The 72,089-nt window shown below is 35.9% G+C and overlaps 1 long non-coding RNA gene across 1 annotated transcript; it reads left to right on the forward strand.

The window, feature by feature from the left end:
• Window positions 1-27,766: 27,766 nt before the first annotated feature.
• LOC120411691 lies at window positions 27,767-29,966 on the forward strand. The gene is made up of 2 exons (XR_005604195.1): window positions 27,767-27,802; window positions 29,579-29,966. It is a non-coding gene; the product is annotated as an uncharacterized LOC120411691 (long non-coding RNA).
• The last annotated feature ends 42,123 nt before the right edge of the window (window positions 29,967-72,089 follow it).

The raw sequence follows: 72,089 nt of genomic DNA on the forward strand, positions 1-72,089 counted from the left end.
GAAGTCTATAAGGCTGGTAATATGAAAAGGCAAGTAGAATAGTTCATATTAGATAAGTCAACACCCTTAATGTGAAGAAAAATTAAAAATAAATTTTGAACAGACAAACTTTGAAAAAGTTTTGCTCAGTTTAGAGGCATAGAAAGGCACAAAGTTAATTTCTGGGTATAGAGCAGCGACATGGGATACACATCATAAAGTCACCCCAGGACAACACACTTTGTCAAAATAGGCCCTTGGTTGTGTGAATTTCTTTATTTCAACCCTTTCCCACATAAAGAGGACACAATCTCAGAGGTACAATACACAATCAGTAAGAATAACTGCTTGCCTAAAATGAGAAAAAGGAAGTGATGATCTGGAGTGGAATTAGGGGGAAAAACCCCACAGAACTACTCCTTTCTACACAGTAATGAAGCCAAACAAAGGAACTTTTCTCTAGCATCTGCACATGTGGAGAGTGACTTTCAAAGATTTTCCATCCACATTTCAATCACTCCCTGTTGTCTCTTCTAACCTTGTTTTTTATTACAATGAAGGAGCAAAAAGCACAAGTACCTTGAGATTTACAAGTGCTTTCTGTCTAACCTCTAACTCCCACATGAAGACTAAGCTAACCAGCTCTGATGTTTTCTCTGTTTACTGTGAACTGTGCAGTGAGTTTATGAATCAAGACCTCACTGCAGAGGATTATGCCTAGAGCATAACCTTTCTTATGTTCAGATAAAGCAGTAACTCACACTGGGGTTGAAATTTAATGACATTGTATTCCCTGCTGTGCTCTGTACAAAGAGTTGCAGAAAAAAGGCTTTGGTACACATAAACTGTAATATATTTAACATGCAAATAATTTAATCAAATTATTTGATAACATAGCAAGGAAAAATGAAGAAACACACTTTCACTGACCTTTTTTGCTAAGAGATATAAAATTAGTTAACTAATTTATTACATTAAAATGGTTCAGTTTGTATTACAGTATTATCTAAATGCCCTAACCCGAGTCAGAATGAAATGTGAAAACACATTGTACTTTACAGTTCCAGCCTCAGTCCCAAAGGGCTTACAGTGTAAACTGACAACATAAACGAGGAGTAAATGAAGACACATTCAAAAACTAGTATCAGAACAGTAATATTAGAAATTAGTGAGTTAGTGATGCATTTTCCTTTTACTTTATGCTGCCTTAAACACAGTAAAAACAAAGAAAAAAGTCCTTCAACCATTCTCTTTTTCCATGCTTTTTAGAGGCTATGCACTTTAATCAATAACAAAATGTTTGTTGTAGAACTATGGGTAATTGGTGATGTCTTTTATGCAAACGATTTTGGCTGAGCTTTCCTGTGCTCTTTGAAGTGAAGAGGAAACATCCTGAAATTTTCATTCCAAAAGATAATTATCTTCTTAAGTCTGAAATTTGTAATTTTATTCAAATTATTTAAAACTTAGAGGTCTCTTTTTTTAATGAAGATCCTATTTTTTAAGAAATGAGTCATTGCTACAATGTTTCTTGAAGACACAGAGATATGCTGTGCTGTACCTAATTGATCAGCCGTATTTCACAGGGATTTTTTGCCTCCCAGAGCAAGTTCTTAAGTGTCTCTTGAACTCCTTATATGAAGTTGAAAAGACACAAGCCTTATAAACAGAGATTTGTCAAATTAAGTCATATGAATTAACAGAGGTTGCTGTCTCTGAGTAACAGAAACTTGCATGATTTTTGTGCTAATGTGTGGGAGTGTACACTGAAAATTAATCTTTGCTGGCCATAGTGTTTTAACAATGCAGTGGGAAGAGAATTTACCTTGCAATCAGTATCACTGCCTTAAAAAAACAGTTTGAAAAATAGCCATCTTAGCCATAAATTTAGCATAATCTAAAGATTCAAGGGGATAGTGATAAATCCAGAAAAAAATTACAACAATTGTTCAAACATACAAACATTTGAGACCAAGCCCACTGCCTTAAAATATGAAGTTTCTGGGTATTAATTGTCTCAAATGTTTTGGCTGTGTGGTTTGTCATTGATGGGAGGGCAAAGCAATGTTGTCTCTATTATGCTCTTATGTAGTCAATTAGATAAGATGAAGAAAGCTTCGTGCTCTGAAAGAAGAAACTTCCATGAAGAAAAATGCTGTCATGATTCTATTTTGAGTCTGGTAAAGAAAATCACAAGTCCTCTTGGCACAAGAAAGGACATTCATAATAATCAAAGATTAAATTTATCTCCTTTTCTATTATCAGAGAAGAAAGACAGCTTCCTCCCAGGGGCTGATGCAGAACATCTACTGTAGGTGTGCATGCTGAAATGCTCCTGAAAGACATCCCTTTCACACAGTGACATGTCTTTATACAGATTAACTCTTTAGGGACTTTAAAAAAAGTCATCTGAGTTACACAGCACACACAGTGCCAACATGCCTCCCTCACCATATCTGTTTTGTGGATTTGGTAAATTATTGCACTAAATCTATTCAGTATAGGTAGCTGTGGGAAATCAACTTTATGAAAGAGGATTCTTGATGCTACTTCACTATTCTTTTGTATTAATTGCATGGGAGGAATGAGAGGTGGGAAGGGAGGAAGGGAGGAATGAGAGGTGAGGAGGGACAAAGGAAGGGAGGGAGAGCGAGAAGAAGGAAGGAAGGAGGGAAGGAGGAAGGGAGGAATGAGAGGTGAGGAGGGACAAAGGAAGGGAGGGAGAGCGAGAAGAAGGAAGGAAGGAGGGAAGGAGGAAGGGAGGAAGAGAGGGAGGGAAGGAGGAAAGGAGGAAGAGAGGGAGGGAGGGCGGAAGGAAGGAAGAAAGGAACGGAGGATGGAAGGGAGGACGGAAGGGAGGACAGGAGGGAGGACAGAAGGACGGACAGAAGGAAGGAAGGAAGGAAGGAAGGAAGGAAGGAAGGAAGGAAGGAAGGAAGGAAGGAAGGAAGGAAGGAAGGAAGGCAGACAGGCATTCTCACAGCACGTCTACACTTTCCCTGGAAGATCTGCTGTTAGCTGGCACACCTTGTTGCAATGATTCTCCCTTGGCATTTCAACGTGGATCTGGGCTGGAAAGCACAGACAAAACACAGGATTTCTGTGAGCAACTCTATAGTTCCTAAACTACAGATTATAGCAGTATAGTTCCTAAACTACTGAGGCATACAGCTATGCAATTGCATAACAATATATATTCATGAATGGCTGCAGATCACATTACAAAATGCCAGGTAAAATTGTTTCAACCTTCTCTTTATCTTCTGAACATCCAACTTCACCTCATATTGTAACATTTCAGTAAATAACATTCTCTAGTTCTTACACTAATATACTTTTTTCCTTTTAAATAGTAATTTTAATTAATTCATCCTTTCTGACATTTGCATTTGTCTTTAAATGCCAGTAGATAACAGGGTTTTAATCATTCCAAATAGCTTTTTAATTATAGAACTAATTACTTTTGCAGAAGGTTAAGCTGCACAAACAGGAATAAAACTGTTTGCTTGTGCTCTGTGTTAAGAATGATGTAGTGTTTTCTCATTAGGTATTCTGTAAACTTACTCGGTCAGTTTTATGTGACATTTGAAAAAAAGAAAAGGCCCCAAACCGTGTATCAGAAGGCTGGAATTAGATTCTAGGACAGCTTAATACCCAGCTGTGTGAAACAGTCATTGATCTTTTAATTAATTATGAAATCAAAGTTAAGCATTCTTTTCCATTGCCATGGTCATTCTGGGCTGACATATTTGAAAACGTAAAGGTACAGGGGAACATAAAATATTACAGAATCACAGAATCTCAGAATTTTTAGGGTTGGAAGAGACCACTGGAGATCATCCAGTCCAACCCCCCTGCCAGTGCAGGGTCACCTAGAACAGGTGACACAGGAATTCTTCCAGGTGGGTTTGGAATATCTGCAGAGAGGGAGACTCCACAGCCTCCCTGGGCAGCCTGCTCCAGTGCTCTCCCAGTGTCAGTGGAAAGAGATTTTTCCTCATGTTGAGGTGAAATTTCTTGTGCTGGATAAAAGTGTCTTCTCTGCAAACACTTCTTAATATGTTTTTTTTTTCCCTCAGAAAATTTTCCACCACTGATGATACCCTGATTGGTCAATGGAAAATAATTTATTACTTTTTGTGGTTCTATGCCTCTACTGGAGGGTAACCAGTTCGTGAAAACAAAACCAAAAGTTAATTTACATATCACTTTTTTGTATCCTTCTTCAAGTGTAGTTCATCCTTTCTGGGTAAAAAAGGTCTGAATAAGACCTGTTTGGGCAGGAGCTCTTCCATTCCTGTTTAAAAACATGCCAGGTATTTTTATATTTTATGGTGCTACTATTATATCAGAACAGATGTCTAATTGCATAACTTAATTTGTACATCAGCTGCTATATACAGTATTTTTGAAAAATCACAAAGCTATATTTAGCTCAGAAAATAAAAATTATAAATGTTGCTGCTCCTCTAGTCCAAACTGGCTAATTAGAACTGAAAAGCCAAAATGTATTCTACACCTGCAGACTTGACTCCCATTTGATAGTCTATATTTGACTATGGTTAAATAATCTCAAGATGATAAGATATTGTCTATCAGAATTTGTTCCACCCTTTTGCACACTAATGATTTAATCATGTTAATATGTATATTGAAGCTATACTTTTCCAATTTTCTTGGTTTTATTCTAGTCCAGGAAATATTACTGTTAGGTTGTGTGGTAACTAAATTGCTTTTGAAGAAGTAAGGTCTTCTTTCAAAGGAGCTAAAAAAAAAAGTAAGGCTAGGCACAAAGTTTAGGGCAAGAAAAAGGATTTAAAGTCTTTTACCAAACAAATCATAGAATCATAAAATCATAGAATCCTTTTGGTTGGAAAAGAACTGTAAGATCATTATGTCCAACCACCAACCCAGCACTGCCAAATCCACCACTAAACCATGTCCCTAGACACCACATCTACACATCTTTTGCGTACTTTTTGGGGTGGTGCCTCCACCACTTCCCTGGACAGATTATTCCAGTTCCTGACCACCCTGTTGCTGAAGAAATCTAAATATCTTGTTGCAACTGGAGACAAATTCCTCTTATCTTATAATTTGTTATTTGGGAGAAAAGACTGACTCCCACCTGGCTAAACCCTCCTTTCAGGTAGGTTTAGAGAGTGATAAGGTCTCCCCTAAGCCTTTTTTTCTCCAGGTTAAACATCCTCAGCTCCCTCAGCCACTCCTCATAAAGCTTGTGCTCCAGACCCTCCTCCAGCTTCATTGCTCTTCTCTGGACATGCTCCAGCACCTCAATGTCTTTCTTGTAGGGAAACCTGATGTCATTCATGGGACCTGGTAAGATGCCTTCCAGACACCTGAGGGAATTATCAGATGCAGTTGCTAAGTGACTCTCCCATCATATTTGAAAAGTCATGCCAGTCAGATAAAGTCCCCAGTCACCAAAGAAAATGTTAATAAAGAAAACCCTGGAAACTATCCACCAATCAGCCTCTCCTCCATGCCTGCTAAGATCATGGAACAGATCCTCATGAAAGATATGTCAAAACATCTGGAAGACAGGACGGTTGTTAGAGACAGACAACATGGCTTCACTAAGGGCAGATCCACCTGACTCATCAATTTGCCTTCTACAGTGGAGTGACTCCCCCAGTAGAGAAGGGAAGAGCTATGGATGTCATCTACCTGGACTCCTGTAAGGTCTTTGATACAGTCCTTGCTACTAAGTCGATGAGATATGGGTTTGGTGGATGCACTGTCAGATGGATAAGGAATCGGTTGGATGTCCATGTCCAAAATGCTGCGGACAATGACAAAATGTCGAAGTGGAAACCAGTAATTCGTGGTGGCTCTTAAGTATCTGTATTGGCACCAGTAATTGTTCAGTATCTTAATTAGTGACATATTGTGACTGAGTAGAACCTCAGCAAGTCTGCAGACAATCCTAAATTGAGTGGTTCAGTTGATTTGCTTGAGGGAAGGGATGTCATTCAGAGGGACATGACAGGCCTGAGGAGTGGGTCCATGTGAACTTCATTCAATAAGGCCAAATAGGAGAAGGTCCTGCACCTGGTTTGGGGAAGTCCTCAGTATAAGGTAACCCAGAGAAGTTGTGGATTCCTTATCATAGGAAGTGTCCTTGCCAATGGCAGGAGAGTTGGAACTAGATGGTTTTAGAGGCCCCTTTCATTCTGTGATTCTCTGCTTGTATGTTTTCTGTGGGATTCTTCCAGGCAGATCCTTGGACAGTCTGTCCACCTGAAATCCAGAGTTATTATGCTGATTTTTGCTCCCTGCCTTCATTTTTCTTAAATCCAACATCCCATTAGCACTGGTAGCCAAGGGTGACATCAGCTTTCACATTCCTGACCAGTTCTTCCCTGCTTATAACTATGAAGGCATATCTGAATTTTCAGCATGTCAGCTGACTTTTCAGTTTGAAAATTCTTGGATTCTCACAATGGTAATTTACCTCTGTTCAGTTTCTGTTCTTCCAGTTGATCACTGGTATCTTGCAAGGACAGAACCATGGGTATGGTAGTAGCTTGATAACATCTTCCTACAACAGCAAGAGGGCACCATCAGGTATTTTTAGAGTACTGGTGTTCTTTTTTAGCTTTTTCTTTTTTTTTAAATGATCCCTGGATTCAGCTTCTGTGAAAGCCAAGATCTCTAAGATGCATGAGGTCAAAGAAGCAAATTCTCCTAAAGTGGCTGATGGCCTGGACTAATTTATGCCTATCAAATATACTGCTTTTTACATTTCAAATGTTAGACTTTATGACAAGGTTCTGAACTCATAAAAGGAGTCACTTGCTTGAGTGTAGAAATATGAACATAATTGCTTATGATTAGATACTGAATTTTTAATCTAGTTTTGGTGTACTAAATTTAAAGTAGCTTTAAAGTGCAGGAAGAAAGCACCTTGAGTCATAACAGTATTGCAGCTACAAAGTACCACCCTAAAATGTCCAAAACTTAGATACAAAATTTGGATTTTCCATATTTTCTTCTCCTAGGTGAACCTATAACAGCACTTTACAAAAACATCATTCTCACATGACAGTTCTTAATGCATTTATAGATTGTTGCATTTCTCTCTGGGCTGTTAAGTTATAAAAAGATGGGTAGGCCAGATGTAATAAAAGCATCTTAGGTTTTTAGGTGAGTATCTGCATTAAAAACATACAATTAGCTGCTTGATACCTCTCTGGTCTTGCCCTTATTGCTCCTACTCAAGGTTAATTTGGTAAGCAATAACTGAAGTCTCATTAATGCAAGATCAGGTTTTCCTTTGCTGTCCAATGCTTATAATTTTCTTTTGTGTACTTACAACATTACGTTCAGGCTGTTCAGCAAAAGATAAAGCAGAATGTCTCAGAGCTGTTCTGATGACTCAGAAACAAAAAATAAGAGGTGGCCATAAGATTATTACATATCATTCCATACTTCAAAGTTCTTGTCTTCCATTTTGTTGCCAAAGGAAGACAGATTATGTTTAATTATTCAAAGGAACTTGAGCAAGAAAATGTTTTATAGCAGCATGAAGTAGATACCAAGCCAAATATTCATATGGAGTTGGATGGAAAGAGTGAGTAAAAAAGAAATCAAAAGTCCAGAATTGTGAGAAATATGGTTTTATTGTCTTATTAGATTTCTTGGATGGTTGCAGGTCAATAATTTTTTTTCTTGATTAAGTTATTTACACACAGACATCCACTGCCACTCAAGATGCATTGGATGTACTTAAGACCCATCTCCAGTTGGCATTCCAGAGAGTAATGGGTTGAATGTGCCATCATATCTATCGGACTGAGGCAGACTTCTCAGGTACCCTAAAGCATTTCAAGTAGCACTGGATGCCTAAGGGCAGTCAAATGACAAGTCTTTGGTCAGGAAAGCCTGGGGGACCCTAGAGTTATTTAACTGGCCCCATAGTGGTGTCTTTGAGTTGAGAAGCTCTTTAGCAGCCTCCACTGGCCATAACAGCTCATTCATGGCTGAAACCCAACACTTTACCAGAAGGCCCGGTTGGGTGCTCTTGAGCACCTGAAATCATACTGGAGATCTAAGTCAAGACACCTTGCCTCTTTTTCTCTCATTTTCACACATGGAATGGGGTTCAGATGCCTAAGACCAGGGCATCTTGTGTCATGTTTTTGATGCTGGGGCAGAAGTGCATTTGTTTTTCAGCTCATGCCACAGATGCGTACAGTGATGCATCATGCCTGATGCCTAACCACATGTTAATCCGAACTTGAATCCTACAAAAATCTGTTCATAAACAAATTTGACTTTGCTTAGCGATTTTATTGATACAGATGAATGAAATGGATACCACTGATTTCACTCTAAAATTCTGTTTGTTATACTAAACTACATATTACATTAAAAGGAATGAAAGCTCAGCTCCAGTTTAATATTCCTAAATATACTAAAAATTCTTGAATGTTTTTGAACTCATTTTATGAGCATAAAAAAAAAATCAACTTCTTTAGTTGTAGGCAAAAAATTCCAGGTCACACTGAAAGATACTATGTAGGTGCTAAGTAATGCAGGAACTTCATAATCTCTTTATTTTGTAGTCAGGTCTAAATTTATCCACAGTAATACTGTCCAAAGATATCTTTTTTTTTTTTTCTTCACTGGTGGCAGCTCTAAATCAACAGCAGCAACAGCTATTATTTCTTCCTATGAAAAATTCTGTGCTTATGAACTTCTTGCTTATAATATTTTAAGAAGATGTGATCATTCCCATGATTAGTTCATACTATAATGAAAATTGATTATGCATCATGCTCATCCTAACTTGTGTTCATTTGGGTTTCAGTTAGGAGAAGTAAAAAGAGTAAAGGAAAGTGAAATGTGAGCCTATCTCACTGTAGATTTTAGAGAAATGGCATTTGCGAATGTGGGAACATTGGTATTTTATAGAAATTAATAGTAACTTTCATTCATTGCAACATGGCTACTTCCATTTCTGTTGATGCTTCCTTATCTCTCTGCACCTCTCCTAAATGTAAGCGTCACTGATATTACAGGGGTTGATATCACTATTCTTCAAACACTGGGAAAATAGCCTTAAAAATATAATTGACTCACATGTTGATGACACAGCAAAATCTTGCCTAGTCTGGTGTTGCTGTTGAGATGGGTACAACATGCACAGATTACACCAACAACTCCAGGCATTAAAACATCTTTAATTCTACAAAGCCTCTTATACACTTTCTTGGCACTCGTGCTGTGTATTCAGTGGCTACTGAGTTACTACATTACAAATTATTGGCTACCTACACTAACACCCATTATAATCCCAAAAACAGCCTCCCTCAAACAGCTGTGCATTCGTTTTCTGTTGTTTTGGTTTCTTGCTTCTGTTGATGCTAAAATTCTCATGGGTACAAACCGAATTCTCATGGGTACACAGTGATTGTGTCTAAGTCGAAGTCTGTGAGACTTTCAGTCCAGCTGTTGGTTCCCACAGTCTGGCCTGAGTTATGCTAAGGTATTGAACTTCAGTCCCATGGCAGACAAAGTTTGCATTAAAACAAACAAACAAACAAGCAAAAACATAAACAGTTCTGTGCAGAAATAGTCAAATGTTTTCCTCGTATCTTTTATGGGAATGAATAACATTCATTTTCCTATTCTATTCCTATTCTTTTTTAGGGTGATATTCCCTTCAAATAAAGTCACTTAGAGAATGGAGACCCCGGAATCCTTCTAGAACTATCTAATAGTGACTCAGAATATCTGCAAACCTGTGTGAAGAGGATGAGGGCCAAAAAGGTAAAACTTTTCAAGAGTACCCCACTGAATGTTTCTAAGTACATCTTTGAAGATGATTCAGCTTTTTAGTTAGAGTAAAGGGCAAAGCCAGCAGATCTCCATAAAGTAAGGCCACCCCCTACTTGGTTAATATGTGTCTGAACTTCTTCTGGGTCACTGATCATGAGTTTTAAAAGGAAAATGCTGGCTAAAATGTGAGAAATGAAAGCAAATTCTAGTAGAAAAACTTTTATTTGAAAAAAATGCCAAAGGTTGCCATGAAGTCTAATAGGATGGACAAAGAATTTCTTTAACTTGATTTATTAATAATAAATCGCATTTTCTGTGTATCACTCACAATGCATTTAAATTGGACTGAATATACAGGAAAAAATTATGTCTGAGTTCAAGAAATAAGTGAAATGTGCTTAATTGAGAGAGCCAATATAAAGAAGTGCTCTAGTTTAGGGGACAGACTGAGCATGTCTAATTATGTTAAAAGTTGCTCAGTTTAATTGGGGACAGAATATAAAAACATATAATGATATCCCATCATAGCAGTAAAAGGATGTTTTCAAAGTGAGTTTTATTTTTACAATTTGTAGGATTGAAATCTGGAGTGATGCAATTATTAGCACTGTGCAAAACTGATCTTAGGTGTACAAAAATCAGATCTTTTTACAGGACAGTAGTATGATGGAAGAATCACAGTTCTACTCCTTGTTTTGCTTGTACCAGAAGACTCAGCCATTTAATTCATAGAATGAATAATACCAAAGCAGTGAGCCCCTGCCTCCTGACCCAGAGAGCAGGTTGAGTGGAACTGTGGCTTTTCTCTTTGGAAATGAGGGGCACCAGTGAACATTTCTAGCAACAGCTGACCCCTCTGATCCCTTTTTAATGCTCCGCAGCATCAAGGACAGGAAGCCTTAATGCTGGTTTGTAGCTCAGCAACAACAGTCAACCATCCTTTCCCAAACGTTTTCCCAACCCACACACATTTTGACAGAAACAGCCCAGGAGGCATTGGATAGTGTTAATGACATGGGATTGGTTGTGCAACAAAAGGCAGAGGAAAGAGGTTCTGATGGACTTTTTGAGATGAAGGGAGTGTAGGCTAGACACATATGTATGGGAAAAGACCTCTGTGGGGCACAGCCTTGAGAGGAACTATGGACAGTGCTTCCATACTCCAGGTAAGTTTGGAAAGCAGAGAATCAGACAAAGAAATAGCTGGAGTCAAGTATCTGATATGATTTGTATATGATGACCTAGTTTAACATCTACCATGTGCTATATTTGAAGTCACTATATTGCTTTAATTTTCAAAAAATACATCCTCTAGACTCCTTGGAATCAATCTGTTCCTTGCCAGTATGGAGCATCATTATGAAAGCTCTCTGCTTACACAATTGATGCTGGCATGGAAGAGAGAAAACATGTAATTAGTCAAGATAAGCACTGTAGCTGGAGTCAGTAATCCCAAACAGGCAAAGCTAATTAGTTATCTGGTGCTGAGAGGTCATATGAGCACCTTGTTTCCAGAACAGACTAATGCATATGACATATTTCTACAGTTAATACCATGCCACTGTTCTGCTTCCCAGTGAATTGAAGTGACATGGTGCATGTAAAAAAGTAAAAGTTTGCTTATATAGTTCTAAGAAATGAACAAATTATATTCTGTTGTTTTAATGTGAAAACATTGTTGCCACTTAGCAAAACATGTAATTTCAATTTCACCATGTTCCACCAGGAAATCAAGCTGTTGGCAGATTTCCCATTTCCCTTCAAGAACATCCCAGGATAAACCAGCTAACAGATGAAACTGGTGGAGAAAGGACAAAAAATGTGGTAAGTACAGGGCATTGTAATGCTGAGCAGATCTAATAGCTACAAGGTAAGAATTTATAATGATAATTAATGCATAACTGAGCAAGGAATGTCACCAGAGAAATGAAGTTTTCCTACTGACGCATTTTTGCACACAAGATTAAATGAAATTATAGGCCTGTTCCACAAAATCTCTCTTGTGGAAGTCTTTTTTTTTTTTTTCACTGAAGTTCTCAGTATGGAAATTTTCCAGAATACTGTGTCTTTTCAGATAGGTCCTTCCATCTTTATAGATGCAGAATATTTGGCTTGCTCTACATTCTCAGGTGTGAGCATAGAATTTCTTAAAATGGGGTGCTTTTTACCAGAAGTTATTATTCTTTTTGCAGTAAAGTTTTAATGAGTTTCTTCTTAGACCTGTCATAAGTAGTCCCTATTTGCTTTTCAAAGGCATAGAACTCCTTGTTGTAGTTGTCTGAATCTCTTTGTAACTGGGCAAAAGTGTGGCTATTTTGTAACTTCCATAAAATCTTGATAGGCTCTTACAGCACTGTCAAAAGCAACCAGCAAATTTTTGAAGTGGAAAACTGTATAACTGTCTCATTTTCCATTTTACACTGACTCTTATTATTTATTGATATTTTTATTTTAAAAAAGAAGAAAATAGGAGAAGCCTTTAAAAATATATAAATCATATAAACTGTGCTTGCAACAAAATAAAAAAATATTTAATTATCTAAAGTAATTAAACTGTTTAGAGAAAAGGAAAGATTTTAGTTTCATTTAGAAAGTATAAATTCAGGGAGACTCTAATGAATTTGTGATAAATAGAAACCTTCTTTGAAGGGAAAGAGCTCTGAATTTGGCCCATAGACCTCTTCATAGTCCTCAACTGAGAAATGGCAGCAGCTGATACGTTGACTGATTACTTAATGTCTTTTGAAAACCAAATGTTGTGATGTTTACTAAAAAATAGAGGCAATTACATATTTGCTAGATGTAAATGAATAATTCATAACAAATCATTTATTCAGTGATTTCACCTCTTCCTCAAATTGAGTAGATTGCCATTTTCTTTAATATATATTCATTAATTGAACAGCTTCAGTGAATAACTCTGTCATTCTCTCAACAGGAGTATGACAGAGAGTATTCAGAAAAAAAATCAGCTTGGTTTTAATCCAGAGAAATAGATTTTTTTTTCTGCTATTATATATTCTTATTAAAAATATTTATTTGAACATTTCCTATTGAAATGGGAACAAGAACAAAATAATTTCTGACACTAGCCACCAACTTTTCCTGCAAGTTCTTTGCTTCTGTGAACGACTGTACTTGTTACTACTTCTACAATTACAGCTGCTCTGAATATGAATTACATTTCTTTTTTTCATGCCAGTTTTTCATAGTGAATTCGAGTTCGTGGGTACTGAAATAAGGATTTAATCTTTTGAAAGACAAAGGTTTAAAATTATTATGCAACAACAGTTTTGTAGCAACTTTGATTATTTAGTTGGTAGTTTTCTTTCAATAGAGGCACACCTGATGTATTTTTTTCTCATCCAGCTTCAAGTTTCTGTTGTCTTTTGGGACACAGTATTTATTTGTTCAGCCTAATTTCATTTTTACCTCCACATTGTATCCTTCACAGGTTATCACATAAACCTTAATATATTGTTTTAGTGGACTTAGTCAAAACTGGGGTTTTTTTGTAGCATTTTCCTTATGCCTACCTAATTGCTGGTGCTTGAAGCAAGCATCTTATGATATATGTAACAAAATTCCATCCTTCACTGTCTGTGAGCTTTTCCAAAAGTTCTAAAACTGAAAGAAAATATATGGTCTTGGTACTTGTTGTTTTGTACTTTTCCAGGGACAAAAATTAGAGGAGGATTTCATTTTTCTCCTGAACATGTCTTGAATTAGGGATTGCTTTTAATCCAAAGCCATTAGGCAGTCCAAATAGAGAAGACATCCACTAGAAATCTGAGCTTTCTACTTTAGAAAAGTTCCTATAAAAGCTAAATGAATAATTGATTTTCTTGTTCCCCAGTTTGGTTGCTGAGATGAACCCTAATATCTGTTCAAATTGAATTTAATTTATTTTCTAGTTTTGCTGTACTGGAAAAAAAATAAAACAAAACAAAACCAAAACCACACTATACTGTGTCATGTTAAACTGCAATTTCATTCTGCAGGAAATATTTCATTTTCAAATGAAAAGAAAAATCAATGAAGAACAAACTAGATAAACACAGAAAGTGAGGGCTATCCTTTAAGAAGTGCTTGGACATCTCCAATAGCATGAAAAAGACCTTGTGTCCCTTCTTTGAAGTAGGCCAAGAAAGTATGACATAAGAAAAGTGGGAAACAATGTAGCCACTAAGAATTCCAACACGGAAACTAGCATGGAAACATCAATCTTTCCCACTACAGGGTCTGTTGGATTGCATACTTACTAGTTATAGCAAATCTTCTTCTAAATGTGCAATATTTGTGCTTCATGGTGGTCCCTGAGTTCGATCTCCCTATTCAGAGGTGTTGGAGCAGACCACAGATGCTTTGCTGCCCACACATCCACGTTTTATTTCAACTGAAAGGTCTTGAGAAGATGTTTCTGACCTAGATTTCATTGCAATATGCAGGGAAACGGTTGTCCAGTTCCCCAGTAGAAATGCATGCTCTGAGTTGGGAGGGAGAATGTATGGTCAAGTTTACAGAAAAAAGCTTCTAATAAAGTGAGTATCTGTGCTCTTGACTCTACTACAGTGATATTTAAAGAGTTACAAAAATGGGAATCTATGTGAGGGATGTACATGGATAGATGTGATGGATATGTGAATGTGCACCCATATTCCCTGTCACCTTTGATATGATGTTGCAGCCACACTTGTTGTGAAGAAAAAAGTTATGGGAACCTCCATCCCCCATATCTTTGATGAAAATTATAGCACTGCAATTCACAGTCACAGCAGAAAGGCCAAAGGAAGTTGATGGCTTTGATACTGCCTCAAGTACACAGCTCCTTCACGCAGGAATGTTAGCAGTGCAGTACAGCTCCAAATCTCCCATGAATATTTAGTAAATAGTCACTATGTTACTTTGAGGCAGAAGCAAATCCTTTTTCTTCAGCACTCCTCTCCCTATGTAAATCTTTAGAGTTCTTCTTAATTTTTAAATACATAATAACAGTTGGACTTGATGACCTTAAAGGCCTTTTCTAACCTAAATGATTTTATTATTCTATAACCACAATAAAATTCTAGTATCTTTGATGGAGCTGAAGTCATTAACTTGGTCTTTACATTGTTTTGTAGCATCCTTTGAGTGCAGTGCTAAGATTCATTAGCTAAACTACAGCATTTAGCCTAGAGCACTTATGTACTGTGATTTTCTCCTGGATTTCACTGGTCTTCATCTACACAGCAGACACATTTGAGTCCAAAGCAGAATATCCAATATTAAGCAAGAAAAAGCTGTTCTTCTCCCCACCCTTCTAGAGTTTTCTCTCTTCCTTCTAGAAAAAGGAAGAGACTGTCATATTAATCCCCTTGGACTAAAATTAAAATTGTGATATCTGATCTGTATCCACCACTGTATAACACTTAGTGTCCCTGGGGTGTAACTAGAAACTGTAGACAAGGCAAATATTATTGTACTTAGTTGACTATTTTCAGAACAAAAGTGTAATAGAAAAACTGAGCACAAAATAACGGGGGGACTTACACTCCAGAAGCACAAAGGCTTGCAAGTCTGGCCTTTCCTGGGCCAGTGGACAGCCAAAGGGGCCAGGATGCAAACCTGCCCTTGAATCCCAGAAACTACAACTTGGAGGAACTGAGCAGGAACAGATACATTTTCTTTTCTTTTTCCTTTTCTTAACATAAAGCCTACTCCTTGCAGAGGAACACACACTGTAGCCTGCCCAGATATAAGTTTTCCCATCATTAGGGAAAGTCGTATAACAGAGTAAAATATTTCCATTGTTTACACACCCATTATTAGTAATCTTAACAAAAAGCCTAATGGGGTAAACATGTATCAGCCTGTGAAGTTTAAATCCCAAAACATATGTGTTTTGCTGTCACTTAGACGTAGCAGGCTAGATCCTAAACATTATTTTTCAGTTCATCTTAGGTGTTTTCAGAGCACAGAAATGCCCTCCAAACCTCTTTATGTGGCTGAGGAGATAGTTTTTAGTCAGCTTTGGAAAAACACATTTATATAGGTAGTTTAGTCTTTTAAGAGAAGGCTCAATATCATATCTGAACATCTTCTGTAAGAGTATGCTCCTCACTTAAATGATTTTGAAGTAATTTATTGTCCTCACAACATGAAATAAAATAAAAGAGTAACTTTAAAAAAAAATATGGAAAAATGTTGTATGACCAGGTTACATATATTGCACATCATGAGTCTGGAAGTGGGCTTGTTGTATTTTCAAAATTTGAGCTTCTGTGAAATAAAAAATTGATTGGAAAAAAGAAATTGCATTTTGAATTCTGAGCTCATACAGATGTATGTGAGTGTTTTGCTTAATCTCTTGTTTAGTAAATGAAAAAGATAAATTGATGTGGTTAATATAAACAGAAGGTATTTCTGAAATAAAACAGGAAGAAAGGTTTATGATTGACAGAAGAAGGATGAGGCAGCAGTGGGAGAACAGCTGCTTCCTCCGAGTATTTTTCTTTTATGATTTTTACGTTAAGATGTCACTTTCTATTTCATCGTTGGGCATGGGTTGTCATGAAAGCTTTATGTAACCAAAATTTGCAGTGTATGTATGCCCTCCCTTCACACACAGCCGTGGCACCGAGGGTGACACCTCACTGCTTCTTGGCTCTGAAGAGAGACCTCTGTCTTCCAAAAGTCTCTGGACATCAGTGGGGTATACCCACGTGCCTTCAACCTCTACTGGGCAAATTATTTTTGGAAGGGATAATTTCTTCTTCCTTGTGGCTGAGCAGAAAGGACACAGGATGCCCTTGTTTATGCTATGAGTGCCAGTTACAAAAAAAGGGGAGTTTTGTTATCCTTTTAAAAAAAGAAATTGATTACATTTTGCATAGCAGATGGTCTCTTGGTATGGAACTACCTGTTGAACTGCATGCAACTGAACACAGAGCTAAGGGACATAAATACCTTAATACTTTGAAGAACAAGGTTTGTTTCCCCCCCCGCCCCCCTTTTTTATTTTTAATCCAACTGTGTTCTGACTACCTTAATACAGAAATATATTTCATGCATATAGCTATGTTGTTCAATACCAAATTGTACACTAATTGCATGTCTTTTCCATTCTGAATATATTAAACTAGCTATTTAAAACCCAACCATCAGGTTTTAGTGAATCCTGTCTACCCTTCCAGAAGCATAAGTTGCATTCCTGGCCTGCTTTCTTAAACAGTCTCTGAGGGCAGACAGCAGGCTGTGCCCATATGCTGCTCCCGCCATAGATGGTTAGATGGCCTCAGTGACTCTGCCTCTGTGACTAATCTGGAACATACCTGAATTAATTTGGTCAGATTTGTTCCATAACTTCTGCAACAGTGACAGGATCTTTTTGAGGCATTGCAGTTAAAAATATCCACATCTACAGCAGTTTGCATTTCCAATTAACCAATTGTCCATGATAGCTGCCTATTAAAGACAGATACAGTCTGGTTTTCTTCCTTGAAGAAACAAAAAAAAAAAGGGACATATTTGCATTCAGGAAAGGATTGTAGAGCTGGAAGAGAGGACTGAGAGGTTTTTTATTTCATCAGCTTTAGACTGTCTTCCAACATGTCTGCCAATCAGTGCTGGTATGAATTTCCTCTGTTCTAAACCAGCAACAAGGAGGCAAGTACATCTCAGGGACTTGTACCTGGAGGCATGTATCTCTCAGGATGGTTCATCATACACACTGTTCCTCGCTCAGGGCTGTGCTCACAGGCACAGTTTAGCTCACAGGTATTTGAGTTGCCAGCTGAGTTGGCTCGTCCTCTCCTACGCCAACAGGAGAGGGCTCCCTTTCATGTATTCTGAAACGCTTTGTCCATTTCCTTTTTGAATTTGACAGCATAAATTGCTTTCTCAATTTTGCACACAATTCTACTCATAGTAATGAACATTTCAGTTTTCAGTCAGTCCTCATTTGGATGCAAACTCTGCTCTCAAGATGTGCATGGCTGATCTTGATTAAGATATTCTTCTCTTTTTACAAACATAATCCTTTGAAGTTCCATGCACATGGGGAAAGAATAATATTGGAGTGGAGATCTGTCTTGCACATCTGAGAGGAAAATTCCAACCTTTTGATTAGGATCATCCTTTTTGAATATGACATAAGCAATTCAGTAGCCTATATTGTATCTTCTACAATAAGGGAGAAATTTTGCAGGCACTCTTATGGGAATGACCAGATTCTTTCATGCATAGACTGCCCAAACCCTACTTACTTGATTCAAAATACTGTTTATAAAGTAGATTATTTTATAAAACCAAAAATAACATAAACTGACTCAGATTATGCATTCATAAACAAAAAATTAATCTGATACGCTTAAGGGTTGATTTCAGTGTTATGCATATATGTGTGAGAGAGGGACAGAAAAGTAGAGGGGCCTGCTGAAGTGGTATGGATATTTAATCCATTAAGAAAATCTGACCTCTGCTCAATAAGTCTGTTTGGTCTGGGAATTTCATGAACCCATTTAGCCAAGGTGGACTGGCTACAAGAGTCTATTGAATATGCCAGGTACAGTAACAGTCATCAAAGAAGTTACCGCAGTGTGCCTCCCAGAATGAGCATTTGTCATGGTTTGACAGTGGCCCAAAGCCAGGCACCCATGAGAGTCACTCGCTCACCCTCCCCTGCCACAGCTGGGCAGAGGAGAGAAAAAAAATTAACAAAGGGTTCATGAGTTGAGATAAGGACCAGTAGGAAACACTTCAAGGGCGAAACAGGCTTAACTTAAACTTAAAAAGTGAATTTATTGCTAACAGAATCAGAGGAGGATAATGAGAAGTAAAATAAGCTCTTAAAATACCATTTTCCCCGAACCATTCCCTCCTTCCCACTGACAGCGCAGGGAGACAGGGTGTGGGGGTTTTGGTCAGTTCATCACCGAGATTTCCTTCCGCTGCTCAGGGAGAGGAGTCTTCCCCATGAGGCTGTTGGTCCCTCCCACGGGAGACAGTTCTCCGTGAACTTCCCTGGTGTGGGTCCACTCTCACGAGCAGCAGCTCCACCGCGCCTGCTGCAGCATGAGCCCCTCCCACGGGCACACAGCCCTCCCAAAACTGCTGCGCCGTGGGTCTCTCTTTCCACGGGGTACAGTTCTCCAAGGACAGGCTGCTCCAGCCTGGAAGCAAGGGCCCTCTCTCTCCACTGGGTCTTCCACCAGATCACAGCCTCCTCCAAGTATCCACCTGCTCCGGCACAGGCACCTCGCCCACGGGCTGTGGGTGGATCTCTGCATCCCCTGTGGATCCATGGGCTGCAGGGGCACAGTGGCTTCACCATGGTCTTCAGCACGGCCTATAGAGGAACCTCAGCTCTGGCACGTGGAGCACCTCCTCCCCCTCCTTCTTCACTGACCTTGGTGTCACCATGTTGTTTTCCCTCACATGTTCTCACCTCCTCCTCTTCTCTGACTAGAAGCAAAACCCAGTGACTTTGTATGGATTTTCTTCTTAAATATGTCATCACAGAGGCATCACCAACCTCTCTCATTGGCCCAATTCTCGCCAGCAGCATGTCCATCTTTCAGAGCCATCAGTGATTGGCTCTGCTGGGCATGGTGGAAGCTTCCAGGACCTTCTCAGAAGAGGCCCCTCTGTGGCCTCCCTGCTACCAAAAACCAGCCTGTGCTAAACCAATACAGCATTTCAACACAGTTGAAACCAAAAATGCCTCATATTGCCTAAAAATAAAAAATAATCATACCACAATTTCTAGAAAGTGTTGAAAACAGATTAACAATTCTCATTACTATTAACCACATTTTAAAATAGACTATTCATTATTCCAACTACTTATTATAAAAAAAAGACAATCTTGATTTACTGATTCCAATATTTAAACTGTAAAGTAACCACTGCTAGAGTCCATACAATTAAACATTTTAACTTTATAGCAAAGTACAGTGTTACAGCAGAAATGTCATTGCCTTGGACTTCTGGTGGCATTCAAGAATTATTATAAAGTGCTGTGCCACCTTCTAAATCATAAAAACCACACTGACTTTTTAAAAAGGAAGGCTTTTGAAATCTAAAGGACAAAACTGGCACAGTGTTCTCCTGATGAGAACGTTGCAGGCTTTCTGTCAACTGTGAAATAAATCCTACCACTGACCCAAGAAAAGTTTTGGGAGCTGTAGAAGTTGTTATCCTTCTGCAGGAACAAGACACACGGTATATTTTGTCTGAGTCTAAACACAGGACTGGTTGCTGCTCGCTCTAGGCTGTGAATAAGGTCAGGGGGAGCTGAAGCAATCCAGTCCTTCACCTCTGGTTCTCCAAGGCACAGATGTCTATCCAAGTAGGATCTTCCTTATCACAGTGGTTTCTGCCAAATATGTAATATACTAAAACCAACTCTTTTTCACCTCCAGGCAAATTCAGAGAAATGTAAGTAAATGCTACCATGTTCACCATAGATAAAAAACAAAAATTATTGAATAAGTAAAGCAGTAAAACCAAACCAGCAAAGTTTTTGGTTCAACAACTGTAAAACCAAAACAAAACCCAAACACCAAATTTTTTCAATTTCTTCAAAAGTAACTAATTTTATAATCAATATGTGGTAGAATGCCATTTTACATCTTATACTGAAAGTCACAGCCTCACCCGTACACAAAGGTAAGGATCTTTTGAATCTCTATGTTTGAACCACTTCACATCTCTCTGTGTATCTATAATCTTGCCAGAGCTTCTCAAGATTCAGAAGAAAAAACACTATTACACAGTCTTGTAAAGTGTAATTTCTGAAAATCCAGTCTCAAATTCAAGGGATCCAGAGGATTCTGGGGGATGTTTTCTCAACACTTCCATGGACATAATTAGGAAATTATATTCTGCAAGAACTCCAATAACAGAAGTTCATCAGTGGGACATTTTTCAATGGTCTTTTTCCAAAATAAAGTCGAAAAGAGTAATAATGTAAAAAATATAAAAATAAATCCAGAATAAATCAAGGATTTTATCATAGGTTTAATGTGTGGCTTTGTCCTTATGTATCTCTGATAAAGATCTTTCAATACCATACTTTCAATATTTGCCTGTAAAATGTATAATAAAAAAAAGCCAGGTTATGTGTTGCTTTTGGGAAGAAAAAGGATTTTGCTTTTCCTTCAGCTGGGAAAAAATGCCTAAAATCTTCAAGAACAACTCATAAATACTGTGGGGGGTTTTATGTGTGGTTATATTCAATCTTTTTAGCTGCACTTTTTAACTATACTTGAATGAATAAAATAACAGGGACTCTCTCTATATAGGGCATTAGAATGAAATTTGAATATGTTTCCAATTTTCTTGCTCATCATTGTTTTACCACTGAAATCACTGGAATAAACTGTTTTCCAGCTATTAGTAAAATCCTTCCAGCAACACCACTTCATACAGCCCTTGAAAAAAACTTCAGTACATATTCTGAGATATAAATCTATTGCTCCATATGGATAAATGCTGGGGTTATTTCATAGTCTTGAATGTTAATGTCCACTACAATTAAAATGCTGCACACAGCACATAATGCATGAGTGCCCTCCACAAACAGATACAAGACTTATTTGTGAATCCCAGTTGCTAGTTTCATAGCATGCCAATATGCAAATAAAGCAAAAATGCATTATTTATCTTATGTTTGCCAATCCAGGTAGGGAAATGTAATTTACAGGATGAAAACCCAGATATGGATGCTTTTAACTGTCATTCACAATTAAATTATATCATTCCTCTCATTTAAGTAGCCAGAAATGCTTCATTTTTTATATTTAAAAATGGCTGAAATATGTATGTTCTTTTTTTTCTTTGTGCAACAATAAACAGTAAAAATAATGTTTCTTAAGAATCTTTTTAAAGGTAATTATTTCTTTAAATACGTGTTCTACATTAGTGTAGGAAGAACATTCCTTTGTCATTGTTCTGCCTGAAAAGCTTTCCTGCACTTGCTCTCAGAGAGAAAGAGAGGCAGAAGACAGCTGCTGGATTTCTTTATGCTATCCTTTTGCTGGGTGCACTAAATTCTAAAGGAAAAAAAAAAGCACTTTAATTGCCCCTTTCCATTAGTACTCAACACAATTTTATTGACTTAGGTGTGATTCTTTGGGAGTGGTAGAGACTGTGGGAAATCTAGTGTGCTCTGGGATGATTATTTTCATGAGGATTTGGATTTGGTTTTGGCTTTTTTTTCCCAGCAAAGTGGCCATGAAATGATATTTCTGAATCCTACATGTGTCTTTGATATCTGGTACCTACAGTTCACTATGGTGAACAAAGTTTCTCCTTTGAGGACCTAGTCCTCAAAACAGACTTAGCTAACCAAAATGAAACAACAACCTCTGCAATTTGGCCTTCAGAGAGGAGTGTGATATTTTAAAGGCTGGACTAGCTGTGTCATTTTCAATGAGGTCAGAGAGTTTTCCAGAAGAGGTGAGCTGAAAGAATATTCTTTGCTGTGGTTTCCAGTTTTGTTTCTGTCATCTTATTCTGTTGTGTTTTCCTCCTACAGTGAGCTGTGGCATCTACAGGCCATTCAGTTATGGTAGAAGAACAGCATCTACTGTGTTAAACAAACTCTTCAGCTTCGTCCTTTTATTAAATTCTTTATTTTTATGGGTTTATAATCTGGGGAAGATTATAAATTGAGACTGCTTGTATAGCTCAGTACCTGGGGGAGGAGGGAGGATTCATAGCTCAAATGCCAACTTCATAAAGTCTGAACACTAAGTGTCTATAAAAAAGAAGAAAACCCACCTTATTATCAAAAAGCACTTTTTTAAAAATATATATCCTTGTGTGCTGCAGCCAAAGTGGCCATAAGGAAAAAGAAGCTTCTTAAACATGACCAGCTACTTGTTTTGACTGTTCTTCCCTGATCACAGAACAGGCCTTGATGTAGACAAGCAGTTAAGTACATGGAGACAAGAAGTTAAGAACATATTGATTTTCAGTCTGGTAACCATTGAATAACCTTTTCATATGGACTGCTCACCTGCTGTCCTCAAATGACTACTGAAATATTTAAGATTTGAAAAACATATAGAATTACTTTTATGATTCTAATGAACTCTATTTCATTTAATGCTGGTTTTATTTTTCTTTGATGACAGTTGCTGCTTTTTAGTCATGGTCTTTTGAGTGGCTCTGCTTTGTGACTTGAAGTACTGCTGATTGCAAGAGCAGGAAGAAGGGAAATGTGCAAAATGAGATGGCTTGACACAACAGGATGAATTAATTCAAGGTGAATTTAAGTACTGACCTTTGGTTTCAACTCATTCAACAGAAATGTTCATATTATAATTTCTCAGTGGAAGAACCATCCAGAGAAGAATGGTGCCATCTGTTAAAGTAAGAAATCACAATTATATTCTTTTTCTCCCTCCCCAAAATGTCAAATGATTTTTGTTTTTTCTTTGGAGCTCTGAAAAGGTTTAGGACTGCTCCTCTCATACAGAAATTCAAATAAAACCTGCTCAATGCTTTTGAAAACCCTCATCAGGTATTTTTCCCTCTTTTTTAAAATTATTATTATTTTTGTGACAAAAATCCTTTTCAAGACAGGCAGATTTTTGCAGACTAAAAGCAGAAATGTTGGGAGTTCATTTAATTTCCTTTAATTTTTGATGTTTTAAAAAGGAGTGCCTCTAAACAAGAGGAAAGAAAAATTTCCCTCATTACTTTCTGATTGACGTTTTTTTTTGCAGGGCTCTGTTGTAAAGACATGGGCACCTTAAAACAGCTGTATAAGTTAAAGAATGGTTTAGAAACCCTGTAATTGGAAGTGTCTGTAGGTTTCAGAATATGCTGCTCAGTTATCATTGAGGTTTGCTGCTTTCATTATACTTTAGTCTGCCAGCTGTATCTGATCCAAAAGTACAGAAACAGACTTGTTTAAACTCAGCCATTGTGTAGTGTTTGTGATGTGTGCATAATGAATTCTGAATGCAAATATATGCTGTAAAGTGAAATACTGAAAACCTGTATGACAAGCAGTAGGGCTGCACAACACAAAATATGGTTTTATAGCATAAATATTCACTTGTGTCAAAAATATAGGAGCTGTTCTAAATGGAGAATTCTAATTATGCACAGTTTGTTCCTCACTCAGTCTCAGCTACTTGAACTCTTTCATTTGAGGTGTTTGACCTTCACTACAAGAACAAAACAGAAAGAGTAAATATCTCCCTCCCCACCCCCCCGCACCCCCCCAATTCTGCAGCAGCAGAGTTTTTCCACTTAATTTTGGTATATTTAGCTCCCTGAAAGCATTTGGAGACAATAGCTAGGTTGGTTAGTTGGGGTTTTTTTAATCTCAAACAAATAAAAATGCACTCCCCAAATACGAGAAAACATTTTATATCTGTAGGAACAAGAACAACTTTTATCCAAGGCTGATTGATAATGTAAGCTAATCAATGGTACAGGAAATGGTACAGGTGAGACATATAAGGTTTTTGTTTTCAAGAACAACTTTAGAATTTAATATACAAGAGGCTCGAACCTTACTAGAGCCTCAAATAACTCTTTCCTCTCTCTTGAATTGGTGTTCCTACTGTGTACAACAGATGCTCCTGTGGCATTCCTCTGAATTTCTGAGTTGCGCCAGTTGTCTTTACAGTTGTTTGCAGCTTCAGATCTAGAGCTTCAAATTAGTGCCCTAAGGGCACTGTATGATATTTATGATATTTTATTAAAAGAAAAGAAAAAAAAAAAACCAAACAAATAAGGAAGAAGCTAAGAAGAAATTAAACCTAAGGAGAAAAGAACGAACTGACTGCTTAGTTGAGCTGAACTTAAATAAATTGTAGCAACTCATGTAATCATCTTATTCTCATTTGGATTATTAATGGCCTTTAGTTTAAGCAGTGTCACAATAATGTGTCAATTCAGCTGGAGATACATAGCTGTTAAAGAGAAGGAAATGGACATCAATATTTCAGAGCCTGACTGAAATGAAACCTGAAGAATATCCCACAGATAATAGAAAAATCAAAAGAAAAAAGTAAGACAGCAACATCAGTCTGTAGAATTTCCTGTGAACAGCTTGGAACTTTACCAATTGCATTCAGTTCAAACACCATGAACAACCTCAGTTTCTTATCCCTCTTTGCAATAAACAAACTCAACCAGAAAGGAATGGAAACAAAGCCTGCCTGCTTGTTAAAAGACAGACAGATATACACACATGCACACTTTAGCAAATATTTGGAATCAGTGACAGACTGAAGACACAAGGACCAGATAATACAATCAGTCACAGAATCAGAATATCCAGAGTTCGAAGGACTCCACAAGGATCACTGAAGTCCAGCTCCTGGTCTCTTTACAGAACAACTCCGAGCATCACACCATGTGCCTGAGAGCATTGTCCAAATTCTTCTTGAAATGAAGAATTCTGTCAGATTTTCATGTATGCAGATAGCTTCAGCGTTGGGCTGTGTTGTTGCAGGGTGGGACAATAGCTGCTCCTGCATTTTGTTCAATGCCTCCTGTAAGACAAGTGCTTGCCCAAAGGAAAACACAAATTCTCTCAGCTTCCTGCAACATTAAGGCTGCAGAGATAAGTATGGGTGGACCAAACACTATGAAAATGGTTCTCATGTTTTGTTTTATAGGAAGAAACCTCCTCAAACCAGCCAAACCCTTCCCCCTTCTGCCCCCTTACATGTCTAAATATTGGCAAAGTTTACAGTTTTTCAATGTTGTGCCTAATTTTCTGGGTAGTTAACTGAAAAACAGATTTTAGGTACAGTTGGCACATCCAAGAACAGAAGTTCATTTTAAATGAGTTGAAAGTATTAACATTTAAACATGTAAACTCCCTTTCTGGGATATTGGTCCAGATACAGGTTCTTAAAAACAGATAAATGGCATTTAAAATTCAATCTGTGACCATAACTTACTAAAAAATATTTGTTTTCATGTGCACTAGAATGCAAAATCATCATATCTTTCATCACACTTTCATAAACACTAAAAAATATATTGTAAATGAAAGGCTGTTCTGCAAGTATTGAAGGTCAGGGAAGCCATCTTTAAACAGTCCTTTGAAGGAGACACTATCATACACAAAACTTTCTCAGAAAAAAATTTATTTCCCAAGAATTTTCCAAATTACAGTCATTCCAAGCCCCTATACTACATATTACAGAGTGCTGGAGTAAGACTTAGAAAAGGTACAGGCAAAACATTTTATTTTGATAACTAAAACTTCTTAGTATTATTATTACATGCTTGGACAATTTTGAATAGAATTAATATATAGGTATGGAAGATCCCCAATCAATGGAATTGTTCACTGTATCCTCTGCAGCAAACGTAGATGATGACAGCAAACAAATGAATTTTCCTAATTCAACGATTTCCAAATTGTTTGTGAATGAGTTCCTCAGTTCTAATTTCAGACAGTGTATTTCTGTACTGACACACACTTAAGTCTTCAAAGCTGTCGAACTATTTTCCTGAGAATTAAATTCATTGAATAAATACAATAGCTTAAAAAAAATGAAATGCCAACTAAACCTGAAATTTAATGTTGCACTTTATGCTTGTCTCCCCCTCTTAATGGGTTGAAGCTGCAGAAAACATTCAGGAATTGCTCAGGTGGATAATCTGTGTACAGGCAAGATTTTACTCTAAGTTAAATCTATTAATGGTAGATAAGAACTACAGAAGAAGAGTCTGGGTGTGAGACTGTTTTCCCAATTCATGAAGTAGTGTAGTGATTTTGCACCATCAAATACCGTGCTTTGGAAGTGCTCACTTTTCAGAGGTTAATTTTTACATGCAGAGCTACTATTACATTAAAAACTCAAATCAGCCATTTCCCTAGCAATTTATACCCAATTTTACTTTTATTCTTGTCATGGGTTAGCAAGCATAGTCCCGGAAGTGATGTTCTTGCAAAGGGGTGCTTACAACATGACCTGACAGAACCTATCAGCTGGCCAGTTTGAATATGGACAATTCTCTAAGCCACTTAAAGTTGTGACCACCTCTGTGATCCGCACTTAAGAATAGACAAACTCCCCCTCCAAGCTCTCTCTCGTTTCCGGCGCTGGGACAGGTGGCTGCGGGGCCCGTGTGGGGGACAGCGGGCCCGGCCAGGCCCTGCTTGGGCCAGGCCAGGCCGGGCCACGGCTCCAGGATGACCCCCCCGCCCCCCCGCAGGGCTGTGGGCAGCCGGAGTGGCTCGGAACCCCCCCCTCCACCCCCCACTGCGGCCAAGATTTCAGCAAAAGCGGCACCGCTGTCCGGCAGAGGTCGGGTGACCAACACCGATAAGCCACATTCCAGCTGCAAGGCTGAGGTGAGATTAACCCTTTTATTGCTGTGAAGAGCTGAAAACCTGAGGGAAGAGAAAGAGGAGATGCTTAAAGCTGAAATTCTGTTGTGAAGCTATGATATATCAGAGTATCCCGTTGTAATTTCATGAAGATATGGGGGGTGGAGTGTTCAACTCGTAAGCAAAAGCACCTGCGCTGAGATAGGCAGATGCTGACGCAGAAGTAATTTCATGAGAAGTTTGGACAGGGAGAGATGGAAGCGATGAGGACTTTGGCTCCAAATGGGAAAGGAGAAAACCTCAGTTCCTAGAGATGCTCCCGGAGATAGTCCTAACGATGAAGATGAGGAAGAGCCTTTGCTCCCAGAGAAGGAGAAGGGCCTCTGTTCTTGTTTCTGAGTGGCTCAACCTTAAAATTGTACCCCAAAAAACTTCAAGAGTGGACCCTCGAAAGCAGTTGCGGGAAAAGCTGCAAGTCGGGAGAAGGGACTCACACGCAGGCAGAGAGACTCCTCTTCCTAAATGGACTGAACAATATTTGGAAGTGGGCGGCTGTCTCGCTGTGATACTGTTTTCATAGCACGAGCAAGAAGAGACTTCTCTTTCTAAATGGACTGAACAAGGTTATTATGGAAGTGGTAAACGGACTGAACATCTTAAGGGTTGTCTTTTTACATTGTCAGTGGGAGAAGGGAGACAGGTGGGGGGAGGAGGAGAGTTCTGAAGGTATGGTATAATTTTTTTTCTTTCCCTCTTTTAGGTCTGTTAATAAACTTCTTTATATTCTTTCAAGTTTGGTGCCTGCTTTGCATTTCTCCAAATTCTTATCTCACAGCAGATAAACAGTAATGAGTATTTTGGACCAAACCACTACACTAAATTGGTGTTTCCGCCCGGTTACAAACCCAACCTGCTACAATTCTTTTGCTTTCCAGGCATCTATTTATTTTAGGCTTGATTTAACATTTGAGGATGTATGAAAGCTTGTGTCGATACCAACAGTACTCTAGTCAGAGAATGGGACTTGAAATTATGATGCAGGTTTTCTCTACTCTTTTGCATACTGTTTACATACTACCTCATATTCTCTTACAGAGTGCTTTTTGGTTCAAAGGAAATGTTCAGCCACAGTGTGGTTTCTCCCTTCTTTCATCATAGTTAACAAGTTCTTTTCCTAGCAGACCATTTGTTCTAAAATTTTTCTTTATGTGTTAGTTCCATTCATTTTTTTTTAACATATTCATACACATGCAATACTTGGCATCATCTTAAATACAGTATTTTCATTTTCTCCTCCAGAGAATTCATCAGTTTCTGACTTTTTCCTTCTTTGCAGTGGATCTGCATTCCCAGGAAAAGACATGAATTATTTCTCAGCAATATCAACTTATTTTTCTTAATTTTCTTTTCATTTTATCTGCAGATGCTTATCATATTTATTGTCATGCCAGTGTATGCCCATGCAAATCTTTACAAGCCTTTAAATTTTGCACATTTTTAATTTACTTGTATTTACTTTATTATTATTATCATAATTATTTTGGATAATTTTAGCATAAAATATATATTTTGCATGTTTTTTTCTGGAAAACTGATTGTCATTATTGATACTTTACATTTTATTGCCTCTCTATTATGATAGTCATAGAAATTATATTTGTATTTCCTCCAAGAATATCTACTGGGTTTCCATCTAGTAGGCCACCTAGGCCATGTACTTTCTATCCCTCTCTTTTTGTCTGATGGAAAATAATTATTTCAATTGGAGTCCTGCTATAGAAATGAACTGGTTATTGGAACAAAATTGCTTCTAATTTGTTTTGAGTGGAATAACTGCTCCTGCTGCTAACTCTTCTCTTTATGTTCACCAACCATTCAGAGTTTTTTATGAAATTGGCAATGATGTTAGTCAGTATTTTCACCAATGTAATGGAGATTGGACTTTTCCTTTAAATCTTAAGAGTACATTATGTTTTCCTCTCCTACACTCTGTGCACTTTCCCCAAGACATCACCAGCACTCTTTTGTCTTTTACTTATTGCATCCTATTTATTTTACTTCTGTGTTAAACTTAATTGAGCATATACCTTTGGATTTTCATTATTTGTAAGACTTTCTGGTTTAAAATTATTTTTCTCTGCCCTGTGTCCCATGAAAGAAAGTGATTAAGCTTTACGTAAAGATGTACAGGCCAGTTTTTAATTGTTTCTTTACAAACTGAATAGCACTGACCATGGCTATTTTTCAGAATCTTCATCTTGGAAATGCTTTAATCCGACCTGTGGGTTATATTATGTAGTGCACAAGAATCTACTGCAGTCAGCCATATCTTAACCATTGCCCAGAAAATTCCCTGTGATTCCAACACTTTATCCATAAAAAAAAAGGTTCTGTCAGAAAATAAAATGAGATATCTTCTTTATTTACTAACCAAATGCCAAGCAGTTATTCTTGCACTATAGAGCTCAAACAGAAAATTCAATTTGCCTAACTCATATCTAGGAACACGGACATGGGAGAGTGCTAGAGGACAACACAAAGGACATCGCAAAATAACCCCCGCATCAGTTGGCCCAAACATTCCTGTAGGATAAAGAAGAGTGAACAATAGGAGTTTGTATTATGCACAACAATGGAATTGGAGTATGAGTCTTGATGGGTGGAATACAAAACAGGTAATGATGAATTTTGGGGCAATATTTCCATTGGGGTGTTCTAGTGAAGGCACGAACTGCACAGCTAAAAGCATTATTCTCAATATGCTTATCTATTTTTTGTCTTACATAATTCATGCATTCAGTAACATCCAAGCTACAGCACATTTGCATTTTCTTCTGTTTGACTAGAGGACAGGACAAATACATGCAAATAAATGTTATTTTTTGGTTTATCTCCGTTCCCTTGCTCTTCATTTGTCATGAAATCAAATAGCTTGACATTTTGACAGCCAATAATATATTCTTATGGGCACAAGTGGACTGATTAAAAAAACCCCTTACCTGACTTTCACTATCTTTCCACTAAGACTGCTTCTAGAATAAAGAAATTCATGACAGTAGATTCTTACAATTTCTACAGATTAATTTACTCCCATGTTATTCAGGTACTCTGTGATGTCATTCCTGTAAATAACAGTATTTTCTCATGCTTTTTGTGCTATGGTTCTTGAATTTTGGTATATATTTGGCTGTCTCCCTACTGTTTTATAAAGTTTGCCTGGAGATAATATGCAAACTCAAGTTGATTTTCCTAAATATCTTTGAGCAAAAAATTGGAAGGTGAAAGAACTCACAGAATTGATATGTTCTATAACATTACACAGATTAAAAAAATCTGGATGCACTGACATGGGGATGCTTCCTGCCTCATGTAAGGACTTGCTGAGTCAGAGGGAGCACAACTGTGATTAGGATGCTGCAGGGTATATCTGAGATGATATAAATCCTCAGGTGCTTCACTCCAATGTACATCTTACGAAGTTATAGAAAGCAGTCGCTCAATAAAATAAAAAACATTTGGGAAAAAACAGAATATCTTGTTTGCATGCAGATTCAGGTCTTTTCTGCTGTTGAGAAACTTACTTTTTAGTTTAAACTAATTTTTTCCTCTCCATTTTTCAATTTCATAGTTCAAAGACAAAACTGCTAACTCACAGAGAATTAGGTGGACATCTCTGACAAAAAATAAGATAGTTCAGACTTGACTGACTCTGCCACTGTACCTTAGTCCATCCTCTTGGCCTTTGCAACCCAGGGTAGTTTCTCTTGACCTAATTGCTTTTTTCTCATTTCCCTTCTGAGGTTTCATTCTTTTCCCTTGAGATTGTCTCACTTTCCTTCATTTAATTTCTTATATAGTCCATACAATCACTTCTACAGTTTTTACATCACTCTAGTATCTCAGTATCTTCTTCGTTCCAGCTTTGTGCAACTGATTTTTTCCTAATCTCTTTTCTCTCTTCTTTTTCTTATTCTGCTTTCCTTTTCTTCTCCTTCTGTTTCTTCCCCTACTTTATCTCTTATTTATTTTCCTTCTATTGCTCTTCATCCTTTCTGGTTACCCATTTTCTCATCACTCCTACCATGCCACTGATTTCTTCTACCTCATTCTCCATCCCACTCTTTCTGGTTTTTTTCATCTGTTTTCTCTGATGCCTCCTGGCATGCACTGTAGCTCCTCTGCTTTAAATTCTTCTTCTCTGTTGTCTACTTTACAGACTTTTAAAAAGTTATTTTAAACCCTTTCAGCCTTTCTAAGAGAGGCCATTTTTGAACACACTTTTCGTATTTTCTATTACATAGAACTGGCTTCTCAAAATCAGTTTTTTGAGGGAGATGAAGGAACCGAATATAAAGCAAACTTTTACAGCCTGGAAAAATTTCCTCAAATCTCTTTACTTCTTCATCTCAGAGAAAACAATTGTCTGTGGTCATTACAATTAAAAAAGAAAATAATCACTTTTTAATGATTTTTTTTCATTCTCAACTGAAATTTTGGTGCAATAGACAAAAAAATGTTTATTGGAAACAATTAATTTTCTTTCTCTTACTAGTGCAGTCAAAAGCAAAAAGCATTTCTTCTTGGTTTTGGGAGTGACATGAACAATTACATGTGAAGATGAATCTGGTCACTCCAGGTCACTCCAATACATTGATTGTCCCAGTCACTGCAATGTAAGGCTATTCATTGCTATTACTAATTTTTATCACTGCTTGTATGGCAATAGTTTAATTTAAATATAAAGTAATAGCTATGTAAACAGAGTGTGAGCAGTGTCAATACCACATTCAAGTACTGCTCAGCAACACATGGGAAATCAGAAAAATAGGAAGTTGAACTTGTTAAATTGAGAAATTTATAACTCAGAAATAGAACATGAAAGGGTAAAAAATTATAATGTTCTCTCCCTCCCCTGCCTCACCCTGCAACACTTTCTGTCCCCTGACTTACCCATTAAAAGTTAATATTTTGGCTTTAAAGTGAGCAAAGAATTCACCCTTACTTTCTGGGGCCCTAATATAATTTACTCTGTCTGGCATTGCATAACATGCATCTGCAGTCATAGGAAATACTTTTGTCAAAATCCTGAATATGGCTGTTGATGAGAATTTAGACTGTAAAAACGACATGACTTTCATACACTCTTGATTCTTGATAGGTATCACCATCAATAAAATTTTAAAAAATAGTAGTAGTGGAAAACAAAGAGAAATATTCATGGTACAAGCACCAGATATTTGAAGCAAGGTAAAATTGCTTCTAACTAAAATAAACCACATTCAGACAGCCCTGGGCATTCCCATGACAACCTCTAGCTCATAAAGCAGTGGGTTTCTAAACTTATTCTTTTGTTTTGACTAGGCATGACCATTGTCCTCAAAAGAAAAGCATATTATTCCAACATGGAATTCAGGTTTCTCATAGATAATATGAAAATATAAAAACCAGCACAACCTTACTGTAGAAGCTGTAAAAAAAAGTTAAAATAAGAAAATTTCTACACTAGCCTTGGTCACTGACACTAAAGTTAATGTTTATTTTTGAAATAGGATATAAAAGTATTGTAGTATAATGGTATTGGATATGAGAAATGGTCAAGGGGGAGTATGTTTGGGCTTTTTTTTAAGGAAATCAGCCACACACAGTGGTATCAATGGACTTCTGCATAATTTGATGGTGAGGAGGTTTATCCGTGGCATGGGAGATTTGAGTTGAAGAACCATTTTGAGACTCTGTATCTTTAACTGATATGTCCACTGTGTTATGCTAGAAAGGGGATTTTCTTACTGTTATTGTCATCACTCTTTTTCCTCTGGTAAAAGAACTGTACTGAATTAACAGGATTAGCAGAGGGAGGCTGCCCTTTCCCCCCTCCTCTGTTCAACTTCCTTTTCCTTCTCTGACTGCCACAGAATGAGGAGTAAAATTTCCTTTTGCTCAACATCTTTTCCATCCTGACTATTCCACATAAAATGAGAGCATAGCTGGCTCCAGCATTCTCTGTTTTAAAAAGAGACAACCCTCTTCCTCTCTTATTTCAGGAGACACCCAGGTAGAGTAAATCTTAAGGGGAGAAAGGCATTGAATAATCTAATATATTTCTTTACCTACAAGAGATCTCTGTACCTTCAAAAGAGAGAAGTAATCTTCAAAGGATTGTTTAAGGATCATTTTCTGGACATCTCCATCTCTAATAACATTTTGGATAACTGAGGTCACTATCTTGTCTCTTTCTTGTGGAGTAGTTTTAGTCTAAGCAATGGTTCCTATGTTTTTGCTGTACCACTTTTTTTCTTTATTATTATTGGTCTTAAAATAGTAACTTTGGAGCACTCAATGGTCTTGTGCTTAAGGCATCAGGGCATTTGGATTTTTTCCCAGGTTTCCAGAATCAATATCAATTGATCAGTATTGATTCTCAGTGGATTAATAAAGTAACAAATAAACCAAATTATTTTAAAGTATTTTTAATAACTTAGTACAAAGTTACATATTGTTTTGCATTTTTTAAAAGAATTATGGCAACATCTGAAATAAACTGTTCAGACTTTCCAGCTTAAGTAGAAAGAAAAAATATGTCCAAATCTAAAATGCAGATCAGAGTTTACCTTTCCTTTTATTTCTAGTTAGAGGTCATAACACTCGATTTTCAGTGATATTAGAGCCATTGAAAAAGATAGACACTCTAGATACTCTAGTTAACCCTATCTCAGAAATTAAAATACCGATGAATTTGTAGGTTACAATTATTTCATGATCATGATTAGTTCATGTAGGTTATATAAAAAGCACAGGCTCCTGTTATTGAAAACTACCAGATTTGGCTGACATAAAATTATTAAAGGAGTTGTTCCCTGTTAATTAAACTAAATTAAGACTATATCATATTAATAATATGAACAGTAAATTATTGAAATATAGTATCTTTTACATTACAAATATTATTGCTCTTTTAATTACATATTAACATTAATAAAATGCAAAAAGGAACACAAGACTTGGAGTTAATGTGGATTTTTTTCTAGCTTTTGAGTTTCTGCACATTTTATAGTTGTATCAAGGTCATCAGCTCTCAGATAATGTAGCTAAAATTGATTTCTCAATAGTCTCCTGCTGTGCTTGATGTCATTTTCTGTCCTTATAAAAGACAAAAAACTCCAGGAAGAAGGTAAAAATTCTTGTTTTTCACAAGATATTTTCTTTTTATGTCCTATTGTTGCCATTCTTTTACTTGCAGATTTATCTGATGATCAACCCAGAAGAAAAATTCATTATTCCTGAGTTTAATGTTCCTTTCTAGAAACCTTACATACATCTGACTATGCCTTTTTGAATTAATGGCTTTGTGTACTGAGCAAGAAAATTTTCACAACCTGTTTGAATCTTTATTTTTCATTTTATTGTGCTGCTTTTGTGAAACTATCTATTTATGGTTTGATTTTTTCATAAACACCAAAAAAATCTCTGTGGCAAAAAAAGCCTGGTCCCCAAATTAATCAGTGTTTGAATTTTATTTAGTCAGGAAGCCAAAAAACAATGCATAAAATAAACAATTTTAAAGGAATGTTTGTTTTGTTTTTAAAAATAGTAAGCCAAAAGCTCACACAGACAATGCCGTTCTTCTTTTTTCCTCTTCCTTCTGCAGGAAATGTAAATTGACTTCATCTCTTTCATGACATTAATTGTTGTAGTACCTTGCTACCAATAAACTTCCACGTACTTTCCTGCAGAGAGATGGAAACAGTTGCAAAGTCAGAACACACAACAAGCCTAGTTTAAGGCAACATCTGGAAAATGTTTATTTCACAAGTTATTTCTGCTGCTAATTAAACAAGCCAACCTAAAACCAGAAACTTCCAGAATATTAGAAGTTTGCTAATGAGTCCTGGAGAAGGGCAACAGCACTGCACTTGCCATATGACATGAAGTAAATGTAAGATAAAAAGGGACTGGCAAGAGACTTGAAGCTGCAAAAGGAAGTAATGAAAGAGTCTTTAAAGTCATACCAGGGAGCCATAGAAGAGAAGAAAAAACCAATCTGAATTTTGGAAGAAAATGAAAGAGAAGACTGATGACTGATTGAAGATAAAGGAGGGAGAGAAGTTGGTGGGAGTGTGGCTCAGGCAAAAAAATTTAGCAGGTAAACTTTATTTGTGCAATCAAAATTTGTGTGACACTGACTCCAAAGTTAAGGATAATGTATGTAATAATAAAAATAATAGAAGGTATTCCTCAAACCAGCACTGAAAAAGTTGTGCCAAAACTATTAGTGTCAGTTTTCAGAGGGGTATTTTGTTTGAAAAATGTCAACCCTACACATATGATACTAAAAGCTTCTGGTACCAGTGTTGTGATTGTCATAACTGATGGAAAAAAAATTGAGTAACAAGGCAAAATTTCAGTACAAACCTTAGATGAGACATCAGAAGCAATAGAAGGGATGTTTTTTTCATATCTCTATCTGTTTACTTGTTTGAAAAAAATACCATTACATCAACAGAATCTCATTCTCCTAGGAAGAGTAAAATGTTTATTGAATAGGAATTTGGGGAAAGTAAGAAAAAACAATCATCTGATTTAAATCTGCTACAGAACAAGCCACATTGAGTTTAAAAATATTTACTTTTTTGGTTAACAAAGAGATGAGCAAGTGCCCAAACTACACCTCTAGATTAAGTTGGAATTATCATATACTAAATCTGTTAAAATTTAAAAAGATTATATAAATACATGTCAAAGCATCTTATTATTTTTCCTTCTCACTAAAGGTAGTGATAGGTCTTTTTTATCATTAGATTTTTTATTTGGCCAAGAAAATTTTGCTCTTCTTCTTTCTACAAAGGAGGTTTAATTGTGTGAGAATTGCATTTCTTTCACTTAAATTTTGATTTCATAGTTCTAAAAATAATGTATTAAAAACACCAGCATCATTCAACCCTTGTATTAGTTACATTTTATTAGCTGAATTTAGAAGACAACAAAAAAGCCTCTCTTGTGCTTTTTCACAGCAGACTCAAATAGACTGGCATCTCAGGAGAAGAGTAGTCTGTCTCCATGACACCTTGAAATATCCAGTTACCATAGTACCCACAATTTTAAAAGGTTGGTCTTTCCAAACAGTTTAGTAGGTGCATGAAGGAACTAATCCAGAGTGTATTTAAATGCTTCAGTGTCTTATTGTACCAGGTAATAGCAAGTTTTTAAGAGATAGCAAGGACTTTGTTCAAATGCTTGGTCTGTTACTGTTTCCATTGTAGCATCTTGCTTGGAAAAAGAATTAATTACGTGGTGAAAAAGACAAGCAGTAAGTTCTTTTTGAGGCTATTTAGAAGTCCAATTTTTAAAGCACATGAGCTCAGAAAACCAAAATAATTCTTCTTAGTTTTTCTGTTTAATTCTGCCAAAATATTTCAAAGGGTCTGTCTGAGCAATCTTTTACAGATAGCTCTAAGCAAACCGAGTACGTCTCAGACAATTAGGGGCTATATATATATTACCAAAATTTTCTATCTTATTTGAGCTATTAATTTGCAAATCCAATGAGTAGTATTTACTTCATTCATTGTTACCTGCTTTATACTTTCTTACTTCAATCTGTAGGGTAATATCTTGCAGAAGGGCACATCATTTGAGGAAGAAGATTGTGGGATATCCTTCAGAGTGATGATTATAGGTAGAGAACTAGATGACTTCACAAAGTAGGATCCTGCAGACCTGGAGAAAAAGGGCAATGAATAGGAAGAAAGATTAAAAAAAATATACTAAACTGTTGAAAGTGTTATTTGAAGTAGTGAAATAGTCACCTAGCATCCATCCTTTGAGAAGCATGATGAAAGATTAAAGTCATGGAGAAAATGCACTTTAGATAGTATAATGGCTTAAAGAAAATCTTTACAGTAAAAGCTATAAAAAACTTGCTATATTTACAGTATCAAAGATAAAGTAAAAGAAAGTCTGGAATACTTTAAATTAGTATCTTCACAGATACTGCAACAATATAGCAGAGATTAAGAGCTACTGATGGAACGCCCCAAGTAATAGTTATATGAACTGATGGCCAATTTACTTTTCTTAGTAGAGCAAAGAGAAAGTAAGGCTGGAGTTTTCAGCCTAGTGATCTCCGGAAAGAGGAAAGAGCTGTGGTTGCACCACAAAGTTAGCTGCAAATATTTGTTGACTGACCTAAGTTGGTAAGAGTGAAATTCAGTCAAGCTTTTCTGAGTGTTTAGATGAGTGTTCATCTCCAGGTACCTCAGAATATCAAAGATAACTGACCCCATCTCAGTGATCAGGCACAGGAAAAGTGAATGCTACCATATTTTCAGATGCTGCCTTGCAAAAAACGAGAAGTCCTTTTTTTATTTATATTTTTTTTTAATTCTGCCGAAGCATCTATCAAATAAGGAGAAAATTTGTCTTTGCTACACAAGTAAAAATTTCACTTAAGTGTTTAACTCCCCTGTTTCAATCTAATTTAACCTACAGAGACATTAATAATTTGCGTTTAAAAGTCAAGAAAATATTCAATTCCCACAACAGAGAACAGGAAAGGTCCATTATTTACATGGACTGTTGGTTTAAGCATGATAGAGATGGTAAAGGGCTTTCTCACTAGAAGCTGGGGTGCTGAGCTCTGCAACTAGGTCTTCAACTTCTGCTTGGACAGACTGAAGGGCACATTAGCAAAGACAATTTGGAAAGTGTAAGTTTAATTTGACTCTAGTTTAAAGCAAAATAATTGCATATAAGCTCATAGTAGTATACCATCCATGCATAAAAATTAGAGAACTAGTTATGCAGAAAGTTCAATTTGTATTTTAGAGCTCTCGGATTGCCTAACTTAAACTGTATTTATTACATGCAGCACAGTCCTGATCAAGCATGTACAAATGTATTGGCTTGCCTCTTACATAGGAGAAATATAAAATGTGTGCTTTTTGCTATAAACTATTCAAAATCTAGTTCAAATATTATACAGGAAATAAAACAGACTTTCTCTTTTGCGATTGCTGGGTATGAAAGGTAGAGAGAAGTGACCAAAAAATAATTTCAGTTGACCTCAAATTGTCAAAATCATAAGCACAATTGAAATAGAAAATCCTGCTGTGCAATCTAGGCACAGATTCTGTATTTCAGAGTACTTGGCAGGTGAGACAAGCTTGTATCTGACTTTTGGGATAAATGAAACAAATCCATGAGCTTCTTCATCTTTTGCCAAGTAACAATAGCTCCTTAAGGGATATTCTCTCAAACTGGAATTGCAGCAACACAGGAGCAGCTCTTAAACCCACAAATTGACTCCTTACAAAAACTCATGCTAAGCCTGTTTTTACTGGATAAGGCAAGTTGTCAGTAGTGTACTGCTGGCCTGTGAGGGTTTCCTCATACCTAGTTGTTTGCTCTGGGAAGCAAATATAACACACATGCACAGCAAGAGTCAGGAACTCAAGTCTGTTTTTTACACTATGACATCTAACATGTTAAAGTGTCTTGAAATTACAGCAACCTTAGAACCCCTTTTTCTCATACTATGAAACACAAACAAACCCTGACCATTATTACAGAAGCCTAAATTTAATAGATTCCAGTTTCTCTCTGTGAGGGTTTTTCAAACCTGATAATTTCACAAACAGCAAGTTTTCAGATACTTACCTGAAAGAGGAGTGAGTGACTAGTGGTATAAGCTGGATAGCAATTAGAGAGGACTGGCAGATGGCCACTGAGCGCAGGACTGGCAGTGGAAATCTGCAGAGCAGATAGCAGTGCTTACAGTGATGACAGATTGCCTGACTGGAAAAAAAGCTTGAATTCTCTTGTGTTATTTTACCCGGTGTTTTGATGGTGGACACAGAAGTTCAAATTTGGATTTACATCCATCTTTTGGAAAGGTAATCTAAATTTACCATTAAACATATACAGTATCTTTATATATCGTTTTCTGTCATCAAAACGTAGCCCTTTTCTCCTATGACTGTGATTCTTAACAGAAGTCTGCAATGTCTCAAGGAGTACAAGTCCAATGTGATACTTCTAAAAATAACAATGCAATTAAAATACATAAAAGAAAATAGTACATAAACTTACATATTCTCTAAATTTGTAACTAATTTTAAAAATTATATTTTTGTCACCAGCAGACCTTATTTGACTGCTTAATCCAGATAACCTTAAATCAGACTTGGACTCCATCGCCTCCAGTTCTTTGAGACGTAAGTTTATCCCTAGTGTCTATTGTATAGACTGAAGAAAGAGACTCCAAACCTTCTCATAGTTAGGTCACCTTTGTCCAATGGGCTTTATTAGCACTACAACATTTTCAGTGTTTCTTATTTGAACAGGAAAATGTTAGTTGCATATTAACCATCCTTCTATTTCTTTTAAAAATAAATCAATTCATGCTCTCTTTAATCTTATGCACTCTTGTGTAATGAAAATCTCAAAATTACCTTTGTTGTTTCCAAAATCAAGTGAAAAATAGCAGCAGCTAGGGTAGTTCAATGACTATTGGACTAAGAGTCTTACACTGCCATCACACTTCATTTGCCTTTATCGGAATTCAGGGTCTAGCACTCATCTCATAAAATAGTTTTGCATCCAATATTCAGGTCTGTTTTCACTCTCCCAAATCTTTAATGTTACATCTCTTATTATTGTTTTTTAAATTGTCAATTCTATTGAATAGCTAATTTTCAAAACTTTCCTAACAATATTCTTGTTAAACCCGTAGATAGTACAAATCATGATTACTTCTTTAATTTATTATGCTCTCTCCTTCCTATAATGTATTATTTTCCCAGGGATGCTGTTGGGTTTTGTGTCACTTTGATACTAAAGATCCTTGAATTAGAATACAAAGGTGTCATTTGTTTCTATTTGACTTTCTTAAATACCTTGCCAGTTGGAAACACTTTTTCACTAATTATAGTGCCCTACTAGATGCTACTGCCATCAATATTGCAAACCTTTGCTGTCCATTCGCTCATTTATGCCAATTTAGCCAATGCTATATCTTTCCTAAATGGACATATCTTCCTAAACAAAATAAAATAAAATAAAATAAAATAAAATAAAATAAAATTATAAAATCTAAAAACAAGAAAAAAGAATATTTTTAAATTTCTGATGTGTAGCTACTGCATAAATTAATTTATAAATTATATTTTTTGTTTATTAGAGTACTTTATAATGATTTTCATTTAGCATATGGCTTCTGGCATGTTTATATTTTTAATTAAATTAAGCTAATTCAAATAAAATTTCTGTAAAGATATAGCTTAAGAATTTGAAATCTCATTTCTGTAAATAGTTTATGATTCTTGTTCATGGTTCAAAATTTCCATCATAAATGAACTGTGCAAAACTGTTTTAGATTAAAATAAGGAAAAAATTTGTTCAAAGTTAAAAGAAAAAAAAGCTGATATTATTTTTCTAGTACTCTCCAGACTGGAAAAGCAACCCTGAAATATCTTAACAATGTATTTTTCTAGGCAAAAAGCCCTTATTCATGAAACTATTTCTTATGAACAAATGCCAATTCTATGATGTAGAAAAACCCCAGAAGTACAAGCTCTCAATTACTTCGGTTCGAATTTTTATTTATATCTTATGTTTGAACAGCAAGATACATAAGCAAGACACATTTCTGGCCTACTTCTATGTTTGCATCTAAGTGCGTGCCAGGAGGTTTTGTAGGTACACAAATTGATCTGGTATGTCTATAAAATCTGTAGACATCTAGTATTTCATGTAGATATGGCCTTTCATCTTCATCTTCTGTCTGTTAAAAATCTTATCTTTTAAAGAAAGGACTTAAAACATTCAAACAATTTATAACTGAAAGAAAAAATATATTTAATTCAGTGTTTACTCCAAGATCACGTCATGTCTTTGACACCTGTCGTCCCTGAAAAATAAATTGCTGTGTTGAAAAATAATTTGTTTAGTGTAAATGCACAAAACATTGTGCAGGTGGGGAATTTCTGTACCTCAGTTTTCCCTTGGATTTTGTCCCAAAAGACATTATACATCTATATTCTCTTGTAGCCATATGCACAAAATGAAATGCTTCAGCTTCATTAAAAACAGAAAAGAACAGAATGATGAAGCACAACCCTAACGTCATTATAAGGTGGTATTACAGACTGTGTATCTTGTATATCGTACAGGTTTTTACTCTGAATTTTACTAAAATGCTGCTCATCACCTTTACAAGAACATATAGATTAATTAGGAAGGAAATTAATAGAGTATGATCAATCCTAAAAACTATAGTTACTGGAAAGAGATGTAGTATGGATCATGCTGTGAAAGGCAGAGACATAAAATTTACCTTCAGGGCAACAAGTAGAGAGACACCAAGGCCACTGAGTGCAGAAAGATCTACTTGTTGACTCCAGCAAGAAAGAAATACTCTTCCTCAGCCCCAGTTTGGGTTGTTTTAAGTCTTTCTCTCCAGTTTTTCTGTAGCTCTTAGGTAATTCAAACTGACACCATTCAATGCAACCTATGGTGAAATTTCATATAAATGTTGTTAGTCTGATTCCTCAGCTCTGTGAAGGAGATAAAAACTGGTACATTTCATTTTTATTAGATGACATATTGAATTTTTGGAGGCTTGTTGTCTTCCCTACCCTTCATTTTTACACTTTAATATTATTTTTTTCCACACTACTTCAAGTTTTCTTTTGGTAGACATACTGACTGGTTTTTTAGGAGATTTTTTTCTATTTTTTAATCCCTTGCTGGACAAGTGTATGACTTTTGGGAAATAAAGAGGCACAGGAGCTTCAAATCTTAATAAAAGTTACAGATTAACAATACCAAAATAACAATAGAATATTAACAGGCAAATTGATGGAACACACAGAAGTTGAACTCCTATTGTGTGTTTCTCTTCCTACTGCAATTTTTTCTTCTTGTTTTCTTTTCCCAAGATACTGACACATAATGTTTCCCTCTCTTCATTCTGCTGCATTCATTTCCAGTTCCTAAATTAAAGATGAAGCTCTGTGGTGTAACTCTCACCCAGAGGGTTTTATATGGCCATCTTCATTCGACTGAAGATGGGCAGAAGATGATAGAGAAGTCTGGGGAAATGCTATAATTTTTTTGCCCTGCTGTGCTTTAAAAAGCCCATATCTGGCCAGGGGCTGCTTGAGCAGATAAACTTTGGGTTCATCTAGGCCCTTTGTGAGGCCTTTTCCTGTGTTTTGTCCTGAAATTCACCTCCTACCCAAAAGTATACACCAACATTGCCCTACATTTCCGTATTGTGGAGGAATGAAACTTATGCTGACGGGTTATCTTTCATTTGGGAAAGTGTACAAATAGGTTTTCAAAATATTTAAATAGACTGAACTATTTTAGATACTCCCTCCTTTCTTGTCTGTAAACTTTGAACCACAGTTGCTTTGAGCTTCTGTATCTTGTTTCAATTTTTAAAAAATGGTACCAAACTTTTACCCCTTTATATAAGTTCTGAGATCTTCTGGAAGGTTATTTGATTTATAAATACTTGTGAAGAATAACTGATGAGAGACATAGAGTGGAGGTGATGAGAGTCAGTTTAAGTCACACCTAAGAGTTATAGGGGATAAACTGGATGTCACTGGAGTCCTCTGGAAACATGGTACCAAAGGGAGATTTCTTCTTGAAACTTCTTATATAAATTTGGGAAAGGATATTTAAACTATTTTAATGATAAGTAATTAAACTTTTGCAGTTATTCTTCTTCTGGCCAATGTGACAATGTCATGTCACTCACCCCATCCCTTCACAGTTATGAAGAAATAACAGCTTTGCAATGCATGTGTTCAGTGTACTAAGTTTTATTGCACAGTGGAGAGCAACAAGTTTTTTTAAACAGAAAACATATTTCTTGTGGAATACTTAATGCTGTTTCCATCATCATTCTGCATTGAACATGATCTCTCATTTAATTATTATTCCTTTTTTGTACTGGCCACCTTCATGTAAGAGCAGCAGAACTTTCACTACTGGGAAATCACTGAATTTCCAGAGGAAACGTGCTGGGTTTTTAACTCCATAAATATGCATAAATTTTCCACAAAAATTTTGCTCAGCTCATAAAAAAAAATGAGCAAACCAATTGTTACTGGCTTCCAGAGTCAATACATGGCTATATACAAAATAAAAATCTTAGTTTTCATAATGTGATGTCATTACAGTAAAATGAATCTGGATTTTAACAGTATTTATTTGTCAAGCCTGTCAAATTCACCATTAGTCTAATATCTTTGTAACTGTTCATAGGTAAAAATAAAACTAGAGTACAATCAAACTTCATAGTTTTTAAAGGTGTCATTAATGATAAGCATTATAAAAGTTTTGGCCATTAAATATTATAAATATGTTAGGAATAGGAACAGAGAAAACTCATAATTTTTTCATGTATATTTCCAGCAAAATTTTCAAGCTCATATCTGGCTTTATGCTTTTCATCATTGATCAGGTTTTTTTTATCACTGAGACCTCGTATAAGAGGAGGAGTGAAGAAAAATCAGAAGCATTAATTTTTTTATGAAATCCTCTCTCACTATCTGACTTATGGTAGCTGACCACACACACATTTTCTTTCAGAATGCTGTAATTTTGAAGCAGGATGCATCAAGCTTTAGCTGCAAAAATGTTTTGTTCTCAAGAGTAACAGTGTAACACAGCCAACAGAGACTGCACTGACTGGCTTATAAAGGTAAGATAACAAATAAAATTATAAAGATGACCTAAGCAACACCTGAAGTCTAACACTATATTGAAAGTATAAATGATGAAAAAACCTCAAACAACCATATATATATATATATATATATGTACACACACATATACACATACGCACACCAGTGATTAAGGAAGAGGAAGCAGCAGATTGGAGGGAACTCAGAAAAGGGAGTTATTAGGGAGAGGCTTAATTGCCTATACATTTATTTGTTTCCAGCACAGTCGATTCTTAATGTCTGAGTAATTATATACTAGTTTGCAAAATCTACTATAAAATACAGAAACATACAGTGTCAGGAAGATGGACTGACCATGCAACTTGATAGGTCTACCTCTACACTTTTATTTCTGTGACTACCACGGTCAACTGGAATTTTACCGGAAAATCTAAGAAAGATTACAGATAAGGCAGTTATCAAATTGATGTCTCATGTTTGTATTTTAAGGCTCAATACATTATACAAGAATACAACCAAAAACTTTGTATCTGTTATTCAGATTCCTTCCATTTGAGAGACAAATATTGTGCTTGCATAAGGTATACAGAGGAAAACAAAAAGTTATTAAATCATTCTAGATTTTCTACTAGAATTAGAGGAATTCCAAATAAAAGGTCCAAAATTCTCATATCAGTCCATGAGGAATTTTTCAGTTCCCTCACCACTTGAGTCAGAAATAGAGGTAAATATTGAAATAATATTAGGAAGGAGCAGACATTCTAAGTTTTCCAATGTATTATGTGTGTGTCAGTTTTGGGGTAGTATCACAGGCTCCTCTCTGGATTCAGTGATTAGTCTGCTTATGCCAGTGCCGTGTGTACCACACTGGTGACAGCTTTTGAGCAAGCCATGGATTTACCTGCAGACTGCACTTGGCACCCTGAATGGACCACTTGGGAAAAAGGAGAAAGTTGTTGATGTTGTGATCAGGAATGCTAAATCATGGGATGTTCCTGAGAAAATGAGAGGCTTAGAGAAGATAACAGGGAATATACACAAAAGCTCCCTATGAAGCAATGCAGTAACCAACAGAGAGTAAGTGGCTGAACACTTCAGTAGCACTTAAGATGTGCTACAACTATTGATGCCTGAGATGGCCACCTGAAAACAGAGACTAGACAAAAATAAGAGAATAAAAGGAGGTATTTATTTGAAGGGCCTTCAAAGGTACACCCTGGGCAGTCAAAAGGCTACAGCCAAGATGGACCCCGGTTCATGGGTTCTTCACACTTTTGTAATTTTGGTTCATTTGCATATCAGGGTTATGATTTATAACCTCAGATCATGATGTAATTACCCCAAGTTCCCCCCCCCCCCCCCCCCTTTAGAGGCTCTTGGTTTACACATTTTGGGGCCTGGAGTCCTTGAAGTGGAAACCTAGAGAGATTTGTTATGTCTAACCAGCATGAGAGAACAGCAGCTAACAGGCCACAAGAAACTTCAGAGTTACATACTAGGCAGTACAGGATTTGGAAAATACAAAAGTTAAAACTTAAGGCATCACTATCACTTGTGAGATATGACAGATGACAAACTTTAAAGGCTGAAATAAGAAGCTGTATGCATAAAAATTATAAAGATGTTACCCAGCTGCTTGCAAGTTTTGGTGAAGTAGCTATTATGGAAAGGTAGAGGCCTTGTGAAATATTTGTAGAAGCAAAGGATAAAATCTCATTTTCTGTGTAGTGGCACCAGAGACACTTTAGAACATAGATTGTGTGTAAATTTCCTTTTATCTCAATGCTTAATAAGTCTATGTTAAGAGATAAAAGTTACTGTTAATGGGACAAGGGCAGGCATGACCTTTTGTTTTCAGACTTTACACATGGATTTATATTGAGAAAACAGAGACACAGTGATGAGTTTGTATAACACCTTTACCATTGAACATGACAACAAAATATTCTTGCTGTTGTGTTTTCTTGGCATGCACTCTTGCTACATATATATTTTTATGCTTTCCAATGCATATCCAAAGAATAAAAAGTAACATATTTTTGGTACTTCTCATAAGTGTTCAATTTCCATCCCAAATACAAACATCTGTTTCAAAAATACATTTGGATGTAATTTTCATTTTAATAAGACAATATTTAAGGGTTTTCTAATATCTGTTATTTTGCTCTTCTTTCAGTATTTTTCTCCTTGGAGGGAATGTTCTGTTACTAGAAAATTACAAGCAAAAGTATTGACATAAATTCAGAACAAAGTCAGCCTTTTCATATCGATGTAAAATAAACACTTCCCAGAAGCCTAAAACCTAGAAAATTCATTGAGCTTCATTGTCTGTACCAACTGGAAGTGACTACATAAATAGTTTGTAGTGTGAAAAACAGACTGTAATGTTTAAAATTTTCCTGTTGATCTACAATATATATCTAGACTACAAGATAAGACATCGTTCTGAACTACTCACAGAGGATGAGGACACTTTCCACATGAATGTACATCCAAAAATCACCATATCAAACTTTAGCTTGTCAGTCATACCATTAGTACCTGTAAAGGACGTACATTACAGCCCTTAAGGATGTTTATCAAAACTCTTTAACCTTTACAGGATAGACAAGTAAAAGACAGGACAAATGCATAACATGCTTCAGGGGTTTGAAATGTCATATTGCAAAACAGAGAGAAACTGACTTTTTAGCTAATAGGGTAAATAACACCTTTTTAAGAGGTCCTTTCCAGCACTGTTTTCTATCTTTTCTATTCTTTCTGCACAGAGGAAAAAGTGGTCCTTCATATTTTTATTCCATGTTCCAAGCATATTTAGGAACTACATTGTGGAAGCAGAGTTGGGGAAGGAACCTGGTCTGAGAACACTGCTTTGAGTTGTGTTAAGGGAAAAATAAGAAGTAGCAGTATAGACTGACTGAAGCAAACAGTTTCATTTTGAAAAAAGAGTGGAAAATTCCCCATCACTTCATGTTTGCAATTCAAAATATTTTTCCTTCTTGAAACTTATGCTTTTCTTGCAGTAAAGTTCTATGGTCTCTTCTTCAGGTTTTATTTTCTTAAATTGTTGATTGTTTGCGGTTTTTTAAGAAATCACAGACAATAACAGATAATAATAGAGTAAAAATACTTTCAGTTCAGAAGCATGGTGAGTATGTAAATTCTGTATAATCAATTGGAGAGATCTCAAAAGAAATTAAATCCATCTGGCTCACATAAGAAATAGAGATATAAAGAGTTACAGACTATGAGAAGTTAAGCATCAAGGAGTTGGTACAAAGTCAACTAAGATAAACAGTAAACTTTCCAATCATTTAGTATGGCTGGTACTAGCAGAAAAAAGTGCTATAAGGCCATCCTATATTTGTGGATACCTGCAGTCAGAGCTGAATAAAATAGATGGAAATTACTGAGGTGGGTGGCTGTTATACAGCTTTTTCACCTTCCTTCCATGTCTCAATAGAGGCAATAATGGCAACAGCATCCAGGTCTAAAAACAAGAGCAGTGAGGTCACCATTTGGGTGCAAACAGTCTTGACCAGTGTGCATTGCATAAAATATGTAAAATCTCTTAGGGAGAAATTTTGTGCCAGAAAGTGTTTTTGGGCCTGGTATTATAGGCAGAAAAAACCCAGGTCCTTCCATCTATCTTCCATTATTTTGTATTTCCAGCCAGTGGCAGGCATGTCATGAGGTAACAAGAAGGGGAACTCTGTTATACCATGAGACCCAATATCAATATCCAAATCACTGAAGTCTTTTGACAACCTGGAAGAACCAGAAGAGTTCCTTAGTGGTGTACTAGCCTGATGTAGGGGGCAGGGGGGAAAGAAAAGAGAAAAAAAAAAAAAAAGATGAAATCAAAAGCAATTGAACTACAAGTTAGTGCTTCATAACTGCAAAGTCCCTGCTGACAACCTGCAATCTGTCAGCCTGTCCCACTCATCAACAAACAAGATTTCAGTTTAATTACCTTAATGATTCTAGCTTATGTACTGTCACGTTCCTTGCTCACTTACTACAGCTCTAAGTTGACATTCTAGCCGTGGATCTTATACTTTTGTAACTGCCTTGTAAAGAAATATTCAGGTTTTTTCTGATCTTGTTTATTAACCCCTCAAATTTGTTTGCTTTTAGTCCAGAAATACTGGTTGGATAGAACTATTACAAACATATATCCCCATAATACAGTATTCCCATTGCTATTTACAGGCCATAGTTTTATTCTGAATTTGCAAGTCTTTGGGACTGAAGTTAGTCATACTTGCTCTACTTGAACTTCTCCTATGCTGCCTGCAATTTTATTTTACTCAGCTTAGTTGTGACAGCAATTTCTCTAATTGACCTATGGTTAATTTGTTTTCCTTTTGTTCACCTTTGAGTGGTCCAAGCAATGCTGTATATAGATTGCAGTAAGAGTAGTTATTCTTTGTAGAATGAAATATTTATGACTCCATCTTACAATGCAGTGTGAAGAAATACAGGTCTGGCTCTAGAGAAGAGACACAGGATGCTGGGTAGAGAAGTGTAAGCATTGAATGGGGCACAAGCTTGACTCTGGAGACTCCATAGCTATGAACAGCTCAATAGTTCATCAAGGAAATGCAGGCCTGGAGCTGGGCAAAGCTAATTTTGAGAATAACATCTCCCACACTTAAGAGTCATTGTATATATGAAATTTAGATGTAGTGTGGAGCTGCAGATCAATCAAGAATGAGTAAAGGTGTGAAAGCATATTAGCAAATATTTAAAAATTATTACAAGTGTGTCCTATAGGGATCAGGGAGACAGTGGGCATAGAACCAGGAAAAGTGAAGGAAACTAAGCATGCAAACTGAAATGTCACTTTTCTTTTTCTGAAGCCATGAAATCTGCACTAAAAATGATTAAACTCCTCAGATTTCAGTTATACTAACAGCAAATTCTTGGCTTTACTTGTGTATAAGGTATGCTTCTACTTTGCCTGTAAACAAGATTTTGAGTATAATAATATCTTGCCTCAGGGTAATTCAAATGAGTCACCAATCGTACGTCTTAATCATGTTGTGCAGAAGTAAAGAAAACAGTCATTCCAAATTACTTTCTTGTATGACTCCACAATCTGTTGCCTAATATAATCCAGTCTAGTTTTGGGAAGCTGCTTGTCAATGCAGATACTTTTTCTCCCAGAGATGCTGTATAACCACAGGATGACAAAACACTCTGACAAGATTGGAGGAGGAATGAAAGAAACACCAAGGGAGGGCAAAAGGAGGTTAGGCTATTTTTCTCAGGATTTCTGGAGAATTAGGACTTAGGGAATAGTGGTAACCAACAGATGATGTTGGGAGAATAGGATGGGGTTTTGTCAAATATACTCTGTTGAGGAGGGGAAAAAGAGGGGAAAAAAAGGGATGTCTAAAAACAAAAGCTTTTAGTGTAAAGTAGGGCAAAGCTGTAAGCCAACCAGGAAGACTTCTGGGAAGATAAGATGTGCATGGAGTGGTGAACAATGTGTCTAAGATATGGTGTTCTGCTGGATTATCATATTTAATTACTTGCACATCCCCACCACAATTTAGCCTGGGCAGGCTAAAAAGTCTCTTTCACAAAAAAGAAGGCACCGCTCAGGGAACAGCAAGGAACAAACATGGTTCCCAGGGGGTAGAATGGATGCAGGCACCCTGCCTAGGTGAAGGTGGGGAGAGAAGAGAGGGGATGAGGCATATGATGGCAGTCTGTGACATGGCCCCTGGACAAAGAAGCAATTTATATGCTTTTTGTGTACTAGTATAGATGCAGATTGATGTGCCAGCTGGGACTCCTGAGAGGGGAAAAAAAGAGATTTTGTATTGCTTTGTGTTCCTCATAAGGGCAGGGCCTATAACGGGATGCATGGAATAAAGACTATTTAAAAGAGTACCTGGAAAGTCTGGTGTACAGCTGTGAGTTACAGAAATTTAAATCTGACAAAGATTACAAAGTACTAATTCTCATAGTACTTGCAGTAGATACTATTGTACCGGTTTGGCCAAATTTAGAAATATATCCTCTGAGAGAAGGCACAACCACCCCTCCCCCACCAGGTTCGGGAAAAAAAAATTTTCCTCGAAGGAAAGTGAAGAAGATAAAACTATTTATTTAACAAACACCCGGGAAAGGAAAATAAGGTTAAATGGTAAAATCTTTCACTGTGGAGGAAAAACCTGGGAAAGCGTTAGAGTCCTCCCTTTGGTCTCCTCGGAGCTGGGGCTTGGCCCAGGGACAGGCCCTCTGTGCCCGGTGGAAAGTCCTCCTGATGTGCTCTGAGGTTGAAAGCAGTCCAGTAGGAAAGGGAGAAAATCCGGAATTCCAGAGAAGGAAAAAGCAAAGTCCAACTCTCAGTCTCTCTCCGGAGAATGAGAAACTGAAAACCACTGGCCAAAAGCTGACTGGAAAACAGCAAGCCGGGTGCTTCCTCGCTCCCCTGCCGCAGCTGGGGGGAAAAAAACCTGCTATCTTTATATGACCTTGAACGAGCTGCAAACTGCTTTGAGAAAGTTTTGCTCATTTTTTTCCTCTTCCGCCTCTCAGGCTCAGTTTGGAGGCATAGAAAGGCCCAAAAATTAATTTCTGGGCATAGGCAGCGATATGGGATACACATCATAACGTCACCCCAAGACGTTGTTCCATGTTTGCATCATGTTCCATGATGCAAAATTTGTTTGTATGTTCAGAGCAAGTCAGTTATCACACATAGCCTTTTTAAGAAAAAGAGATCACAAAATACAGACACAATTGGATTTGCAGCTGTTTAACTTGGAACTGTCCGTACCAACCCCCTAATTTTTATTCTTTCTGCGAGTGATTTTCACAGAGCATAATATTCAGGTACTCTGAAAACCACAATGCAGTTTCAAAAGAATTATACACTAGTTTAGTATCCTGTAAAAAAAGCACTGTGAAAATCTGTCAGGACTTTTCTGTATGAATGATCACTTGTTATAACAGATGAAGAAGTGTAGAAAAATACCTAAATAACTGTTACTGGCTCGAGGTTTTTCTTTCCAAAATGATAAATTAGAAAGAACAAAAGTTAAAAGGAAGAGTATTGAGTCTACAAATCAAAACCCATTATTCGATTGTCCTTTATTTTTCATTAGAAACTCTACTGCTTAGGCAGCGCCCATTTTATTCTTTCAAACACAGCCTTTTTTAGGTGGTCTCAAATATATTGGATTAATGTTTATTTGCAAAATAATGTTAGTGTATTAACTTAAGAGACAACAAACAAAACAAAAAAGTCCTGAAAGGTAATTTTTTATGTCATGAGTGGCTATGGTGATTTTTATCTCAGTAATATCACTAATTATGACATCCCATGAACTCTTTTTTAAGTAACATAATGAAAGGTACAGGCTCCTACTGCAACAGGTGAGGAGGCAGGGATTTTTATTTTGAAGAGAAATTATATATCTTGGTGTTCCAGGCTGGGATAAAAGCAGTAGCTTTTCATCCACAGAAAATGCTGCTCACCTATTTCCTTCTTTAAAACAAGATAAAAATTTCAGGCTAAAAGAAAACACGAAAAATATTTACTTAGTACGATTTTGTTTGCATTTGATTTGGAGTTCAAAATGCTTCAAGTATCAAAACAAAGAACAGTATGGATTTTCTAATTTTTGACACCACAAGATGAAATTCTTATTGTGCAATTAGAGATTTGAAAATATCAGAAATACAGTCATCAGCTAAAGCTGATACATTATAATTCATGTAACAAAAATGCACTTTTTGTACCAAAAAAAAAACTTCAGTGGAAAAAGGCTGATTTTAATTTACTGCCGAGATTTAATTTATTTCTAAATATAAAAAAAACCTTCCAAAACCTTATGTCTTGAAAATATCTACTTATACATTGCAAACTAGAATGTTGTTTTAGCTTTTCATATATTTTAAATAAAAATACATTTAAAATGTTTATTCATTGATGGTCATGACCTAGCAAAAGCAGGTTTGTGTCATGTGTGCCAGTCTCACCATGCATAGCTTCAAACACAGCTTAAAAACAGTTAAATATGACAGAGAGCTCTGTGGCTTGTTTAATTTTCCCACACACCAAGACAGCATGTGCCGGTTTGGACAAATTTGGAGGAAAATACACTCTGATAGAAGGCAGGTTACAACCAGCCCTCCCCCACCAGGTTCAGGAAAAATAAATTTTCCTCGAAGGAAGGTGAAAGAGATAAAACTATTTATTTAACACAGAAACACACAGAAAAAGGATAATAATACTAAATAATAGAACTTCTCGTTGTGGAGAGAAAAACCTGGGAAAATTTCAGAGTCCTTCCATAGGTAGCCTCTCCCCTTCTCCTTGGAGCTGGGACGGGGTGGCGGGCCCACCTCCAGGGCCAAAGCCTCAGGGGAAAGTCCTCCCAATGTATTCTGATGTTGAAACCATCCAGCAGAGAAGAAGGGGAAAATCGGAGTCCCAGGAAAACAAAGTTCAACTCTCCGAAGGAAAAGGAGCTGGAAAACTGGCCGAAAGCTGGCTGGAAAAAAAAAAGCAAACAGGGTGCTTCCTCCTGCTCCTGCCGCTGCAGAATGCAGAGGAGTCTCTGTGTCCTTGAAACATGAAAACAAACTGCAAACTGCTTTGAAAAAGAACACTTGGTTTTCCTCTCCCCCCTCTCAGGCTCAGTTTAAAGGCATAGAAAAGGCAAAAAATTAATTTCTGGGCATAGAACAGCAATATGGGATGCATGATAAAATAACCCCAAGACACAGCTCTAGAATAAAAAGGCCGGATGAAACTCTCCTCCATGAAAGCAACCCTGTAAATGTCAAGCTGGGCAGGCATGAGGTCAGGAGTGGTGGAAAGCAGTGGGAGACACAGGCTATCAGGACAGATTTGACGTGAGTGCTCAAGTACAAGGTCTGAAAGTCTAGTGATACATGTTCAGTGGCCTTCCAGTCTTCACAGATTAGGGAGCTTCAGCACTCAGACCATACAGCTTTGCTTCTGGTTCCAGAGTTATTTCTGCCTCACTTACACTGGAAATGGTTTCCTAGAGTTCCATGACACTGGAGTAAGGAATAGTTTTCTTGGGGCCATTGTCGTCTTGAGTAATTTACAGCAAATCCAAGATCTAGGGTCAGGTTTAGAATCAAGGAATTACAAATGGTATTTTTGTGCTTATATAATTGTGATATTATTTACGCCAAAGTAAAATACATGTGCTGTAAGAGCTTCATACCTGGTCCCTTGTTTTTATTCTTACGTCTAATTTTCTATTACTCTTCAAAATTTTGCGAAAGCATGATTTAATTTCTATGAACAACATTGCTCTGAGAAAACAATATCTTATTATAAAAGTATATTCAAAGATTTTTTGCTATAGCCTTAGATTTGCAATTTGGTTTATCTTGCCATGTGTAATTTATAATAATTTAATCTAATACACTACAAAATCCATTATTCTATTAGTGATACTTATTGCAAAAAGATTTTGCACATCAGAGTGTACAAAAAGATGGTTTTTGACATCAGAGATAAAATTAAGATGAAGATAATGCATTAAGATTAAGGTAATGCATAAAATTAGGGGGGGGTGGGGTTGTATTCCTCCAGTTTAATGAAACATGAAATATTTCCTAATTTATCATGAATGTTCAGTTTCTACTTGTGAAATTGAAAATCTAAATGTTTGAAGACATACTTCACAGAATTAATGTAAGATTTCCAGGGACTGAAATCAGATACCTTTTTGTATTAGCAATTGAAACAGCTGCGTTTATAGTTTCACTGGTCTAAATTTTAGTACATTTGATTTCCAGATTGTCATATTAGAAATTTTATTCTATGAAAAAATGGGATAATTTATATTACAAGAGTTTGAAGGAGCTCACTGTAGATCAATAGCACAGGAGAAAAATAAAGTAAAAATGAAACACCATAGAGTCCAAATATGCTCCTAGAATATAGATCTGAAACCTCAACTAAGGCAAATTAAAAGATCCCCATTCACACTGAAACCAGCTTCCAGATTATTTTGTTGAGTGCAAAACAAATACCAATAACATCAAAAACTCTTTCACCTCTTAGGAAGCCTCTCTATGAAGGAAGAACAAACGCCCTGATACAGAGATTAGTTACACTGTGTTTCCATTCTGAAAGCCTGATCTCAAAATTTAAGCTTTTCAGTTTTGCATATCCATACATTATAGACATCATTCCTTCAGGCTGAAGTATATGCCATGTTTCAAAAAGCTGGATTTCCCTCATATACACTTGATTCAACAACAATGCCAAAACATTCTCACTGTTCTGTTCCCTTAGAAGAGCTTTATGAAGTATTCTGGACACTTCACAGTAAGATCAGCTTAAGGTTTCATACATATCAATATACAAATGTGATAATCTATAAACTGTTAATGAGAAATTGTCTTTCCTAAATGGCAATTATTAGGTTGAAACATTGCCCCATTTACTATTTCATCAGCAGCAGCAGTAATTTTTTATGAGAAGTGGGAAGTTGAAAGGAAATTAATGTACAGTTCAATACAATTAAGTTCTCTACTTTGCTAAGTAGGCTTAAAGGATATTAATATAGTTTGAAAACTTATGAAGACAAAAATTCAAATAATTTGGATCAATGATGTCCAGGAAAACAAAACAGTGTTCAGTCTTTACACTCAAACCCAATGCCAGTCTGGAGGATAAATAATAAGAAATGTTATTGAAATAATAGGAACAACATCTCAAATGAAAATTCAAACATCCCAGGCATCAGTGTACTTAATTATTCTTTTGTTCTTTAGGAACAAAAGAATACTGTGCTGTCAGATCATGCAGTGTTTTTTGATGCACCTTTCTTATGGAAGCGGGAAATATAGATTCAAGTCTGACATTTGTAATCACGATCAATGCAAAAAAAAATGCAGAAAAAAGAGTTGAAAAATTATTGATTCATGACAAATGGCACAACCATTTTTTCTGTTTCATTTGGACTAAAATCTTTAAAATTAGATTCAGAATTTTTAAATATTTTATTACTACTATTTTTCTTTCTGGTCACCATTATTTCAAAGCTTTCCTAAACTGAAGTTTTTCTCATATGAGTTCTCAGTTTTTGATTGTTATTGATATATTAATAAATTTTTACTTCAGATTTGTATTTATATTCTGCTAGAATTCAGAAAATTGAATTAAATCTTTAATTATTTGAGGACATGTTTTACTGTCTTTCTTCTCCTTTAATTTTTCAATCCATTGTCCTGCTAAAGTTTCTTGTAGAACTAGCTGAGAAAATGTTGGGTTTAATGTTCCTTGTTAGAGAATCCTGTGGTTTGTATATAAAATCTGTACTATCATTAAATTGCAAACCCCATATATATATGTTTTAATTCTCAAACTAACTAAAAGGAGGTTGACTTTAATGGCAGTTGAGCAGCTTAATCCCCTAATCATTTTTGGAAATCTAAATGCAAAAGTCATGCTGACAAAATAAATTAAGCAATAACCTAGTCATCCTTTTCATTCCCCAAATATAGAGAAAAGCTTGATAAAAGGAAAAATGAAAGTAAAGGTTGATTCTATACATTAAGTTTAGCAGAGCAAAGTCCATTCTAAGTAACCTGCTGCGGGGGGCTGAAGCATTTCCTTGGACCACAAAAGCAGCAAACCTGAGCTGTCTGACCAAAATGACAAAAAGTAACTGGGGTCTAACTGGGACCTTCCCCTTGTTTTCCTCCATATTTACACCAAAAATGGAAATCAGACAAACAGAGTCTGATAGTTTGACTTTAAAAAATGTATATATATATATATATATGTACATATATATATGTGTGTGTGTGTATATATATATATATATTTGTGTATATATATATATATATAAGCACTCATTCAAAGTCTGTCATCTGCCACACATGATCTCTGCTCCCACTATCAATTTGTTCTTAGCTTTGTTAGGCTGTTTGGATATCTAGTATGCTTTCAAAGCATCACAGAGTTAAGAAGACTAGGAAGAGTCATCAATGTGTCCTTAATTATACCACAGGTCCAAGTCACTGAAATTTTACAGCATGTTGCCTAGAACTGTTAAGTTTGCTGTTAAGTTTGCTGTAAACTGTTAAGTTTTGTCAGAAACTTCCTAGATGTCATTTGTACCACTGCCTATCATGCCTGTCATTCAAGTTAGAATCAGAGACTATTTCCACTGTTATTGAGTAATCTATTTTAATCATGTTAATTATCTATGACTAGTAATCTTGTCATCTAAGATGTATGTATGTAGATTAATCTTCTGATGCTATTGCATGTGATACAGTCAAATATTAGCTGCAGTAAAGATGGAGAGGAATGGTTTAAAACCATTTGTCTTCATAATTTTTTCTTTCCTACATTTTATATTTGGTGTTCCTATTTCATATAATCAGTGAGATATAAATGTTGTTTCTGTGAAGAGCCATTCAGTCATAAAAGTTTGTTTTTTCCAACATTGTTAGAGCAATGTGGCTCTAATTCTGACACTACAAAAAACCTTTGCTTGCAGAGTCTAGAAAGTTGCTCAGCCAACATCTTTTCCTTATCATCAGTGACTTGCATCTAAAGCAAGTCACTTAATTCTGGAAAACTCTTCTGAGTAAAAGTTAGTATTAAATGTATTTGTTTGTCTGAAACACAGTATAATTAAAATATAGTCAGTAATGCTGAACTTCACTTTAAAGTAAAAAGGTAGCACTGAAACTGTTCTGTATATATTGTATAAACATGCAGTAGAGAAATAAGTCCTGATGTGTAACAAAATGACTTGTCACCTAAATTATAGACCCCTTGCATGTATTAATGAAACGCACACAAGAAACATAAAGTTTTCCTAATTTGTTTAACATACCCTGAAATTTAAAGAGATAAAGAAGGAAAAATATGTCAAGGAGATACAGAAGAAATGTTTCTATGAGGTTCAGATAAATAGAGGCCACAGTACTGTTTGGTGGGTGACTATCCTCTGCAATGAGCCTTTGCTAAGCAGAGCTTTTTCTTTCATTCTTTACAAAATATGTTAATCAAAATCCATCAGTCTTAGTGATTCTTCACCTTCTTCAGTAAAAATTCAAGCTTATTGTCTTCACCTCTGAAATATTACATAGCTATTCCATTAGGAAAATTCATCATTTTCCTAATTCATTTTTTGTTGCTGTATTCTTTTTCATTAACACCTCATTAACACCTGCCTTTGGAGCATTCTTTTACTCCTATTCATATCTGTTTCTTAAAAAGTCAGGCTGAGCTCCTATATATCACAGAAATCTACCTATCAAGCAGCTGCCAGTATGTTATTCTCAATCAGTTGTCCTTGACACATGGTTATCCCCCCACACTCATTTTCATTCAAAACCCTCTTCAAGACCACCTCATACAGTTGCATAGCTCTCATTCCCAGTCTGACTCCAATAAAACTGTTTATGTTAGTGGCAGGAAGGGATGTGAAGGTTAAAAACTGGACTGCATCTTTTTACCTGCGCTGTTGAATACCAGCAATCATGGGATGCTGAATGAAAAGGACAGTTTCTCCCTATGTCAGGTATTGTACAGTATGAACACATACCTTGACTAAGGCATCTTATTCTCAATATCACAACTAGAAAGCATATGAAGTAAACAAATTTTCAATTATTTCTCATAGCTATCAAATCTCTGGGCTCTGATCAGAAGATTGTGTGGCATGAGACTAATGATAACTTCTCTTTCAGATGGTGCCTAATTTTTAAAAATTAACAAAACTTAAAATAAATGTGGTGCTAACCTGAATCCAAAATGGAAAATTTCTTTGCAAATCCAACATTTATTAGTAAATTACAAACATATGGAAATCTGTTCTTGATGTCAATTCAGATTTCAAAGTTACGGAGTTTGTTTAGTTACTGATCATATACAACATCCTCCCATACCTGTCTTTTTTTTTTTTCTTTCGTTTTTTCTTGGAACTTTCTTTTTTGTGAAAAAAGTATTCTTGAAGAATTTGGTCAATACAACAGCAAATCCATTTAGGCCCCTCCAATCTCATAGACTCTCTCAAACACAGCTGTAACTGTAGTTTGATAAAGATAAATTACCCTTCTTTCCTCAGACTTCAGATTACTTATTGTGTGTGCATTAGGCAATTCATAGAAGTACCTATTAACTCTGTGGCACTAGAACCTCTAACACAGGTTCAGTTGAATTAGACACAAAAGTTACTGATTCCAATCATTTTTTTTGACTGGAATTCTATTTCCTTACTGGACAGTACTTAGCACACTATTATCCCAGATATTGAAAAGTAAAATACACAAATGCATTTGTGCGAGATCAAAAATGCCATTCCATCAGATATCAAAACCCAGCTACTCAAACATATTTTATCAGGGAATTATCTATAAAATCAGAAGGTGTTAACAGAGGATACAACATATATTTGAAGATGGATAGGTCAGTAGTTCCCATCAGTCAAAATAGTTTATTTTCTTATCACAAGAGGAACAAGGACATGCTTACATATAAAATATTTCAGGGTCAGAATACAGAGATTTTCTTTTTCTGGCCTCTTCTTTTTGCACAGATCAGTAAGAAAGCCTAATGAAGATTTTATCAGCATCCATGTGTATCGTCTGTGCATTTATTGTACACATTAAGGTATGTTAAGTATGCCTTCCTAATAAAACTTCTGAAGATTTCATGAAGTTTTTCAACCTTTATTAATCTCTGAAATTAAAATGAAAAAAGTTATGGAAACATTCTGAATTGTTCATACTTCATCAGCAAAAAAGTTTTTTGCTAGAAAAGAGAAAAAGCACATGCTCTATTACTCTCACCAAAAAAAATGTAATCAATAATGACAGTAATATTCAAATATGTCATAGCAACATAAGCTGAAAACCAAGAAAAAAAATTTACTTGAAAGGAAAAATCACAGTGACCAAAGCCTGCAAAAGAACATTTTACAGAAAGCTCAATATCAAACAGTGTACACCACTGGTCTTATTTGTCCTTGTTACTTTGGGTGAATAAAGTTCCCTTTTTGACATGACTAAGCAGACCTGTAGGAAAAACTTGGTACTTGACAGACTCCTAGATGAACACTTACCCTCATGGTAACACCTGAATCCCACCTACATATGCCCAGGTATTGTCCTTTTCTACTGCCTACTAACTCATCACTGAACAGGCTGTTCTTCAGAGAATCTGACTATGTTACCTGAGTACATAAAGAGTGAAACAGTTGCCAGAATCAAGGAATTAATTTATAATAAGTGACAAAACCCCTATTGCCTTCTGAATAGAATTTGATTTAATAATGATCCTTCAATCCCAGATACTGAATATTTTTGAAGGATAATGAGTTATTTTTTTATAGAATGACATTGAAGAAAGTGAAGCAGCCATTACATGTGTTCAGCAACAGCTCACAGAGAATCTTAGGTATCAGAGCAAGTTTTATAGAGAGAAGAGATGCTGCCCACAAGAGTGCTATTATCTCCAGCTCTTATCTGAAAATGTCTCTTATGATTTTAGCATACATTTGGATAACTGCCAGAGAGCTTATTTTAAAATGTCACCTAAAGTACAGATAGCTCTTCTATCAGTAGAGCACTACAGAGTGCCACTTTGAGACTTGAACCCATGACATTGTGTCAGGTGCAAAAATCATTACAAATGAACCAGAGAGAACTTAGCAGCCTACCTCATGGCTTCTTATCTTAACATAAATTGCTGTGACAAAATGCATTGCTTCTTAAAGAGAAATGTCATTTGCATCCAAACCTGGAATTATAACACCTGGTCTTTATTCTGTTTAAATAGTTAGAGGTTAAGGCTGTGTCTTCTTTGATAAACATTTAGGTTAATATTTCAAAGCAGGAAAGGGATCTGTGAATGTTAAATACAACTCTCAACAGTGACGTTAGCTTTTTATCTTGCCATTTATTTCTGATTGATGCTATATGTAGTTTTAGAATAGCAGTAATGTCTGTTTAAATAATGAATTTATTTCTTGCTAATGCAAGAACTAATTCTTTTATGCTGAATAGCAAAAATTAAAAAATCACAACCTTGGATAATGTGTTACTGTATGTGAATTAATGGAAAAACTCATTAATTCAAAGATAAGAATTTGATAGATATATATTCCTGGATATATATTAAAAATATTGGATAATTATTAATTCAAAGCACATTTTATGTATAACACAGATAATATATTTTTCACCTCTTTTTTTAGTTTGTCCTAATGACTACTGAACTTAACTTTTTGTTTAATTCAGAAGGCCTAAATAAGGATGAGATCAATCTATTAGTTAGTACTTGTATTACCACCATTAGCCAGTAAACGCTTCCATTTTTAGTGAGATTTTTTCATACATATTAGAAACTAGTTTAAAATTTGATCTTATCCTTTTTGTGATTGCCATATATTCATGTGCCTTTAATTCCTCCATCTATCAGTTTAAAAAGCTGAAAATACTCTGACTAAACACATGGCTATCTTTAGGCATGGTCCTAAAAGGGAAAGCTTTCCCAAGATAGCTTTGCCATCTCTTTGTAAGAGCACACCTTCTGGCTGTCACTGCTATATTGCCAAACAGCTGTATGAGAGCACAGTAGAGTGTGCTGTCTGTGCTTTTGCTGAGATCTTATATGAGAGCTTTTGAACCAGTGATAGAAGCTACTAGGCAAGTCATTTTTCTATCACAATATTTTTAACTTTTCTCATCATTCACTTGCTGAAATATCTTTTTCCCTGTGCTCATTTTCTTCAATGATATAACTATGCATTTAAGAGTATACCAAATGATACCATATCACTCTGCAGAAACAGTCCTTTCTTTTCTGCCACTGATTTCCTGAGGATAGATGGTAACCAGGGATTAAAGTTATTTCATATATAATTTGTTCCTTTTTTAGGTACAAGATTTCTTTTAATACAAACACAAGTATTCTGTCATGCCATCAAGCTTCTAAAACAACTGAGACTCCAAGAAGTCTGTTATCCTAAGCCCCAATTTTAGCTCATGTTCTGTACAATTACCTATCTGGCAAGGTTATTTCTCTAGTATCTAATGTAGTGCATGTTTAATACAATGTTCAGTAATATATTCTGATTATTCAAATATTTTTTAGTTCTAATAGGAAACACTGAAGTTTGTAAAAAAGTTTGACAGTGGCACCTGCATCTTGACACATAAGCAATAATATACAAAGCTTGTGATGTTTTCGACAGCATCTTCCTTTTAAATAATAAAAAGTACATCAAGAATTTCTTCATTAAAATTCTGAAACCCCTCAAGCTAAAAAATATTTTGGGTAAACAAATTGTATGCCAGAATGAAGTATGTGTGCCACCATACATCTTGTGGGGCAGTAGTTCTAGCATGCATTCCCTTTGCCCATATAATAATTTTTCTTTTGAAAACACTTCTTGTTCTAAATACAAAATTCTATTTTTAAGTACTTAATTTAATTTTTCATTAATTTCTTCATCAGCACACATTCCTAATGGAAAACTTGTTAAACCATAGCCCTCTCCAATCTTATATGTACTAACTGTGGAAAACAGGGTTTAAGGGATGGTTTAAATTTCTCCATCATTCACTTCTCAGGGAATACCATATTGCTCAACAAAGAACCTAAACCTCTAAGTTGTAGCTTCAGTATCATCACTGTAGAAGGAAGATTTCACGACACAGGTATAGCTCAAATAAGTATGAAAATGGGAGGTGCATGAGTCAGTGCAGCATATGTCAGGTAAAAAGATTTTCAGAGGCAAGTCTCAGTAGATAGGGCCCAGCATAGTGATTTATGTTTTCTGGGATTTACCTTAGTGTTTATCCACAACTTTGAAACACATTCCATGAACCAACTATTTCTTAGGGCCCTATTCAGGGCTGCTCACCTTGCGCTGTGTTACAAGCTATGAACATGTCCTCAGGATTTAGCAGGTAGAAGAAAGAACTGGGACAAATGTCATTACTTTTACATTATAGCAGATATAACAACTTGACTGATTTATTTCACATGAGTCATCAAACAGCTTTCAAGTAGATGTAATGTTCTGACACTACTGATTTAAAGAATTTCTTAATTTATTCAGGCCATTATGAGACAAATATGAATGGCTGAATTTGGAGATTCCATTAATTCAAGCTTAATCTGTGGGAACACATTCTGCACTAATATTCATCACGTTTAGAGTGAAACCAAAATGGACTGTTATTTTCACTGCAAACTTCTTTAGAAATGAACAGATTATATCAGTGATTAATATTCTCTATTTTTTCTGTGACCTAATAAAGGGAATGAATATGTTTCATGTATTTGATTTCTTTCTGTTAAATTTCCTGTAACCCTAGGACTTCACTGCTTTGTCTGAACCTCTGTTCTCTTGAAATGCACTGCTCATACCCCTGGATGTGCTCAAGCCAGCTTTATTTTTGCTGTAAATTGATCATGCCAGCATCACATTTGGAAGTATTTGGTAATAGCTACTGTAACCTAAAGAAGACCATTTACAAGTTACTATTTACAGAATCAAAGCTCCAAGTATTGGTCTGGAAGAATGTTCTTTCTAATGCTCCCTGATTCAATCCACAAAGTGAATTTACAGAAGGGCAGAATTGACAGAAATAAAAGACCTGAGGAAAATACACTAATCATATGTGTTTTTAATGAGTTCTGGTCCTTGTTACAATTAAAAATATTTAAAAAAAAAGAAATTCTTAAAATAGGTATAAATATTTGCAGGCTTGTGATTAATTAACAAAGCAAAAATGATGCTCAACACTGACATAAGTACATCTACTGCATTTTGATTAAAATTTTGTAATATCCCCAAGGGGATAGGAAAGTAATGTGAGATTAGATGAAAAAATATAAAAAAATTAAGTATTAAATCACTCTGTTTAATACCAAACAGAGAAAAAAGGAAAAAAATATTTAAAAGATCAATACTCTCTACCTTTGCTTTTGTCTCACTTTATGTTGATCAATTGGTCTTTTCTAGTAAAATGGCTTTTTATGTTACCATAATTCAAATTTACATTGTATCTCCTGTAGTATAAAAAGAAAAGAAAGTGAAATACATTAAATGTGATTCTAAGTGGGAAATTTTAGCATGCAACCCTGCTTGACAGACACTTGTGTATTGTGTATTGTTTAATTTCTTTCAGCTTAATATATGTTCCCATTCAGATTTCTTTCTTTTCAGACAAATGAGTTACTCTCCAGTTTAATGCGACTATTTTCCGGATTTGAGCCTGATAAATTAATATTTTCCTCCACCTCTGAGAAGGGAGAAAATAAATTAAAAAATAAAAAGAGTAAATGATGAACGAGTAAGTGACGTTTTTCTGTTTTGCTGCTGCATAGTGGATAAAACTGTTTGGCTATGAATTTAGAAGAGACCTTGTGCACCACATTGCAAACAAATATGGAGCATAACATGGTACCCATCTCAGATTCAGTTTCTGGAGGAAAAAAACCAACAAAAGAGACAAGAAAATAAGTACGGAATTTACATATAGTTTTTCTTCATTAAAACACTGTAAGAACAGGCAAATAATAACATGATGCCTCTCTGCTATCTCCCATGGCAGCTATAGATTCAGAGAATTTTGCATGTGCACGTGAACAAGTTGTTGTAAACAGGATTATTTTAAAGGCAAGTTTGTGATACTGTTTTGGAAGTGTTGTGAGAGAAAGGGAGATAGAGCAGTAGCCATGAGTAGAATTTTATATTTTAGTTAATTTTAACCTGAAGAAGTATATAGACCAATCATAGAGTAGGAATTAAAAGTGAAGCTGATAAACAAATGGTCTATTTTCAAAAGCTGAGAAGCTTACTGGAAGTATTAAAGGCTTGCTTTTAAAAATGTTCTGAAGAAAGTTGAAAAAAGAATTTGTTATTTCTCTCCCTGTCCTTATCTCCTCCGTCAGTTATTTTAATTTTAGAAAATGAAGGGCATGTCAGGAGAGGGAGGCTGAAGAGCAAGAAGAATGAGTACTTTTTTTAAAATGAGAACATTTAATGAAAATGATATTTTAACCTCTTTAAAATATAGATAACTTTGTACAATTTTAGGAACCATAATGCATATTTTTAGTTATTGAACAAAATTCTTGGGAGACCAGGGTACATATTTGACATGGATTCATATGAAGGGTAGTATAATTACACTGTTGCATAGAAAAATAGCGATGAATGTCATTAGTGCAAATACAGAGAAGCAGAAAAACTTAAAGCTGTGAAAGAACTGTTCAGCAATAACTAACACATCAGTGTGTTATCAACACTGTTTTCACCACAAATTCAATCCATAGCATGAGGCAAGCTACGATAAAGAAAATTTCCTCCATCCTAACAATAAACAGTGCAAAATTTTGTTTAATGGAAATGTCAAGGTCACTTTCCTAATAAAAAAATCCATTCCAAAGTACTTCTCACATCACTTAAAACAGTGAGAAATATCACAAATATTTGAAATTATTGTTGTAAACTATTTTTTCAATATTCTCTCGATATTAAGATGAATTGAAAATATCTGAATATCACTGGAGAGAATAGAATAGAATAGAATATTTCTGTTGAAAGGGACTTAAAACCATCAGTCAGTCCACATTCCTGACAACTTCAGGGTTAACCAAAGGCTACAGTGTGTTGTCAAGGGCATTGTCCAAGTATCTTTTAAACACTGACATATTAGGGCATAGATGACTTCTCTAGAAAGCCTTTTCCAGTGTTTGACAACATTCTGGAAAAATATGTCAAGGTTGAACTTTCCTTGATGCAGCTTTGATCCATTCCCATATGTCCTGTCGCTGGATACCAGGGAGAAGAAATCAGCACTTCACTTTGTGTTCATTATCTGGGTTTAAAGTGTCTTAACCTCATTTTTGTTCTTTCCTATCCATTTATTTTATTGTTAATTGGTGCAAATGGTTTTTTCAAGGGAAAAAAGAAAGAGGTACACTTTATCTCATAGAAACATTTTTTTCTAGTGATGGGTAAATTAAATATGGAAGTCAAGAAGGCACTTTTAGATGATTTCCAGCCACGCCTCTCCCAGTTTATACTTATGTCTGGCGTTACTCTGTCCCAGGTTCAGAATCCAGCATTTGTTGTTAAAGTTCATGCCATTGATGATGCACAGGAACTGTTCAGCAATAACTAAAACATAGGCGTTACTAACACTGCGTTCATAAAAAATCCAAACCATAGCAACCTTGAAGCTATGCTTGTCCCTTGAGAGAACATCTCCCAGTTTGATATCATCAACAAATTTGCATCCAGACTGTTGACAGATATACTGAACAGAACTATCCTTAGAATTGAGCCCTGAGCAGCACTGCTGGTGGCCAGTTGCCAGCCAGATGTAGCCCCATTCATCAAAACATTTTGAGCCCTACCCTTCAGCCAGTTCTTCGCCAAGCATGCTGTTTATCTGCTCATATCACAGTTGGACAACTTGTCCAGAAGTATTCTGTGAGGGAGAGCATCAAAGACCTGACTAAAATCCAGAAAAACTTAATCCACTGCCTTCTGCTCATCCACTAGCCAAGTGACCATATCAAAGAAGGATATCAAATTAGTTAGACAAGAATTTCCCTTCATGAATTTGTGTTGTCTGTGCCTGATGAGTGCATTGCCCTTTAAATGCCTTTCCATAGCACCCAGTGTGACCTTCTCTGTAATTTTTTTCCAGTTAGAGGTTAGGCTAACAGGTCTGTGGTTTCTATATTGTACTTCTTTATCACATAGCAGAAAATTCACAACTCAGGAGAAAGGGGTATTTGTTTTACCTTGCTCTTGACAGACATTAGCAGAATTTAGACAGCAACAAGGACTGTTTTTCTTTATTGGAACCAGGAGATATGTACCTTCATCAGGAGATATGTACCTACTGAAAATCCTTGCAGTTCTGTATATTGCAGACCTAGTTTCAAATTTTTCTTCAAGATTTTATCTGTATTTTGTAAGGATACACCATCAAGGACCATTCTTTAGTGATTGTATCTACTGATTATACCTACACTGTCTTGCTTCAGGAAGCAGTCTAGTATTTCACACTTTCTCAGATCCATCTTTGTGCTTCCTTTACACCTAGGTAAGGGCAGAGGGTCTGGCTTCCACTTTTCACTGAATACCACGGAAGACTCAGATTACCTAGAGATCAATTTTTTTTGATTGTCTGTGACCAAGCATTGTCTGTGACAATGATACAAGTATAGACTTGTATCATTGCCAGTAGGCTAGGTGAGATACAAACTAAGGTCAGGCCAAGTCAGTTTATGCTGCAGGTAAGGGTAAGGCTGAGGTCTTCCCTATGATGTTACAAAGGATTTTTTCTCAATTACAATGAGAAAAGGTCTGGGCATATACTGCTTGTATGCATTGGAGCTCAAGCTTATCTCACTTCTTATGCAATGTTTTGGGATGTTGTATAAGCTTATGGTTGTTTTCAAATATTGAGGTGAAGATTTTATTTAATTTTCTAACATATCTACTTGAAAATATTTTAAAAATACCTAAAGTGAGATACAGAAGAGCTGTTAATAAAGAGGACATCTTCCATGCAGGTTTTGTTTGCGGGAACGGGCACAATTTTTCTTGATTTTAAGTAGATATCTATTAAAGTAGATAAAGTAGATATCTATTAAATATCTACTTTACTTGAAGTGCCTGTTTCTTATGGCTAACTACAAACTGACAGCAGGGTAACTAGTCCAGATGTAAACAGACATCTATACTGTAGACATCTCTCTATGTTTTTTTTCTGTAAATGATTCAAAGGAAATCACACAAGAGAAAGTAATATTGTGATATTACATAATGTTTGAACATTATGCTACTTTTTTACTCTGTTCTGGGAATTTGTACCAACTTTGCTAGAAATTTGTCAAAGGCCAACAAGAAAACAACTAAGTTAAGCTTGCAGAAGAGATATACCAAAATACCAAAAAGATGGAACTATATGGTTGATTGCCCCAAAAAATGTTTTAGTTTTTATTTTTTAATTAGTAGTTCTTCTGGGTTTGGGGTTTTTTTAAGTTGGCTTTCCAAACACAGAGTATAACTGAACTTACCCTAAATTTAAGAAAACATAGTTTTTATTAATGGAATACTGAAGGTTAAATACATTCAATCTCTAGTATAAATTTTCAAAAATTAAGAGAGTCCAGTATGAGAGAACTCATGCTCAATTATGTTTTCTGTGTTTTCACTAACGTATAACAACTCTGACTTTCACTGATTAGCTACCTAAGAAAACCTGAATTCTAAAAAAACACTTCAGAGGAGAGGACTATTATTCATAACCTGCAGATCATATGAAGGGTTTATGTTCTGTGACTGTTAGATTTAACATTGCTAGATATGTGTGGACAGAGCTATTAACAGTATTCATATTAATCTCTGCAGTACTGACTGTATTTTGTGCATGCGCTGAACACATGAAGGAATAAAAATTCCCCAATGAGAAAATTTGCAGTCTGTCTTGACAGCATAAAAAAGAAGAGAAAAATGCTGAGCAACTAAACCCAGAAAAAAATAAGAAAGACATGCATAAGTACCACTACCTACATAAAACTCCAACTTGATTTTGATATTTCAGTTTTAGAATTCAGAGTTTATTTACTCATAAGTTGGTAAGACTCAGTTTACTTGTGTAGCTCATTATTTCCAGTTATTTACGGTAACCACTAGTAATGGTTTACCAACTTTTTAATTATGGAGCCACTTTTGCAAAATGGGTTCTATTTTCATCAGTATTATTATATTAAGTGCTGGCATGAGTAAGTTTCTGTTAGATGAGAAATCCAGTTTATAACCAACACGACTCCACTTGGGTCATGACCTCTAGTAAGAACTACCAGTTCAAGATATGTATGACTTCACAGAGCAGCTCTAGGCACTGAAGAGATATATGGATTAAAGACCTGTACATCAAACAGACATCTCCAGGAATACTCTGTCTTTAGTAATCTCATCATTTAAACCAAGAAATTCCCCTGTGCTCAGAAGGGAAAGAGATACTTTTCTCTAAAAAATGAAACTCATTGTATCATCTTTCTGCAAAATGAAGATCCAAGTCTTATTAGTATGACTGCAGCACTTTCTCACAATCAACAGCAAGTCTCTTGAATCAATGCGATGAGTTCAAAGTCCCAGAAACTAATAATTTGTGTACTTTCATCACTAAGTGAACTCATCTTTCTTGTCTAGCTCTTCCAGTGTCAGAGAGATCCTGGATATAATGCATCATATCAGTGATAACTTCTGAATTAACAGTGTAATTGCACTTGGCATTCAGGTTCCTTCTGTGCCAGGCAGTGAACAAAGTAAGAAAGGAGACAGTTTGTCTCCAGCACCACAAGATGGGATTCAACCCTCTTTAAATTTCTACAGTGTAGGTGGCAGTGTATGAGATGGATGTCTAGGCTTCCAAGAAATGGAGAAGAGTGAATAAAAAATAGTTAATTACTCTCCAGTTAATGTAATCTGGAGAGTAATTTATCTCTCCATAATTAGGTAGGCAGGTATAGAGTCAGTTTCAGGAACATATTATGAGATGTTCTACCATATTTAAAATTTCTCAGGGATGTTGAACTAAATGAGGTTGGACTAGGTGGTCTCCAGAGGTCCTTTCCAACCCTAACAACTCTGTGAGTCTGTGATTATGTGTTACTCCTGCACAATGTTGAAAAACATGGTATTGGATCTACAGAAAACTTGTCCTCTTCTGACCTAGCAGCTGAAGGAAAAGTGGGACACAGAAGAGTATATCTGTCTTTTCAGTGTAAAAATAAAAATATAATCTAAACCAGTGCTTTAATAGATAAGAAAATAATGAGAAGTGTTATTAAATGGGGTTTTTTCATATATTGGTCATCATAATAAAGAAAAAATGGGGGGAGGGGAAGATGTTGAAGAATTTGAAGAAAGTAATTTAATTTTCCTTAAAAAGTTCAGATGAGCTTGTCACAAAAAAATACTTTGAGCACAACTTGGGGTATGAAGGTGATAGTTAGCTGCAGTATGCTAGCAAATCTTGAGGAATTTGTGTAAATATAGAAATCCCCAGGGTTTTTTATAGCCAAAGACAAAGAAATGGTCTTCAATTTTAATTTGGAATTCAGATTCTTCTGAGAAGGCTTCAATATCCCATCCGTCCATTTCAAATAATCAACAACCGATTCACTTCAGTAGTCTGATTAGAGCTACAGATACTATGAACCACTACTCCAGATCTTGGCTATAGATGCTTAAAAATCCATGAACTTTTATTTCTTTTGCTTTGGCATAATCCCCTGATATAAAATATTTCTGTTCATTCCTTTCTTGAGACATTGTCCATAGGAGCAAGCAATTTGAGGGGTATCAAGTCAGGCCAAGAAAAATTTTAAAAGGATTTGATGCAAGTAAAACCAAAGAAACCCTAGATCTACAACAAAGAACATTTTGACAAAAAGATAAGAAAGTGAGGAAGGGTTTGAGGAATGTTACCTATTAGACAGGAACACTAACTTAACCCTGTATGTACTTCATGCATTAGCCATATATTTTCAGGGGAGGGTAAAGTTAAGCCCATTTAAATTGATTTTTTTTTTCATTATGCATATCTATTGATTTCAAAATACTGATAAAGGAAAAAATGGTGCATTAAAGAGCTTTGTGGACAGGCAACAAAACAAATTCTCTGTAAAATATTGTTCTGACCCGTTGCACTGCTTCTCCCCCTCAAAAGCTCTCTAGTAACCTAGCATGCTCCTTTCTTATACGTCCTGTTTTGATTGAGATATGATGTGTTTTTACCACATCATATGAAATGATTAAAATATTTAATTATTCTTGTTCATATAAAGCAATTTCTTTCACGTCAGTACACCAATTCTCTCTTGCTGTTATTTTGGTGGGGTTTTTTTCAACCATCATCAAAAGATCAATCTGTTTGCAACACTGTGGGCAAATGTAATGCATTTAAAAAATAATTCTCAGTTGAAAATACCAAAGAACAATCATACAACAATTGTATTTTGGGCTTAAAAGTTAATTTATGAACCTACAGTAATTCTGTAACTTCAGGCAAGAAATAGCTTCTGTTAAGACTTTGACTCATAAAGTTTTTCAAATCGCACCCTGAAATTCATACCTTTGGGACATAAATTTGTCTAGGCCACATTTTAACAGCAATGCAAAAGTAGTGTTTCTTTAAGGGAAAAGATTCAGGTTTATCAGGGACACTTTGCCAAGATGAGGGGGTACTAGGGGAGGTGGAATATGACAGCTCTCAACTGTCCTTACAGCTTCTCAACTTGTGGAGCCAAATTATAGCTGTTCACAACTTGAAGCTCTACTCTGTTTCCTGCAGCAGACAACTCAAAGGGACTAATCTGGCAGCCAGAACAAGAGCTGTCTGATACTCAGGGAGTGTGGAGATGTGATGCAGAACAATATTTCCCAGATCTGTAACATGGGAGGATCCTGCATGTAAAGGGAGTCAAAGCCTAGTTGTTTGAACCCATTGAGTCTACTTTGCAGTTCCATTAACTTTAAAGGAAAATATGAGGGTTTATCTCAATACAGAGGAGAAATAAATCTTACAGTTCTGTTTTATTAACTTGGGACCCCTTTAGGGGTAAAGCATAGAAATGTGGAAGGAAAATATAGATGCTCTGATACCTGATCATAAGTTATTTTTTAAAGTTTAAACTAAATTCTTATAGCTAATTTTTAAAGGAAATTTTAGATTATGAAGAAAATTTTCATAGTTAAGGAAAAAAATCCACAAAAACCCAAGGCTAAACTGAAATAAGCAAAATACAGTAGTCTAATTCTAATTTATACTAGGCAGTTTTATGCTACTTTACTACCGCAGAGAGGTTTGGAAATACTTCCAAAAGTAATTTATGCTGACTTTAAAGCCCATTGCTGCTGCCAGAACAATGATAACAAGTCACTGAGCTTCTGAGAGTCACAGCAGTCAACATTCATCAAAAAATTCTAAGCGTTAACTTATTACAAGTGCCTAAAAACATTATTCATCATGAACACAAAAAATTACAGTCACCAAATCAGGAAGGAAAAGCTGTCATGTGAGGTAGGCATCCAATTACAGAGGATTTTTCTCTGGAATTTTCAAATTGTAAAGCTTTAATTCACTTTGCTGGGAGCATAAATAGACTTCTGCAGAGTGGTTTTAAATTTCCCTTTAAGAGAATACAGACCAGTTTGAATTAACTTTGCACAATCTGTAGATTCCAAATTATTTGGACAAAATGTCAGTGATCATTTAAAAATGGTAAATATTGAAGCAAATAAGATTCAGAATAGGTGAGCAATCAAATCTGTGTTGATGTAAACTATTGTTATTAATTATAAATGGCTATATCAGATCTTCAAAAGAGTTATTTCCGAAGGAAACATAATTAAAATTGTTATGAATAGCAGCAAAAGTTGACATATTTCTCTGATCCAAACTTCTGATGTACATCTATCTTGCAAAAGTAAAAAAAAGCTAAGTAAATATTTTGAAGACAAAATTTATGAGAAAAAAAAAGCAGAAATCCTAAAGTTACAAGATTCCAATATTTTACAACAATGATATCTTTTTTCAGAGATATCCTTCTTGAATTTATCCCTTTCTCTCACCTAATTTAGTCTATTCAAAAAGATAAAAAATGTTCATTTTTATAGACATTTCTAGTGGCAAAAATATATTGTCTCATATAATGCAGCTGTACAATTGAAAAGTGTTAAATTTATAAATGTCATTCTGCAGTAGACTACTTGTTGAAATTGGGAACACTTTGTAAAAAACCATCCACATTTAAGAGGCAAAGATTGATCATGTAATGATTAAATCCCTGATAGTCATTAAAATTAAGGAGCCTGCTGAAGAACAGCTTCAGATAAAGACTTGCAGAGAATAAAGATTATCACAGACAGGCAAACACATGGTACCTGTGACATTAGTTCCAAAGTACTTACCCCTTTATTCTGCAAGCTAATTCTAGGCATAGTCACCTAATGAGCTACTGCTCATGACGTAACTGAGATAGAGGTTTTTCTTCTTTGCTTGTCTTCACCTTCTTTAATATTAGTGCCAATTCACAATGATAAAAACTTCCAACTCACACACTGCAAGCTGAAACTTAGAATATAATCCCACAATTGGGACAATGTGACAGATCAACTGGGATTTGCAGTTTACATTTCTATAATTCCAAGTATCTTTAAATGCTCATGTTAGGTTTAGTGTTAGCCTTTTGTCTTGGTGATGCTGGGCCATACCAGGCTGTTTCTAAAACAGTGGCAAACAAT

The sequence above is a fragment of the Corvus cornix genome, chromosome 2, assembly GCF_000738735.6.
Source record: "Corvus cornix cornix isolate S_Up_H32 chromosome 2, ASM73873v5, whole genome shotgun sequence".
NCBI classification, from domain to species: Eukaryota; Metazoa; Chordata; class Aves; order Passeriformes; family Corvidae; genus Corvus; species Corvus cornix.